Here is a 60,948-nt window from a genome sequence, read left to right on the forward strand (position 1 = left end):
TCTTCTAACCCTACCACCCCTCCCCTAATTGGAGTAAACTAATGGACAACAACACTTAGGCTTCTACTTCCAGCTTATACATACATACTATATACATTTTACGGGCACAGTATATTTTACATTAGTTATCTTTTGTTTGTTTTTAGTCCCATCCTTCAGCTACCCCCAACCCCTCCCATCTCTGAAGACCATCCAGTTTTGATTTGTATATACTGTTTGATGTGCTGTTGACTTCACAAAATGACTTTTCATCAAATTGGGCAATCAAGTGTAAGATCATATATCTTATTGCTATATTGCATTGTATCATATCAGTATCTGTGTATCATATCAGTATCCGTATGGTATATTGCTGAGGATGGCATGTCAGTGAATATTATGGGTAATGAAAGAGAGGGAAAGCAGAGAATTGCAGTTTTGGTGTTGAATAGCATTTCAAATGTGTCATTCCAGGGTTGACAGACAGATAAATCCAGGTTTGAATAATCCACTAAGCCTGTGAGTGTATTTCTGCCTCTGTGTGCACAATAGCAGAAGAAATGGAGCAGCATAACTGAGAAACACAGCAGCATGCTTCTCTGCATTCCTCACCCACTTGTTCTCTCTTTCTTCACCTCTTCTCTCCCTCTCTCTCCATCGCTCTCTCCATCTCTCTCCCCATGTCCCTCCCTCTCTCTCCCCTCCCTCTCTCCCGCTCTCTCCATTTCATTCGCTCAGCTGCTCAACTTGTTAAGGGTGTCCCAATCTGCCTCAGCAGCCCAGATCAGTCCAGCCCCTCTCTCGCTCTCTTTCTCTCTCTCTCTCATAAGAGCAGTGCATGCACATACACTCGCACACACACCCACCTACCACGCAGAGACACACTCTCAGGCGCGCTTACACACACGCAGACACACACGCAGGCAGGCACAGAAGGGCACACCGAGCAACCTCATCTACCAGCTAAAAGACACAGCCCCATAACAGTAGACCAGCATGGATGCACTGAAGAAGGGATTCTCCATGGCCAAGGAGGGCGTCGTGGCGGCAGCAGAGAAGACCAAGGCAGGAGTGGAGGGGGCAGCTGCCAAAACCAAGGAGGGGGTCATGTATGTGGGTGAGTACAGGAGTGATGATGATGGGGGAAGGTGTGGAGGACAGACTGAGGTGGTTGACTGGAGAGGGTTAGCTGAAAATAGTACATCACAGTCTTTATGTGGGATAATCTGTCTTACATTTTGATCCTGTGAAGCCCTCCTGGTGTCCTTGTATTTGATGGATGAGTGATGGGTGAGTGCACTAACCCGTCTGCAAGGTTTGAATAAAATGGGACAGACAACCAGGCAGTGCATGGGCTAAATATGACTGGTGATGGGAACATGGATAAAGATAGGAAGGGAATGTTGAACAAGAAAAGGAGAATGATGGCAAAGGACTGAAGGCAAGACAATGGAGAGGAAGAAATTGATGTATTCTCTGTAGATTGCATATGCCTCAGGCAAGAGATGTTCTGTTCAAAGAGGAAAAAGTATGGATGAGTGGTACTGAGGTACTCTATTCATTATGTAGTGGGTAATGGCCAACAGAACATTGACAAATAATATTGATGGTCATAAAATTATTTGCACGCTCCCATCTCTCTACTCCAATCCCCCCCACACACACACACACACAGACAGACACACGCCACACACACACACACACACACACACACACACACACACACACACACACACACACACACACACACACATACACACACACACAGTACACCTGTTACACATACAGTACACCCACTTAATGTGAGAGGGGGATATGGATGAGGAAATCCAATTGTAGAGCACTGGGAGGTGATTGTACTGTGTGTGTGTTCACATAGGTGGGTGCGTATGTGCATGTTGACAGTACAGTATGGTGGTGCCGGAGAGAGAGGGAGGGGTCTATGACTCTGAGTATAGCTCAGATCAGCTCTGCTGTGCCACCCACCTGCCTGTCTGCCTGCTGCAGCAGTGAGATTTATCATGGGCGTATCAATTCTCAGTGACTAATGCAGCTAGCTCCACTGTCAGACCCCCCGTCAACCCAGCCCAACCCAGCCCAGCCCAACCCAGCCCAACCCAGCCCAGCCTAACCCAGCCCAGCCCAACCCAGCCCAACACAACCCAGCCCAACCCAGCCCAACCCAGCCCAACCCAGCCCAGCCCAACCTAGCCCAACACAACCCAGCTCAACCCAACCCAACCCAGCCCAACACAACCCAGCCCAACCCAGCCCAACCCAGCCCAGCCCAACCCAGCCCAACACAACCCAGCTCAACCCATCCCCACCCAGCCCAACCCAACCCAGCCAACCCAGCCCAACCCAGCCCAGCCCAGCCCAACCCAGCCCAGCCCAACCCAGCCCAACCCAGCCAAACCCAGCCCAGCCCAACCCAGCCCAACACAACCCAGCTCAACCCAACCCAACCCAGCCCAACACAACCCAGCTCAACCCAGCCCCGCCCAACCCAGCCCAGCCCAGCCCAGCCCAACCAACCAGCCCAACACAACCCAGCCCAACCCAGCCCAGCCCAGCCCAGCCCAACCCAGCCCAACACAACCCAGCCCAGCCCAACCCCAGCCCAACACAACCCAACACAACCCAGCCCAACCCAGCCCAGCCCACCCAGCCCAGCCCAGCCCAACCCAACCCAGCCCAGTCCAACCCAGCCCAACACAACCCAGCTCAACCCAGCCCCACCCAGCCCAACCCAGCCCAACCCAGCCCAACAAAACCCAGCTCAACCCAGCCCAACACAACCCAGCTCAACCCAGCCCCACCCAGCCCAACCCAGCCCAACACACCCCAGCCCAACCCAGCCCAACCCAGCCCAACCCAGCCCAGCCCAACCTAGCCCAACACAACCCAGCTCAACCCAACCCAACCCAGCCCAACAACAGCCCAGCCCAACCCAGCCCAACCCAGCCCAGCCCAACCCAGCCCAACACAACCCAGCTCAACCCATCCCCACCCAGCCCAACCCAACCCAGCCAACCCAGCCCAGCCCAGCCCAGCCCAACCCAGCCCAACCCAGCTAAACCCAGCCCAGCCCAACCCAGCCCAACACAACCCAGCTCAACCCAACCCAACCCAGCCCAACACAACCCAGCTCAACCCAGCCCCGCCCAACCCAGCCCAACCCAGCCCAGCCCAACCCAGCCCAACACAACCAACAACCCAGCCCAGCCCAGCCCAGCCCAGCCCAACCCAGCCCAACACAACCCAGCCCAACCCAGCCCAACCCAGCCCCAACCCAGCCCAGCCCAGCCCAACACAGCCCAGCTCAACCCAGCCCCACCCAGCCCAACCCAGCCCAACCCAGCCCAACCCAACCCAACCCAGCCCAGCCCAGCCCAACCCAGCCCAACCCAGCCCAACACAACCCAGCTCAACCCAGCCCCACCCAGCCCAACCCAGCCCAACCCAACCCAACCCAGCCCAACACAACCCAGCCAAACCCAGCCCAACCCAGCCCAGCCCAACCCAGCCCAACACAACCCAGCTCAACCCAACCCAGCCCAACACAACCCAGCTCAACCCAGCCCCATCCAGCCCAACCCAGCCCAACCCAGCCCAACCCAGCCCAACCCAGCCCAGCCCAACCCAGCCCAACACAACCCAACACAACCCAGCCCAACCCAGCCCAGCCCAACCCAGCCCAGCCCAGCCCAACCCAACCCAGCCCAGCCCAACCCAGCCCAACACAACCCAGCTCAACCCAGCCCCACCCAGCCCAACCCAGCCCAACCCAGCCCAACAAAACCCAGCTCAACCCAGCCCAACACAACCCAGCTCAACCCAGCCCCACCCAGCCCAACCCAGCCCAACCCAACCCAACCCAGCCCAGCCCAACCCAGCCCAACATAGCCCAACCAAGCCCAGCACAGAGCAGCCCTGAGCACCACTGACACATACAAAACACTGACACATACAGCACCAGTCAAAAGTTTGGACATGCCTACTCATTCCATGGTTTTTCTTTCTTTTTACTATTTTCTACATTGTAGAATAATAGTGAAGACATCAAAACTATGAAATAACACATGTGGAATCATGTAGTAACCAAAAAAGTGTTAAACAAATCAAAATATATTTTATATTTGAGATTATTTGAAGTAGCCACCCATTGCCTTGATGACAGCTTTGCACACTCTTTGCATTCTCTCAACCAGCTTCATGAGGTAGTCTTCTGGAATGCATTTCAATTAACAGGTGTGCCTTGTTAAAACTTAATTTGTGGAATTTCTTTCCTTCTTAATGCGTTTGAGTCAATCAGTTGCGTTGTGACAAGGTAGGGGTGGTATACAGAAGATAGCCCTATTTGGTAAAAGACCAAGTCCATATTATGGCAAGAACAGCTCAAATAAGCAAAGAGAAACGACAGTCCATCATGACTTTAAGACATGAAGGTCAGTCAATCCGGAAAACATCAAGAACTTTGAAAGTTTCTTCAAGTGCAGTCGCAAAAACCATCAAGTGCTATGATGAAATTGGTTCTCATGAGGACCACCACAGGAAAGTAAGACCCAGAGTTACCTCTGCTGCAGAGGATAGGTTCATTAGAGTTAACTGCACCTTAGATTGCAGCCCAAATAAATGCTTCACAGAGACACATCACAACATCAACTGTCCAGAGGATACTGTGTGAATCAGACCTGGCGTGAGTGATGGAGTGCTGCATCAGATGACCTGGCCTCCACAATCACCCGACCTCAACCCAATTGAGATGGTTTGGGATGAGTTGGACCACAGAGTGAAGGTAAAGCAGCCAACAAGTGCTCAGCATATATGGGAACTCCTTCAAGACTGTTGGAAAAGCATTCCTCATGAAGCTGGTTGAAAGAATGCCAAGAGTGTGCAAAGCTGTCATCAAGGCAAAGGGTAGCTACTTTGAAGAATTTCAAATATAAAATATATTTTGATTTGTTTAACACTTTTTTGGTTACTACATGTGTTATTTCATAGTTTTGAACCCTCTGCGGAAAGGGTTCTACATTGAACCCAAAAGGGTTCTTCAAAGGGGACAGCTGAAGAACCCTTTAAGGTTCTAGATAGCACCTTTTTTTCTAAGAGTGTAGAAAGAACACTGACACATTAGAACACTGATTCATACAGAACACTGAGACATGAACCAGCTCTATGTTACTGTCTCTCACCACTTGAATGCCCTGTGACCCTGTTACAGCACTAATAACCTCGTCCCCTATTGAGCACAACACATTTACGCCTGGGATATCAACGATTCAAAGTTGGCCTTAGTGGGAGTGACCATAGAGTTCTATGGGCGTGACCTACTGAGTAAAGTACACTACATGACCAAAGTTATGTGGACACCAGCTCATCGAACATCTCATTCCAAAATCATGGGCATTAATATGGAGTTGGTCCCCCCTTTGCTGCTATAACAGCCTCCACACTTCTGGGAAGGCTTTCCACTAAATGTTGGAACATTGCTGCCGGGACTTCCGTACATTCAGCCACAAGAGCATTAGTGAGGTTGGGGAATGATGTTGGGCAATTAGGACTGGCTCGCAGTCAGCATTCCAATTCATCCCAAAGGTGTTCGATGGGGTTGAGGTCAGGGCTCTGTGCAGGCCAGTCAAGTTCTTCCACACCGACCTCGACAAACCATTTCTGTATGAACCTCGCTTTGTGCACGGGGGCATGGTCATGCTTAAAACAGGAAAGGACCTTTCACAAACTGTTGCCACAAAGTTGGAAGAACAGAATCGTCTAGAATGTCATTGTATGCTGTAGCGTTAAACATTTCCTTCACTGGAACTAAGGGGCCTACCCCGAACCATGAAAAACAGCCCAAGACCATTATTCTTCCTCCACCAAACTTTACAGTTGGCACTATGCATTGGGGCAGGTAGCATACTCCTGGCATCCGCCAAACCCAGATTTGTCCATCTGACTGCCAGATGGTGAAGCTTGACTCATCACTCCAGAGAACAAGTTTCCACTGCTCCAGAGTCCAATGGCGGCAAGCTTTACACCACTCCAGCCGATGCTTGACATTGTGCATGGTGGTCTTAGGCTTGTGTGCGGCTGCTCGGCCATGGAAACCCATTTCATGAAGCTCCCGACAAACAGTTATTGTGCTGACGTTGCTTCCAAAGGCAGTTTGGAACTCTGTAGTGAGTGTTGCAACCGAAGACAGACAATTCTGACACACTACACACTTCAGCACTCGGCGGTCCTGTTCTGTGAGCTTGTGTGGCCTACCACTTCGCGGCTGAGCCGTTGTTGCTCCTAGACGTTTCCACTTCACAATAACAGCACTTACAGTTGACCGGGGCAGCTCTAGTAGGGCAGAAATTTGACAAACTGATTTGTTGGAAAGGTGGCATCCTATGACGGTGCCACGTTGAAAGTCACTGAGCTCTTTAGTAAGGCCATTCTACTGCCAATGTTTGTCTATGGAGATTGCATGGCTGTCTATGGAGATTATACACCTGTCAGCAACAGGTGTGGCTGAAATAACCGAATCCACTAATTTGAAGGGGTGTTCACATGCTTTTGTATATATAGTGCATTTGTCATCATTTAATTTGAGCGAATCACGTACAGGGGAGGGTTAAGGGGAAGGTGTTGTGGGAGATTTTTGGTTGGTAGATTCAACCAATTAAGCCAATGCCTACAGTATGCGCTGGGAGTTTCTCCCGGTCTTTCTGCATTGCATGGAACAACAACTAGATTAAGCCCCGGGCCGATTGTTTTCTTGAGCGGATGGTTGGGGGGCCGGAACATAATTACAAATAATTTGTAGACTGCAAATTGACCGCAAGAAGCACAAACATATATAATATTTGACTAAAACATAATAATTTCAAACCTTGCTTATGTTTGTATATGATCACGTCTCTCTATTATGCGTGGGAATACTTGAACAGAGTTCTTAAATTAAAATCACTTGATTTCCTGGTGTTTTACAGTTTATGTCCAACAACGAAAAAAATTATTCAGAATCCAGTTAGTGGGATTATCATTCATTGGATGTCAATAAACAGAGACAGAAGAGGAGGCCATATCCATCTTCATCCATCATCATAAATCATCCCCACCACACGGAGGCGGTCTGTCATCCACCCCGTTCTGCTGAAGGACCTAGTGGAGCCATTCAGCCAAAGAGGGCAGGGCCCATCACATTTCACTGTTGTATTGATCTTCACAGCACTGTAAAGAGATCATTTAACCTCTACTGCACAGCCAGATATCTTATCAGCATGACCAAGCTTCATTTTGGTCTATTCTCCTTTATTGTTTATCTTCGTTGTTCTTTCCCCTTGTTCTAAGAGAGAAGGGTGCAGTGTACAAATCCTCCCATCCCTGTCACAGTGTGCATCCCGATGCCAATCCACATACATATGCATTACTGGACTGACAGTCCGTTCTGCCTGTCTATGATCAAACAAGTGAGCAGTTGAGCGTGCAGAGCGTACTGAGGCTCTTACACACAGCCAAGCCCCTCCAGGCCTCCATCAAACACATTGTGTGAGTCATCTACAGTATGTAAGAGAGAATGGATTATGCTTTTAAAAAAGGAGAAGAATTGTCACAAATCCCCCCTAACCCTGATCTGCTGCCTCTGTTTATCTACACAGCCTCTCAGTGAGCCCTTATCCTGTGTGTGTGTGTGTGTGTGTGTGTGTGTGTGTGTGTGTGTGTGTGTGTGTGTGTGTGTGTGCCCATGCCCGCCCGTGCCTGCGTTCGTTTGCTACGTTCATCTGTTTGAGTGTGAGCACTCTATTCAGAGAGTGCGGGATTGGCTGATGTCTGTACGCAGTGTACTGTCATGTGACGCGGTCTCGTGTGAATTCACTACTGTGTGGTCCACAGGAGGCTGGTGGTAATGGCTGGAGCTTAATAAGTGGAAAGGTATCAAATGCCATTCCATTCGCTCTGTTCTGGACATTATTATGAGCTTTCCTCTCCTCAGCAGCCTCCTGTGGTGTGGTCGTATCATAACACACTAGCCTTTGAGCAGATGCATTCTGTGGTGTTTACGTGTGTGTGTGTGTGTGTGTGCGTGCGTGCGTGTGTGGGCGTGTGCAATGGTGCAGGCATGTATCTATAGTGGTGTGTGTGTGTGTGTGTGTGTGTGTGCGTGTGCAATGGTGCAGGCATGTATCTATATTGGTGTGTGTGTGATGCTCAGCTGCTCCTGAGTGGGTGGCAGACAGTCACGAGGCTATAGGACAGGGAGTGTGCTGAGCTGAGAGGAGGATGGGGGAAGGGAGGGAGGGAGAGAGAGAGAGAGAGAGAGAGGGAGGGGTAAAAGCTTGAACCCACAGTACAGGCTGTCTCCCACAATCACAGATGAGAGGTCACAGTGTGCCAGAGTGTCCCCTCACATCACAGCTGAGACGTGAATATACTACTACCCAGTGGCGGCTCCTGAAAAAATTCTCAGGGGGGGCAATTTTTCTGATGATTTAGGTGACCTACACACATTTTAAAAAAGATATGTCCAGCAACAACATGAAGACAGGGGCAGCATATAAGTCAATACCAGAAGCATTTATTGACTGATCTCAAAAGTGTTGGCTTACCAGGGTTGGTGGAGCCCTCAGTTTCATCTTTGCCTCGCAAAGCTAACTCAAACACTCCGCAAAACTTCACACACTGGATTAGCCGGCTGAGGATGTGGCGGTTCTTGCTAATGTCGTAGTAAATATATTTGTTATAGTGAATATGGAATATGATATGTTGAGTAAAATGTTGTGCTAAGATCTATTTAGGTCAGGAGCTGGTTATAAGTTCTGTTCCTATCCAATAACAATGGACAAAAGGGTCCTATCTTGTCAGCCTTGTCAGCAGGTGGCCAAGGACAACACCCACGCCATAGGCCTCTCAGTTCTTCCAACTCACGAGTTCTTGCTCTGAGGACACACACACACACACACACACGCATCATCACTGTTAAACACACACACACACACACACACACACACATACACACATCATCACTGTTAAACACACACACACACAAAAATCCCCTCTCTTAGGCTGAACATTTGAAGACAGAGAACCCGACTCAGAGCCAATGCAACAGTGACACTAGCCTGGAGGTGACCTCGCCCAACTCATCAGGACCAATCAGAAGATCAGAACTACTAGATTCAACCTACTTCATTTATTGCATAAAATGTCTGCACACAATGAAACATTGTCTTCAGATAACGAACGGGTCCGTGCACGCGATTCCAGATATCTTTACCTCTGAATAAACTGCCTTTATTATACCATATCCACCCTGTCCAAAGTCTCTACTTGGTCTCAGTTCTCCAGTAAACTTGTGATTATCAACACTAACCTCATCGTTGTGGCGGCGGACAGCTAGCCTGTATCCCTCATCCAGTTGAGTGGCAATGTTCACTCCCCAAAGCAGACAATCTCAAACAGCTATCCATGTGGGTCTTTGACAGCTCATGTTTCTTAATCTTTCCTGAAAGATGGTGCATGTCCGTTACACACCAGTCGCTGTCCAACCGGTGCTGTCTGCCGTGCCGCCTTCAGGGTGAAAGAGTAAGCAGGGGGTAGCAGAAGACTGCATTAGCTACATCGCAGCCTGCTAGCCAGGTTTTTCGTTCAGACTAATTTTTGGAAAATCCTCGGGTGTAGGACTTTCCGCCTTTAGTAGAAACCTGTTGAATTATTAAATTTGGTCTGGGAGGTCCTAATTGTTTCGTTGCCAATTTATCTTGATTTGTTCGCCGACAAAAAGTAACTTATTTCAAAGAGACAATCGAGTTGCACTGAACGCTATAGCAATCTTACCAGTAGTACGTGAATTGATTGACGCTGCTACCCGCTCTTTTCTTAGTTACGTTCATGGTTACGTATGACGTAAGCGCGTAAGTGCAAGCCCTCAGAAACCCATAGAGATTGTATTGAAAGCTCTGATATTTGAAAAAAAATAGATTTTACATGGGAGTCTATGAGAGACTTCTGGGCGATTTTCAACCTGACTGAAATCGCCCCAAAAGGGGGGGGGGCCATTTGAAGCACGACTTTAGCCTGATTGGACATTTAGTGGCAGATCAGACGTCTAGATTACAACACTGATAACTACTGTTGCCGTGATATAATTGATTAGAAAAAAAATCCCTTCCTTTTCCCGTTTGGCAGTGCGTCGCCCATATCGCCCTATTGAACACACCGCCCCTGCTACTACCACTACCACCATCACACACACGCAGTTACCTACGTATGTATGCACATACATACACACACACAATGAGAGGTAATGATCCCATTATGTCTGGATTGTACTGCTCTTCATTAATTTAGCCACAGTGTTCCTTTGTTAATCAAATTATATAACTGAACTGTACAGTGTGTTCTTTCAATTGATAAATTATGTTAAAATGTCATATTTCTTATTCATCCTCTTCTCTCCCCCTCACCTTCCCACTCCCTTTTTCTTCTTATGGTTACATCGTATCATAGAAGGATTAAGACGTTGTAGATTAATCAGAAGCAGAGAGAGCGAGAGAGAGAGCGAGAGAGAGAGAGAGAGAGAGAGAGAGAGCGCATGTGAGAGAGCACGCATGTGAGATCTGGTTCTGGGTACCGAGATTACTACATACAAAATCAAAGATGCTATAACATTCTGATGAGACAATGAGGTCCTGTATTTCAGTTGTTATCTTTGCATATAAACACTCTAACATGATATTTTGTGGGTGTGTAGTCATGTATCATAGTAACAGTATTTACCATCTCAGGTGCAGGGGAGGTAACTGTAACCACAGTCACAATGTCCCTCTGCTGATATGAAGCCATGTTAGATTCCTCACAAAAACTGACCTCATGTTACAACATCGATGGCTGCCTGGTGATATTACCCTCCTCTCTATTGATTACAGCATTAACAATACAATAGCCTGGCTCCTGTGTCTGTCTCTGTTTGCCTGTGTTCTACATAGGACAGTAGGACTTTAGCTCATGGCAATTTCCATGTCCCCAGTACTAAATTAGCCCATTGTCGTGTAGGGAGTGAAATAACAATGACACGCTTGACTTAAGAAATGTGTTTGTGTGTGGGGACCGGGGAGAGATTTTCAAAAACTCCCGGCTCAAAGGGGCAGCAGGGGAAACAGAGCAATGGCTTGTTGTGCTGGTGATTTGCGTGAGAGGTAGAGGTAGAGAGAGAGAGAGAGAGAGAGAGAGAGAGAGAGAGAGAGAGAGAGAGAGAGAGAGAGAGAGAGAGAGAGAGAGAGAGAGAGAGAGAGAGAGAGAGAGAGAGAGAGAGAGAGAGAGAGAGAGAGAGAGAGAGAGAGAGAGAGAGAGAGAGAGAGAGAGAGAGAGAGAGATCCACTCCAATGCTCCATGCCAGTTGTATTGAGGAGGTTGAGTGGGTTTGGCAGGCCAGCAGGCCTCAACCCATACAGCTCTGTGGCTGAAGGAATGACTGATCTTTTCTCTCCTCAAGGAGTCTTTGTGAGCCAGAGATGGGCTCAGCTCCAGGGGGCCCAGAAAGACAGAGCAGAGTGCTGTGGCAGAGCCTGGGAGAGAACAGACAATACTGGACTAGCTGAGCAGAACCCATTACTCTTAGAACAGACACCAAGGATCTGGCCCTATATAATAACCATTAGAGAGGGAGACTGTTTCTCTGTGCCCAATTCATCAAGTATTGAAGTGTTAGGGAAGCCTGGAGATGTTGATCTGGGTTTATTGTACAAAACCTGGTGTCCTCGCTAAGTTGTTCCATGTTGCCTTTGATTTGGAAGCTGTGCCCCCATCCAATGTTATGCGCTTTGAGTTTGAGAAACGATATTTAAACTATCTAGCCCTTATTACCATATTTTTAAGCAGGGTGTTTCTCTCTTTTACAGGGAACAAGACAAAGGACGGGATGGTAGCAGGTGTGAACACAGGTAAGCGCAACATTACCCACAGAAAATATCCTGCATTACATTTCATAAGTATACAGGGATCAGACATTTTTCACAAACTAAATTCTGAGGTGAAACATTGGTTTTTCCGAGGATAGAGTATGACAACTTCCTGTCCCCTTTTCCCAGTGGCCCACAGAACGACTGACCAAGCCAATATTGTCGGGGACGCAACGGTTGCCGGGGCCAACGAGCTGTCTCAACAAACAGTGGAGGGGATGGAGAATGCAGTGGTGAACTCCGGATTGGTGAACCAGGTGAGTCACATCCTGTCTTTTCATATTGTAAAGATGATGACAAACTCCTCTCCTCTACAGGGAACTGTGGGCTGGACGGTTGGAAGTGGTTGGATTAGAGACAGTTTAAACAGATTTGAGATCAGCATTGCGATTCCAGGAGAGGAGACTTCAACAGGTCCATCCTTCAACAATCTTATCCTGGTCAAAAATACAGATTTTTCCAAGTTGACTTGACGTATTAATGTTTGTGTGCATATTTCTGATTTTAGTGTCTTTGTTATAAGGAATGCTGAGTAAAAGGATCAAAGCTTACCTGTGTCTTCTATGTTTGTGTATGTCTGTCTGTGCGTGTTGTTGGTAACTTGTATTATTTATTCTCTTTCCACCCATAACTGTGGTGTCTGGCAGGAACAGGAAGAAGCTGTAGCTCTGGAGGCTAAGCCTGAGGTGACTGGTTTTGGTTCTGGAAGGGTGTGTGGTGGATAGTTTAGTAGAATGAATGAATGCACAGCATGATGCTTGCTGCCTTTATTGCCTTCTTCTTATTATTGAAGCACCATGGCTTAATATGCAGTAATAAGCAGTCAACTTGGGTGCTGGCTGCAGCCTACAGTAGTGTTTGGGTGCTGGCTGCAGCCTACAGTAGTGATTGGGTGCTGGCTAGTAGTCTACAGTAGTGATTGGGTGCTGGCTAGTAGGCTACAGTAGTGATTGGGTGCTGGTTGGTTTGAGGGTGCTCCAAATGAGCAAATTTTTCCTCAAGTGAATTTATGTTCATATTGAGAAAACATTTCCAATCCCAAATCATACAATGAATTCAAAGGAATACAGACCATAGAATTGTTTTCTATGCATATAAATGAAATAATGCAACAAATGTAAAGGTAGAGTATAGATACCTTTACAATTTTAAATTGATTAAGGTTAACCTTCAGTATAGTGTTGTGGTCATTTGTAGTGCAGTGAAGATACAGCAGCTGTGTCCCCGCTATATTACAGTCAGAGGCATCATGCCCAGAGGGGACACAGGGGCACGTGCCCCCTCAGATTTGTCTTGAAAAAAAAAGAAGGAAGAAATATATATATACAGTGCCCTCCACAATTATTGGCACCCCTGTTTAAAGATGTGGTCGAGGACTTCCAAAAATTCTCATTTTTTTTAAAACAACATAGAACCCAAATGCAAAAAAATAGAAAAATCCAACCTTTTATTTAAGTACATTACTTTGGTGTAAAAAAAAAAAATCACACATTTAGGAAAAAAAAAACTTGAAATCATGTGTCCCACAATTATTGGCACCCCTGATGTTAATACTTTGTACAACCCCCTTTTGCCAACAAGACAGCACTTAATCTCCTCCTATAACATTTCACAAGATTGGAGAACACAGAGAGAGGGATCTTTGACCATTCTTCTTTGCACAATCTTTCTAGATCATCCAGTGTCCTGGGTCCTCTCTTATGCACTCTCCTCTTTAGCTCGCCCCACAGGTTTTCGATTGGGTTGAGGTCTGGGGACTGAGATGGCCATGGGAGGACCTTGAGTTTGTGACTGCTGAACCATTTTTGTGTAGATTTTGCCACATGTTTTGGATCATTATCCTGCTGAAAGACCCAATGACGACCCATCTTCAGCTTTCTGGCAGAGGCCATCAGGTTTTTATTTAAAATGTCCTGGTAGTTCAAAGCGTTCATAATGCCATGCACCCTAACAAGGTTCCCAGGGCCTTTGGAAGAGAAACAGGCCCACAGCATCACAGATCCTCCACCATACTTCACGGTGGGCATGAGGTGCTTTTTCGGCATACTCATCTTTTGTTTTACGCCAGACCCACTTAGAGTGTTTGTTGCCAAAAAGCTCAATCTTAGTCTCATCTGACCAAAGCACACGATCCCAGTTGAAGTCCCAGTGCCGCTTAGCAAACTCCAGACATTTACGTTTGTGAGTGTTAGTGAGAAAAGGCTTTTTCCTTGCATGCCTCCCAAACAGCTTGTTGGCATGTAGAGAGCGTCTGATGGTTGTTTTGGAGACTTTGTGACCACAAGATGCCACTCTTTGATGCAATTCTGTGACAGTGAGCTTAGGACTTTTTTTTACTTCTCTTACCATCCTCCTCACTGTGCGTTGTGGCAAGATAAACTTGGGACCTCTTCCAGCCTTGTTTGTCACTGTTCCAGTTGTTTTAAACTTCTTAATGATTCCTCTGACTGTAGATACGGGCAAGTTAAGGCGAGTGGCTATTTTCTTGTAGCCATTGCCTGACTTATGAAGGTCGACACAAATCTGCCTTACTTGAATGGTGTGTTCTCTTGTCTTTGCCATGTTGACAAATGGGTAAGAGAATTAGGCCTCTGTGTCACGTCATATTTATACCCCCAGGGAAACAGGAAGTCATGAATTACTAATTAAAAGTTCCTAGATACCCTGACCAACTTTAGCAACTACAGAAAAATATATTTTTTAAAAAATCAATTAAAATTTTCAGCGGAATTGTTAGGGGTGCCAATAATTGTGGGACACATGATTTCAAGATTTTTTTTTTCTAAATGTGTGATTTTTTTTTTTACCACCAAAGTAATGTACTTAAAGAAAAGGTTGGATTTTTCTCTTTTTTTGCATTTGGGTTCTATGTTGTTTAAAAAAAAAGGAGAATTTTTGGAAGTCCTCGACCACATCTTAAACAGGGGTGCCAATAATAGTGGAGGGCACTGTATATATATACAATTATTATAATTGTTTTGTTTCTCTGTAATACTAATAGCCACCTAGCAATTTTATGAAGTTGGCTTTAGCTAGCCCAGATAGATCCAATCTCCCAACCTCATAACTACCTAGCAAGAACCCATTTCAGGCTATCAATTAAGTTAGAGTAGCTAGCTTGTCTAACTAGGTTGGCAGACTTTAGAAAATAAAGCAATATCTAAATGTACTGAATAAGACTCACATTCCTTTCACCCATCTTTTACCCAGATTTTAGCAGAGATGCAGAGAAACATTTTAGTTTCTTAAAAAAATGTATGACCAGTCAGGAGGATACAGACATCTCAAGATGTATGCTTAGATATGCAGAAAAATGACTTAATTCCACTCAACTAAATCTATATTATGTGTTTGTGGGTGAACATGCAGACATGGGTGAGTGTACGTGTATGTATGCCTGAGTGCGTGGGTATGCGTGTGTGAGTGCATGTGTGCGTTTGTGCATGTGCGCAGCCTGGTCTCATAGACTAGACGTTACATAGTAAATGTCAATCCGTGACACTCAAATTAGTATTACATTAGGTATGGTTACATAAGACAGATGGTTACTTAAGGCAAAAACGAAAGTAGGATGGTTGGTCGGGGTGGGTGGATGGATGGGCATATAATGTGAACGTCTAGCAACCCAAAGGTTGAGAGTTCAAATCTCATCACGGACAACTTTAGCATTTTAGCAACTAACTACTTCCTACTTTTGATCTACTTTGCAACTACTTAGCATGTTAGCCATCCCTTCCCCTAACCCTAACCTTAACCCTTTAACCTAACTCCTAACCTATAACGTGAACGTCTAGCAACCCAAAGGTTGAGAGTTCAAATCTCATCACGGACAACTTTAGCATTTTAGCAACTAACTACTTCCTACTTTTGATCTACTTTGCAACTACTTAGCATGTTAGCCATCCCTTCCCCTAACCCTAACCTTAACCCTTTAACCTAACTCCTAACCTTAACCCTAACCCCTAACCCTAACCCCTAGCCTAGCTAATGTTAGCCACCTAGCTAGAATACCAAACATACTGTATCATACGTTTTGCAAATTTGTAACATATAGTACGTTTTTGCAAATTCATAACATATTGTAAATTTAGCAAATTCGTAACATGTAATACGAATTGTAATTCGTAACATATCATACGAAATAGGTGATGGACGTCCACAAATTAATATATACCATACGAAATGTAACATATCATACTAAATGGTGAAATACTCTGAGACCAAGTTGATGTGCATGTTTGTTTGTGTTTGTGTGTGTGTGTGTGTGTGTGTGTCCTTTCTTCTTTCAGGCTCTTTGTAATGTAAAGCAAGAAGATCCCTCTGCAATTAAATTCACAGCTCTAACAATCTCTCCATCGCTCCTCTCCGCAGTATACAATCAACCACCTTCCTTTTTTAACCTCTCCATCTCGCTCTCACGGTTCTATTATGTGTTCATTTTCAAAGGCACTAAAAAGCCTTTTGTGGAAGAGAGTACAGTAGAGGCAAGGTCAAGTATAACAACCATAGCCATACCGATGATATGCCACAATCATTCTCATTTTCACAATCTCAGTCTCTGTTATATTATGTGGTTAGGACATGATTAAAGTCAGTTCTTGCTAGAATTATTGCCCATATTAATTAGAATCATTATAATATTGGGGATTGAGGTCATAATTATTCCCACAGCAATAAGTTTAATTATATTAACATTTCTACAACCAAATCAGGCAATGTTGCCATTGCCATGAATAATCATAATCAAACTTTAAACCATTCAGCAAACTATTACCATAATTCCATGCCGGGAGTAGAGATGATTGCAAAGGTAATTGTTGGGCATGAATCAACTGATGAGGAAACTGTCAATGACATATATTTTTTCCTAAGTGCCTGAGCCAGTAATTTTGCAATGCATGTTCTGCCATTGAAGCCTTAACTCCCCTACTAAAGAGATGCCTGTGCATGTCTGTTAACCAAAACCGTGGTTAAAATACACTAACATCTCAATTTCTTTCCAGCTTAACCCTCCTCCAAATCCATTACTCACATGCTCAGCTGGATATTGCATCAGAGGAAGTTGTCATCACCATCCTCCACTGTAGCAGCAACAGGCGGTTGCAGCAGTAGTAGTAGTAAGGATGGTATCTATTCATTCTCATGCTAATCCCGTTCTCTGTTTGTACCACACAGAGTGACTTCTCTCAGGCAGCTGAGCAGGCAGGACAGTAGGTGAGTGTGTTTGTAGGTATATAGAGGGATGGGTTCTGTGTGTGCTTGCGTGTTGAAGTATATTTATGTGCATGTGTTTATGTATGACCAGGAGCAATGTGGTATAACATCCATCTCCTCTTGGAATAGCCATATGCTAATTTGAGATGCTTAAAGGGGCAATCAGCAGTTGCTACATCCATTTTTGGACTTCTAAATTAATTATATGTACCCATTGATTCTTGACGAATATAACTAATAAATGCATCATTAGCTTAGTTCAACTGTCATACCCCATCAGAACTCAAAATATACGCTTGTTTTAAAGTTGGTAAACAAATAACATGTAAACAAACACTGTATAGCCTGAAAACATGGTTAAAACTATAATTTAGGTATCATGGATAGTCAGTCCTTGTATATATCGCTCTGTCTATGAATTTGAGAGTGGTTACATTTCTCCAGCCCCATCCCTCAGCTTTTTACCGAACCAGGGGTGGGGAGTCTGCATTGTTATTATTTCTACTGCTGATTGCCGCTTTAAGGGGGTCCTAAAATTGCTATGACATTTGATGTAGTGTTCAAATAACAGAAGGCGATCTACTAACATGTAAAGGTTGAGTTTTACTCAAGGGGCCATCGGAAAAAGCCTTAGCCCAAAGACCCAAGCAGTCATGATGACCATACAGTGACAGATATGGGGCTAGATGTGAGCTAGGGGATTTGTTACACCTGGGTATCATTCACTAACATCCTAGAGCAGGAACTACATGTTCTCATAAATTGAAAGCAGACCTTTTGATATACAGTATTTATATTACATCCACTTTTTAAAATGGGGCCCGAAATGAGGGTGGCACCCAAAACTGCCAGATAATTTTACATTTTGCAGACGCTCTTATCCAGAGCGACTTACAGTTAGTGCATACATTATTATATACTGGCCCCCCCGTGGGAATCAAACCCACAACCCTGGCGTTGCAAACGCCATGCTCTACCAACTGAGCTACATCCCTGCCGGCCATTCCCTCCCCTACCCTGGACCAATTGTGCGCCGCCCCATGGGTCTCCCGGTCGCGGCCGGCTATGACAGAGCCTGGATTCGAACCAGGATCTCTAGTGGCACAGCTAGCACTGCGATGCAGTGCCTTAGACCACTGCGCCACTACTCTGAATAAACAGACACATTGGCTAGTCTTTATCCATTATAATTGCTTAATTGGAAGGTAAAGTGTTTTGATGTATACCATCTGCAGTAGAAATCTGTGACTTCTGCTCCTCTCACAATATTTACCCTTTCTTTCTCTCTCCTCCTTATCGCAGGAGTGTTGGTTCTGACCTCAGTGATCTGCAGCGGCCTCCCTCGTCCTCTCTTCTGGAAGAAATCCTGTGTTAGCTGCTGCTTGTCCTGCGTCTCCCATCGTCAACTCTTGTTCCTTGGGAGCACCCCCACCCCCGGTGTGTCCCCTCTGATGCTTTCTTTGTGTGACTCGATTGAAACTAAACATTCTGAAAGATCCACCCCATCCACAACACCCCTCACCATACACCCTACACATTCCTGACCTTATGCCTTTACCGTCCATGTACCTCACCCCTGAATATTATCCCACCTTACCACTGTGACTATCCCCACCCCTCTATACCCTTTGCCCACCACTCCAGATCCCCCTACATGATACCACACATACACATACACAAACAAACAGTTCACACATGCATACACAGACATTGAGAAAGACTTCGCATAACAATAATTTTAGTCCTCTCCTAGAGGTTCGGCAATGTGAGACTTACTGGTAGTGTACAATCTGTGAGCTAATGTAATAACTGTACTTAAACAGTAGATGTATTATATCAGTGTATGCTTTGGTCAGGTTTGTTGATTAAGATGTGTTTGAAGCGTGTTAATTTAACCCCTTGTGTCTTAATGCCTGATGTCCCCTCATCCTTATTATGACAGAACAGAGGGTCACACTTTATTAGGATAGTCCGGATTTTCCATCTGTAGATGCTCTACAGATGGTCATACTATCAACAAGCTATCTGTTGATAAGCAACTGCTTACTAAGGTTATTGTTAGGGATAGGTTTAGAATGAGGGTAAGGGTTAAGGTTAGGGCTAGCGTTAGCGTTAGAGTTTAGGGTTAGGATAAGGGTTAAGGTTAGTGTTAGTAGAAAGTTAGTTGAAATGTTACTGATAGTCTGTAGATAGTCCATCTGTAGATGCTCTACAGACTATCCAAATAAAGTGTTGCCCAACAGGGTTCAGGGTCAGAGTGAAGGTGGAGTTATGGGTTAACAGCTCCCTGTCATCCCTCATATTGTCTTTTTACTCCCCTATCACATGACCCATCACATGACCCAGGCAGTCTCGCACCTGCAATGGGGCTGCAGTACAGACAGGTTACTATGTACCTCATTAACAGATACTGTCTGTGGTGTTTCCTGCTGTCTCTCCGCCCAAACCTGGGTCTGCTATATAGAGAAATCAAAGAGAGAAAGGTTACATCGGGAGTTTGCAATGGCCTTTGTCTTGTGTTTGACTAGTTGCAATGAAAGGCAATAAATAGGATCTGTTTAGGTGTTTTTGTATGTGATCAGATTAAAGATAAAGTATAATGGCCCCACTTCCAGATTCAGTATGTAGGCCTACCTCAGAAGTGAATACAAGTAGTCGACAGCTGAATTACCTTGACATCCCGTACATCTGGTCTTCGAGGAATACAATTTCTCCAACCCCCTTATCATGCTTTCACTCTGTTCCTTCATACAAGCCATGGCTCCGGTCACTCAACAATGTGCTCTGACCCCTCCCCTATCTGTCTGCTTTCAGTGACTTAAACGGGTCTTTTAAACCATTACAGTGTTTGTCCTTTGAAGCCATCTAAAATGAGACTGCATGTTGCCTTACTAACATCCAGACACATAGACTCAGACACACATTCATTGGTACTAAAAACACAACATCACACAAATTAAAATTCACCTATCACACACATTTATCCAATAATTAGAGGTTACATATTCACTGACACATACATTCATACAAAAATACAAAGATATATGTTGGCATCAAAGCAGACTGCTTCTTTTATAAACAGTACAACTGAAATAAATACAATTTTGTTTAAATCCAAAAATCTTGTTTGTTTATGTCTTGTTTTATTCTCTTTCATTATGGGATAATAATTATTCTCAAGCCTGACACAATACAAAATTGGGGCAAACACACCAATAGACTTCTCATTTAATTATTTACACTTTCTCTCATGCATGATATTCTTGGCTACTCCTTTATTATTCTGTCTTCTCTCTTGTTCTCTCTCCCTCTCTCTCTCCATCTTTCTCTCTCTCCACCCCACACGTTTATCTTCTTTCCCTTTCTATTTCCATCCTCACCAGACTATCTGTGCAGTGGAGCCTAATTACTGCCTCTAGAAATAAATGGGGTGTAAACTGTATGGTCATTCTGCTATGCTATTGAAGCAGGGCTCTTTATTGACCCTTTGTCTGGTGTACGGATAATCTGCAGAGAGACAAAACAGAAGAGCAGTGGCAGTAATAGACAGAAAAATCGTCACAGACACCCAACTGCCACCTGGTGTTGAGTTGTGAAAGCAGAGTTGTGCGCTTGGCTCCAGCTGAAAACAACCACAGAACCATTACTTATTTAAGCCACATGCCCTGCACCTCCATTTGCATCAGAGAGTGATTCCCCAGGGATAGGAAGAAAACACACACTCACCACTCAAAACATGAACACATACTCGAACGCACACATCATACATAAACACGCACACACACGATGCACTCACATTCATACATACAGTATATGTGCAGCACTCACAGCCAGAGATTGTACTGCAGTGGGCTAAATCAGGGTCACAGAGTGTTTACTGCAGTGGGCTAAATCAGGGTCACACAGAGTGTTTCTTGGTAGTCTTAAACAAATCAAAAAGTATACACCTCACACATGGTTATAAGCTTAAAAAAAGAAGACACCTGTACCATGTCAGATATAGAGTTGAAATCTATTACATTTGCGTTCCAATATTACACTTCAATACATTTTTGTAATTTAGCAGACGCTTTTATCTAGAGGGACTTACAGGAGTGAGTGGATACATTTTCACTCTGTGGGAATCAAACCCACAACCCTTGCGTTGCAAGTGCCATGCTCTACCAACTGAGCCACACAGAAGACAGAAATATAACAAAACCGTTTGACATAGAAACACCAGATTTTCAGCAGGTTTTTTTAAATAAAGTTTATAAATTATTAAACATATTAATAACATTCCACCCATGAGGCCACTAGAGGGCGATTTGGTCATTTGACTGCATAAAAGGGGTGTGGTTTAAACATTTGCACATTATGTTCCAACATGACACTGGCAGGAAGTCAGGATTCATATCCCTGGGTGAAAAGAAAGGGAAGCTGGACAGGAAATTCAATGTGGTTTCAGCATACTGGCTTCATATTGCTTAGTGTTCATATTCTTAGCATTCCAACAGCTTTCCTCATATTCTTGGGAATCAAGTTCCAGTCAGAAGTTGGCCCTCATTTGCAAGGTAGTGGGGCTGTCGTGTAATTCTCAGAACGGGTGTTTCAAAATGGAAGACACGGATTACAGTAACGGTATAATATTTCTCAGTGTCATACCCCTTCAGACAAGCCCTGGAAAAGTGAGGGGCATTTAATTTGATTGGGTGGATCATCAATTGTCACATACACATATGCAGGTACGAATATGCATGCAAATTATACTTAGACACAGGCACTGATCTTATTTATTGTCATAGCAGGCAGATTGTATAGAGTATAAAGACTATTCTTGATGAGTCAAATAAACCTTTATGTACTTTACAGGTTGTTGCATAACCCGATCCTGAATCAAGTTGCTTTGGAGACATTCCTATAAATAATATTGCTGTTACCCCGTCCTTCACCCTTGTTATCACAATTCTTCTTCGGACAAGTTTATGCTTGCTATGCTATGCTATGCATATTATTCACTGTTTGAATGTTTGTATCAGCTCAGCAGGAAACACAAAACACCAAATAAACTCTGCAACAAAGGCTGCGTTTACACAGGCAGCCCAATTCTGATATCTTTTCACTAATTGGTCTTTTGGCCAATCAGATCAGCGCTGAAAAGATCTGATGTGAAAAGATCTGAAGTGATGGTCAAAAGACCAATTAGTGGAAAAAAAGATCAGTAAATGCAGCCAGTGAGAGGACACACACAAAGTCAGACAGGAGACAGGATGGTGAGAATGTTTTCACACGGGGGTCCGTCTGCGTCACACGCACGTATGCATGCACGTACGCACGCGTACACACACGCATACACACACATACTCACACGCACATACACACACGCACAGTGTTTACCAGAGAGGCTGTTTCTGTTCCCTCAGTGGCACTTCTGTCTATTCTTGTCCTGATTTTAGCATGTGTAAGCATTCATTCCCTCAGTGGACAATGTAGGATGGTAGTCCTAGGAGACCAGAAAAAACTCAGGGCCCATGATATGGTCTGTAGTTATTCCCCGGTCAGGTCATGTGGCACTAAGGATAGGTTACCAAGCGGTGCATCTGATGATACCGACACCGTCAATCTGAACCTCAGGCATGATGAGAGCACAACAGCAGGTGAGATGACACACCCAGGACATAATGGACAACAACACAGCACACACCCTCCTATTCATTTTCCCTGTGCACAGGTCCACCTGCTCCCTTCTATCAAATATTCACCAGGGCCAAATAGGTACACAGTCATCCTACATCACCAAACAATAACATGAGCCTAATGGGTGATTCCACACCAGCAGGAGCGGAAAATATTTTTGGTACCACAGATTGTTCTGGCAATTCTCACATAGAAACTTCATTTTGGGACTGTTCTTTTTACATTTGTATCACAAACCATTTTTGAGAAAAGCATGATGAAAGTGGCCATTTTAGGCCTATATATGCTTCCTATAAGACCCTTTGATCTGTGCATGATACAGACAACATCTTGGTGTCATTATACTCCTGCTCAAAAATATAAAGTATGTATTGATTCTGAAAAACTATTTTTCACATTAATTTATTCAACATAGAAAATTTGAATATCTCAAAACCACTTTTGATTTTGTTCATTTTTATTGTTTGGAACAATATACTCTACAAGTACATCAAACTTTATGAGCATTTTTTAGGTAAATATTCTAAAAAACTCGACCCTAGGCAACACAGTGAATTGGGTCTGGTTTCAATGATGGACTCTTTTGGCATAGAGGATGTCACGTTCGTTTAAGGACGGGTCAGACCAAGGCGCAACGTGAAATGCGTACATGTTTATTTAAATGATAAACACACGACAAAACAACAAACCAACGAAACGTGAAGTCCTAAGGCTACACCCAAAACAAGCCTACTCACGGAACAAGATCCCACAACCCATAACTGCCAATAGGCTGCCTAAGTATGCTCCCCAATCAGAGACAACGAGCGACAGCTGCCTCTGATTGGGAAAGACACCCGGCCAAACATAGAACTACAAAACCTAGATCACAAACATAGAAAATACAACATAGAATATCCACACCCTGACTCAACATACAAGAGTCCCCTGAGTCAGGGGCTCCGACCACACCAACCTGACATGACAGGGAAGGGTCCGGGTGGGCATTCCGCCTCGGAGGCGGATCCGGCTCCGGGCGTGACGACCACATTCTCTCCGCCTCCCCATTACGCCCCTGGTCTGGTCTGGACCTCGGCGCGCTGCTTCCCCTCTCCTTCCTCCCACGATGTACCAAGCCCTGTCTGGACCCTGGTGTGGGAGACCCCGAACCTGGAGAGGGGCTGACGTCTGGGTCTGGACTGGAGCCGCTGACCGGAGCTGGACTGAGCACCGGTGGAGCGGACTTCTCTGGCTCCGGACTGGAGCCGCTGACCGGAGCTGGACTAGGCACCGGTGGAGCGGACTGTTCTGGACTAGAGCCGCTGACCGGAGCTGGATTGGGCACCGGTGGAGCGGACTGCTCTGGCTCCGGAGTGGAGCATCTGACCGGTGCCGGAACGGGCACGGGTCGTGCCGGACTAGACACACGCACCACTGGTCTGGTGCGAAGAGCAGGCACGGGCCGGACCGGACTAGGAACACGCACCACTGTCTTGGTGCGAGGAGCAGGAACGGGCTGGGCCGGACTGGCGACATGCACCACTGGCTTGGTGCGAGGAGCAGGAACAGGCCGGGCCGGACTGGGAACACGCACCACTGGCTTGGTGCGAGGAGCAGGAACAGGCCGGGCCGGACTGGGAACACGCACCACTGGCTTGGTGCGAGGAGCAGGAACGGGCCAGGCCGGACTGGGAACACACACCACTGGCTTGGTGCGAGGAACGGGCCGGGCCGGACTGGCGACACGCACCACTGGCTTGGTGCGAGGAGCAGGAATGGGCCGGGCCGGACTGGGAACACGCACCACTGGCTTGGTGCGAGGAGCAGGAACGGGCCGGGCCGGACTGGGAACACGCACCACTGGTCTGGTGCGAGGAGCAGGAACGGGCCGGGCCGGACTGGGAACACGCACCACTGGCTTGGTGCGGGGAGCAGGCACGGGCCGGACCGGACTAGGAACACGCACCACTGGCTTGGTGCGGGGAGCAGGCACGGGCCGGACCGGACTAGGAACACGCACCAATGGCTTGGTGCGAGGAGCAGGAACGGGCCGGGCCGGACTGGCGACACGCACCACTGGCTTGGTGCGAGGAGCAGGAACAGGCCGGGCCGGACTGGGAACACGCACCACTGGCTTGGTGCGAGGAGCAGGAACAGGCCGGACCGGACTGGGAACAAGCACCACTGATTTGGTGCGAGGATTAGGAACGGGCCGGGCCGGACTGGGAAGGTGCACTGGTGACACAGTGCGTATCTCCGCATACCTGGTTTCCTTTATTAACCCCTGCTCCTTATGCTGCCTAACCAGCTCCTCTCTCCGTGCCTCTACTTCCTCATTTTCCCTACGAGCCTCCTGCAGTGCCTCCTCTTGAATGGATCTCTCCCGCTCTATTCTATCTATCAGCCCCCGTAATATGGTGGTCTCCTCTCTTACCCTGCAGATCCGATCCTTCTCTCGGCACTCCTCCTCCAGTGAGGACTCCTCCGGGAGCCCCCACGAGTTAGGGAACAGAAACTCATCGCCGTCGTCATCCTCCGACTCCTCAGTATAATACTGTTCCCACTCTTCTTCCTATGGTCGTAGGGACTCAATCTGGAAACCCACCGTGTGCAGTGGTCGGGGCTCTTCTCTCTCGCTCCCCGACCACCCCTTTAGCCCCCCACATTTTTTTTATTGGGGCTGCTTCTCGGGCTTCCTCCTCTGCCAGCTTCTGTGTTGCCGTTGCTCCTCTCCTGCCTGGGCTTCCCTCTTCACCCAGGGTCCTTTTCCCGCAAATATCTCCTCCCAAGACCAAATCTTCCCCACCTGTGTCCAGGGTGTTCGGTCCTCCTGGGCACGCTGCTTGGTCCGTGTTTGGTGGGATCTTCTGTCACGTTCGTTTAAGGACGGGTCAGACCAAGGCGCAGCGTGAAATGTGTACATGTTTATTTAAATGATAAACACACGCCAAAACAACAAACCAACGAAACGTGAAGTCCTAAGGCTACACACAAAACAAGCCTACTCACGGAACAAGATCCCACAACTAACTAGTGCCAATAGGCTGCCTAAGTATGATCCCCAATCAGAGACAACGAGCGACAGCTGCCTCTGATTGGGAAAGACACCCGGCCAAACATAGAACTACAAAACCTAGATCACAAACATAGAAAATACAACAAAGAATATCCACACCCTGACTCAACATACAAGAGTCCCCTGAGTCATACCGTGACAATATCCTGAGGCCCATTGTCGTGCCATTCTTCCGCCGCCTCACCTCATATTTCAGCATGATAATGCACTGCCCCATGTCGTAAGGATCTGTACACAATTCCTGGAAAATGAAAATGGCCCAGTTCTTCCATGGCCTACTCACCAGACTAGTCAACCATTGAGCATGTTTGGGATGCTCTCGATCGATGTGTATGACAGCGTGTTCCAGTTCCCTCCAATATCCATCAACTTTGCGCATCCATTGAAGAGGAGTGGGACAACATTCCACAGGCCACAATCAACAGCCTGATAAACTCTATGCGAAGGAGATGTGTTGTGCTGCATGAGGCAAATGGTGGTGACACCAGATACTGACTGTTTTTCTGATCCACGCCCCTACCTTTTGTTAATGAATCTTTGACCAACAGATGCATACAGTGGGGGAAAAAATGTATTTAGTCAGCCACCAATTGTGCGAGTTCTCCCACTTAAAAAGATGAGAGAGGCCTGTAATTTTCATCATAGGTACACGTCAACTATGACAGACAAAATGAGATTTTTTATGAATTTATTTGCAAATTATGGTGGAAAATAAGTATTTGGTCAATAACAAAAGTTTCTCAATACTTTGTTATATACCCTTTGTTGGCAATGACACAGGTCAAACGTTTTCTGTAAGTCTTCACAAGGTTTTCACACACTGTTGCTGGTATTTTGGCCCATTCCTCCATGCAGATCTCCTCTAGAGCAGTGATGTTTTGGGGCTGTCGCTGGGCAACACGGACTTTCAACTCCCTCCAAAGATTTTCTATGGGGTTGAGATCTGGAGACTGGCTAGGCCACTCCAGGACCTTGAAATGCTTCTTACGAAGCCACTCCTTCGTTGCCCGGGCGGTGTGTTTGGGATCATTGTCATGCTGAAAGACCCAGCCACGTTTCATCTTCAATGCCCTTGCTGATGGAAGGAGGTTTTCACTCAAAATCTCACGATACATGGCCCCATTCATTCTTTCCTTTACACGGATCAGTCGTCCTGGTCCCTTTGCAGAAAAACAGCCCAAAAGCATGATGTTTCCACCCCCATGCTTCACAGTAGGTATGGTGTTCTTTGGATGCAACTCAGCATTCTTTGTCCTCCAAACACGACGAGCTGAGTTTTTACCAAAAAGTTCATTTTCGGTTTCATCTGACCATATGACATTCTCCCAATCCTCTTCTGGATCATCCAAATGCACTCTAGCAAACTTCAGACGGGCCTGGACATGTACTGGCTTAAGCAGAGGGACACGTCTGGCACTGCAGGATTTGAGTCCCTGGCGGCGTAGTGTGTTACTGATGGTAGGCTTTGTTACTTTGGTCCCAGCTCTCTGCAGGTCATTCACTAGGTCCCCCCGTGTGGTTCTGGGATTTTTGCTCACCGTTCTTGTGATCATTTTGACCCCACGGGGTGAGATCTTGCGTGGAGCCCCAAATCGAGGGAGATTATCAGTGGTCTTGTATGTCTTCCATTTCCTAATAATTGCTCCCACAGTTGATTTCTTCAAACCAAGCTGCTTACCTATTGCAGATTCAGTCTTCCCAGCCTGGTGCAGGTCTACAATTTTGTTTCTGGTGTCCTTTGACAGCTCTTTGGTCTTGGCCATAGTGGAGTTTGGCGTGTGACTGTTTGAGGTTGTGGACAGGTGTCTTTTATACTGATAACAAGTTCAAACAGGTGCCATTAATACAGCTAACGAGTAGAGGACAGAGGAGCCTCTTAAAGAAGAAGTTACAGGTCTGTGAGAGCCAGAAATCTTGCTTGTTTGTAGGTGACCAAATACTTATTTTCCACCATAATTTGCAAATAAATTCATAAAAAATCCTACAATGTGATTTTCTGGAAAAAAAATTCTCAATTTGTCTGTCATAGTTGACGTGTACCTATGATGAAAATTACAGGCCTCTCTCATCTTTTTAAGTGGGAGAACTTGCACAATTGGTGGCTGACTAAATACTTTTTTCCCCCACTGTATCTGTATTCCCAGTTATGTGAAATCCATAGATTAGGGCCTAATTAATTTATGTCAATTGACTGATTTCCGTATATGAACTGTAACTCAGTAAAATCGTTGAAATTGTTGCATGTTGCATTTATATTTTTGTTCAGTCTAGTAGCTAGCAAGATGCAGATCATGAAGGTTATTTTTCATGAGTGCATTTTCCAAGTGGCTAGTTTGCATCAACTTCCTTAACTAAAACCACTGCAAAGGTTTTGCCTGCAAACTTTTGTTTTGAATCGCAATGTTCTGGCATGTCTGCCTCGTGATTTGGCAGGCATACCTCGTGATGATTATTTTTCCCTTATCGATGTAGGCAGTGACATAGTTGCTCTATGCCAAGAGGGTCTATCATTGAAACCAAACTCTAGTCACTGTGTTGCCTAGGGTCTGGCTTTTGAGACTTATGCTGCATTCACGTGCTAGTCGGAACTAGGAAATGGGTAGTTTCGAGATATTAATATTAATATATGTAATGTTGAATAAATGAATGTGAAAATTGTGTTCCATAATCTAGACATACTCCATATTTGAGAGGACACTATAAGGAGTATAATGACACCAAGATGTTGTCTCTATCATGTACGGTTCACGGATCATAGGACCTTACAGGAGGCATGTATAGGTCTAAAAAGGGCCTAAAATGGCCACTTTCATCATGATAAAAAAATAAAAATGGTTTGGCATGCAAATGTAAAAAGCATGTTAAACATTGTTCCTCTCAATGACGTTCATATGTGAGAATTGACAGAACAATCTGAGATACCAAAAATATTTTCTGCTCCCGCTGCCGTGGAATCGCCCTCTTGTCTTATTGTCTTATATTATGTGTACAGTGTAAGTCTGTCTACTCAAAAATAAGTCACTCTTTTACAATTATAAAGTTAGAATAAACACATCTGAAATAAAAACCAAAAGGAAATTGTGAATGCACAATCTCATCTCAGATCCCATGCAAACTCTGATATTAGTACATTGCAAATTGATGTGTCATATGGCACAACCATAGAAATAGAATCACCAATATCATCAAATATTGATGAAAGGTAAGTAGTCTTATGGCCGATTGATTTCTTACTTTGTTACATTGTTCATTGCGAGCATAGGTCTCTTGGATGCAGTATTTTGCTGTTACTCATTAACTAGTGGAATGTTGAACCAATTACATGAATGATGGCAGATGGACAGTTTCTTGTTTTTCCCACCACTCTTCATGGTGCACATTGAAGACAGACTCAAAACAAAGCTTTGCTCCAATGGTCGCGCCTTTCATCTCTGTGTCTGTGTGAGAGAGAGAGTATCATTATGGTCATCCGTTCTTTCAAGCATTCCTACTGAGGGTGGAGACAGAGCGGCGTGCCAACCTTTCCATTTCCACTTTCACGAGCCCTACAAAGAAGCTTTTATTCGAGGAAAGGCAAGCAGTCATGGAATTCACTCTCAAAAGCAAGCCAGCCCCCCCCTCCCATTCCTACCGTCCTGAGTTACACTGACCTCTCTGGCCAATCGGTAGAGCCGTAAAAGGCGTAGGCTTAGGGACTGAGAGTGCCAACCTCTATAAGACTCCATGCCCTCCTCTGCCCCACACACTACTCCGACATCCTCTCTCAGACACACACTGCTCTAAAGACACTGACTACTCTTCAGAGACATGTCTTTCCTCTCAGGCATTTTGGGCGACTCGGCTGACAAATATGTGGACCAGGCAGTGGATACGGCAGGTGAGTCTTGAGGGGGAGATGGGGGAAAGGGGGGAGGAGATGGGGTTGTGAGGAGAAGGGGAGTAGAGGGTGACGCACAGCTGGAACAGCTTTGTCTTACTTTTGTTCTGCGTGATTATTTTATGTGGAGCGTTTCACTGTCCTACTTTGCCTGGAGTGAGGCTGGCAGCAGCTGGAAATGATTAAACATAGATACATTTCACTTTCCTCTAAACATACACTTTTACACACAAACATATAACTGACATTTACTTTTAAAACTCAGCATCCTTTGGTATAAGTTGGGCCTCTGTCATACAAAACTTGGCATTTAAGGGTGGTTGCTAGGCTTGGACAGACCTGACTTGTTTTTGTAATTTTTTCCACTGCCTTGGCCTCTGTGCTAAGATCAGCGTATAAAAAAACAGTAGCTCACTTTGACTCAGCTCAGTGACATTCCTCTTTCAGCTGCAGTAAGTAATGATCCGGCCTTGTCTTTTAAAACCATCTCTCCTCTAATCTCTTTGTAAACATGTCAGCACACTTTGAATTGATCTGAGCCTCGCTTTTCACAGTTTCTCATTCACTCTAATTAGATGTTAGAGAGAAAGTGAGATAAATCCTTTAGGATTTGACTGGTAACTGGAACCTAGGCATTAGCATCAACTTGTGCTGATTAATCATGTCATTTATGGACAGCTCATGATGGGAAGCATACAAATGCAATATATGGCATTTGTCTTTTAGAAATGTATTGTAAACTAGGCCACAATTGTTCATTTATACATATCCTGTTTGTTAAATTCGCAAATCCTTGAAACTAGCTGTATTAGTGTAATTACCTAGATGTTAACAACATGTAGGCCTAAGAAGTGTTTGCTTGTAATGTCTGACAATGCTGTCAGTTCACTATGTACAACTACACTCATAGAAGGTAAACGTGAATTTGGCATCTGGCACCAAATAAATAAAACCACAGATGTATTTTATGTCGTACACTGTTGCTTTCTCTGAAATACCTTCAAATACGATATCAGTTTATTCAACTTCAAAACACAGTAGAGGGGTGTCATTACAATAATAATAATCTCCTTTCAGTTTCATGCATCATATGTTTCTGGTCAGATTTCTAAACAGTTTACTTGGTGATGTTTTGCAGCTAAAGTTGCCAAAGAGAAGGTGAAGGGCATGCTTGGAGGGGATGATTCAAAGAAGGAGGAGTCCAGCGGGGGCAACAGTGGGGGTATTGGAGGATTATTTGGAGGATCAAAGGATGACGACAAGGGCAAAGACAAAGAGGGAGGCGGCTTCGGAAGTCTCTTCTCTGGCAAGGATGAGAAAGAAGAGTCAAGTAGAGGAGCAGGTGGGGCCGGAGGAGGTGACAGAGGTAAATCAACCTACATTTGGTAATAAATAAATACCCTACATTACATAGTACAATAAAGTACTAAATACATAGTATTATGAAGTACAAACCTCATGTATCCTATTCAGGTGTGCCTTTGCATGTTGTATTTCCTGTATATTCTCCACATGAAGCAAGGGGAACTGCCCCTCCCTTGCTTAAGGCTACTAAAAGTCAATTTAGAAAAACTCCTCGCTTAAGGCCACGAAAAGTCCATTTAGAAAAAGCTGTATCCCTTCTAGACAAATGTGAGGAGTACTGAGGATACAAAGAGGCAGGACGCAGACGCAGGAATCAACAATGTAAAGGTTTACTTAACACTGAGCAAGAGAACAACAAAGAGCGAGTACACGACATGACACTAACAATCACAACACTGAACAGTCCAGGTCTATATAGGGGTGGTGATGAGGCGCAGGTGCGCTGGAGGTGATTAGGGTGTTTTGGGTTTCCATTTCGGTGTTACCGAGGTGGTGCGCTCAGACCGGTGGCTCAGTAGACGGGTGGCTCAGTAGACGGGTGAATCAGAGCGCCGGAGGGGAGCAACGGGAGAAGACGTGACAACAAAACCCTGTCAAAGCTCTTCTCTGCCCAGGCACCCAAATAGTGGAAAAAGCTTTCCCCTAATGTCAGGACCAATGATGTGTATAAACCCTGGACTGCTGATGTTACAGTATGTATTGGCCAATGAGAGGCTTTGAAGCCACCAGCCGCCACATTGGTAACCCTCATTAGGAGCAGTCCTCCATCCATAGGAATGAATGGAATTCTACAGTATTTCAATAAAATGTTTCAAGGACAAAATTACATGTATTTAAGTATTTATTTGTTGTAGTGCGGACAATAACATTAGTACTCTCTAAAATGAAATGTTTTTATATATTATGTTTATGTTCAGTTGACATAATATAATTTAAAAGTATAGTATGCATTAAGGTGTCTTATCAAAAAAGTTCAAACGTACAAAATGGCTGCGTGTCGGCTTCCCCTTGCCTGTCATCTACGTTTAATACATATCATTGGTCAGGAAGGACAACAGAGTCCCTGCCCATCTTCCGAAAACATCTGAAAACCTAGGTCTCCGCCCTTGCCCTTCTTGCACTAACACTCGCACTTGTCTTTTCTTACTAGCATTGACTTTGTATTTAGCTGCTGCTTTATTGAGGAAAAATGTACTTACTATAGCCAGGTTTCCATCCAACCTTTTTATGCGAGTAAAGTAGGCTACATGTCGGATAAAAAATGTCAGGACAGCCCTGATGGAAATTTTTGTACGTAAACTTGACAAATGTCGCCAAAACAAAATATGCTAGTCAATGTGGTATCTTTTTGTGTAGGTAAAATTAATTATGCGAGAAATGGCAATGGAAATGCCTTTATGCGCAACTATAGATATAATAACCATCATATCGATCGAAGTAAATTTGGAGTCACGCGATGATATGTTGTGTGGTCCTCCCACTATGACTCAGGAAAGAATGCAGTTTACAGATTAAATAAATGATAAACTTCTGAAGGTGGTGAAAGTGCACGCGGTGATTGACGTTCCTTTCCAATAAATATCGAGGGTCTTATTCTGGAGACACAATGGTCGATGCTTGGCTACCTTTTTGACAAATACGAATAATCTCGTTCTTTTGTCCATAATAATCTCTTGATGTAGGCTATCCTACCCGCACTGCATCTGCGAGCTGTTGGCTAGAGCGCACGTGCCAAAACCAGAGAGGGCACTTCACAATATAAAGTTTTTTTTTTTTTTTTTTACAAAATCATCAGTAGAGTTGAAAGTGTGATGGAAACCGATTTAACTTGTATCCTTTATTCGGTACATGTGAGTTTAACCGCGAAAGTTATTTTTGTGTGCAGTCATCAAACAGGCTTTTATCCGCAACAGGTCAATTTGATGGAAATACATTTCTGGTGGGAAAATGCGCTCAGGCCCATTGTTTTTATGCAGATTTTAGAATGTTCAGCATGAAAATCTGTCGCCAATTGGATGGAAACCTAGTTTGAGACCGTGATATATGGTTGTGTCACCTAGCTAAATCGCTCTGGATAAGAGATTCTGCTAAATGACTCAAATGTAAATAGATTGTCTGATAGAAGCTTTGCAGCTGTTTTTGCTGTTGCTGTTTAGAGACAATAATGAATGTTGAGCTCCATCTGTAACCTCACCACCTCTGATCATTTTTATCTATAAACTCTACAATTCTTATAAACTCTGTTTATCCTTCAGACCTGACAGACACACTGGGAGACATTGCAGGAGAGATGTCTGGCGAGCGTGATGGCAAATCTAAGGACAACAGCGCCGCAGACCAAGTGCTGTCATTTGGGAAAAGTCTCTTCAGCTGAGTCAGACTTTGAAGCGGGTTCACTTCCTCTCATTGTCAGTCTGACAGACCTCTGGTTATAGCCTATGAATAATATGATTTTACCGTCATAACCTATTACTGCAACTACAGTACATTGTGTAATGTTAATGTTATGTATTATTATATTTGAAAAGTAAATAAAATGTTTATTCCAAAAGTCTATGTTGAGCAGGCTAATGTTGGATGAAATAGGTACAGTGGGGATTATGCAACCAATACCTAGCTATTGATAGACAAAATAAACTGAATTTACCCCAATGGGAAAATCTTTACATACCCCATGGGGAATCATGGTTTCTGGTTTGAATCAATAAATAAATCAAATAAAAATAATTGAGCATTTTATAGTTTAATTCTGTATCAAGAAAAGGCAGTACAAATTATCTTACATAGAATCCCAAAGCAGTCAATCAAGAACATTTTGTTTCCACATATTCCCTCCCATCTCCCCTTCCAGTAGCCTTCAGCACAGAAACCATTCCGATATGGGTCAAATTCTGAGGCAAGACAAAGCGTTCAGGTTTAGAACAAAGGCACTGAAGGAAGCACACCGAAACGGTGAACAGAGAACAATCTTCTGGAATTCAGCGTTTTAGTAGTGTCAACCGACTAACATAAAGTCTGCTTTGTAACAGATGTTCAGTATTTTATGAAATCATCCTGAATAATGTAGAAGCACACGTTGTGCACTGCTTTATAAGTGCACTGAACTCTTATTGGGTGACTTTAAATAGAAAGAGAACATTCTGGTGCAGGTAAAAAAAAACGTTCTCCATTTCACCACAGGAGAAACCTGTGTAATTAAGGCTTTAAGTGTGTGTATCTGATATGCTCTACATTCTATTATGTTGACTAACTTACTAAAATCTGTCTGTGAAGTAACAGTAGATCCGTAACAGATACTGAAAAAGCACAACACTGATTCATAAAAGCACTAGCCCGTAAAAGCTGTAGACCTGAATTTGTGTTTACTGGCATAAGAATATAGTAACAGGAATAAATGGGTTCGAGTCGATAGAATGACTGAGAAAAGAAATGAGGTTTCTACAGTAAAGGAAAAAAATAACCATAGACACAGTAGCGTCATAGAACAGCCCTACTGGATTTAAGGCAAGCTAGAACATGGGTTCTCTTGAAGACATGAGAATGTGCGTATTGCTTTGCTGGTTATACATATGCAAAGAGTAAAGCTAATGGTCATGTGTAAAATGTAAACACTTGATATGTCGTGTGATTGTTGTATGAAGGTTGTATGAAGGCTGTGAGGCGGGGGGAGGAAGGGCCCTGGGTCTGCTCGGGTGGACGGACAGACAGACGGAGGCAGGCGGGCGGGGTGGCGAGGAGCCGCCTATGTGAAGGTAACACCAGCCTCGTTGTACACCTTGAAGACCTTCTCGATGGCGTTGACGTACGCTGCCGTCCTCAGGTCAAGGCCCAGGTTGTACTTGTTAGCGGTGCGCATGATTTGCTAAAGGGGAGATAAAACAAAGAATATAAACTCAACCAAGATATTTATATATATTTTTTTGATTTAACCAAGATATTAATCTGTGTCCCTTCAAGTAATCATTATTTAAACCATTATTGTTCCATAATCAATGCAGTGATCCATTTCCACAGGATAATAAAGCATCTCTATGTGCACTTCTATAGAAATAACCAAGTCACAAACCAGCAGACTCTCATGCACTATGTCTGCACAGAGTATTATATTTCCTGGGAGGTGGTATAGGCAACCCCATATGATGCAAGGGGATGTCATTCCACACAGGATGTATCCTCAGTCAGACGTGACATTAAAGTCATCAGTGTTTGTGGGATAGATAGTGTGTTAATGGTAGAGGGTGGGCCGTGTGATTAGGAGCAGGTAATGGCCTGAATCCTCATCCTATCTCTGCTCTCTCTGGCAACAGGGCTGGGCCTTAGCAATGATGAGAGACTAACAAATCCCTGGCTTCTCCAGTTACCCCTGCTCGCACGCACAGCAAACCAGTGAGAGAGGGTGTGGGTGTGTATATACCACGTTCGAGAGTGATTTATTTTACGAGCTGGAATAGGCAAAATAAAAAGGTGACAAGATAGCAGAGAAAAGGCAATATGAGCTTAGTGCTGTTTGGGTAATAAGATGTGTAAAACAGAAATGGAGCTTGTCACTGGACCGTTGAAGCATGCCTTCAACTTTCAAGACTTAATTTCCCCTAACAGGAGTAATAGGATGCCTCAGGACCTTGTGTTGAATTAACACAGCATTTCCTTTGAATAAAACCCCTGCCCCTGGACCTGTGAGGAACCATTTAGCACAGATAATCATGTTTAAGCAATCAGCCTCTTACCCTGGCAGACCTCTCCATGGTGTAGGCCAGTCCTGAGTGCACAATGTCCTTCTCTGAAGCACCCTGGAAACAAACAGAGAAAAATACATTGAAAATAGGGCTCAGAGCTCACATTTAGCCCACTATACTAAACCCTTACTAATCTCTAGAGAAATGCAGCTTAACTGTGATATACAGAGTTCCAAAATGCCTCTGGAAGCAACGTCAGCACAGGAACTGTTTGTCAGGAGCTTCATGAAATGGGTTTCCCTGGCCGAGCAGCCGCACACAAGCCTAAGATCATCATGTGCAATGCCAAGCGTCAGCTGGAGTGGTGTAAAGCTCGCCGCCATTGGACTCTGGAGCAGCAGAAACGCGTTCTCTGGAGTGATGAATCACGCTTCACCATCTGGCAGTCCAAGGGACAAATCTGGGTTTGGGGGATGCCAGGAGAACGCTACCTGCACGAATGCATAGTGCCAGATGTAAAGTTTAGTGGAGAAGGAATAATGGTCTGGGGCTGTTTTTCATGGTTTGGGCTAGGCCCCTTAGTTCCAGTGAAGGGAAATCTTAACGCTACAGCATACAATGACATTCTAGACAATTCTGTGCTTCCAACTTTGTGGCAACAGTTTGGGGAAGACCCTTTCCTGTTTCAGCATTACCATGCCCCTGTGCATAAAGTGAGGTCCATACAGAAATGGTTTGTCAAGATCGTTGTGGAATAACTTGACTGGCCTGCACAGAGCCCTGACCTCAACCCCATTGAACACCTTTGTGATGAATTGGAACGCCGACAGCGAACCAGACCTAATCACCAAACATCAGTGCCCGACCTCACTAATGCTCTTGTGGCTGAATGGAAGCAAGTCCCCGCGGCAATGTTCCAATATCTAGTGGAAAGCCTTCCCAGAAGAGTGGAGGCTGTTATAGCAGCAAATGGGGGACCAACACTATATTAATGCCGAGAATTTTGGAATGAGATGTTCGACGAGCAGGTGTCCATATACTTTTGGCCATGTAGTACAACCCATTTCATGAAGCTCCCGACGAACAGTTCTTGTGCTGACGTTGCTTCCAGAGGCAGTTTGGAAACTCGGTAGTGAGTGTCGCAACCGAGGACATACGTGCTACGTGCTTCACACTCGGCGGTCCCGTTCTGTGAGCTTGTGTGGCCTACCACTTCGCAGCTGAGCAGTTGTTGCTCCTAGATGTTTACACTTCACAATAACAGCACTTACAGTCGACCGGGGCAGCTCTAGCAGGGCAGAAATTTGACAAACTGACTTGTTGGAAAGGCGGCATCCTATGACGGTACATGTTGAAAAAGTCACTGAGCTCTTCAGTAAGGCCATTCTACTGCCAATGTTTGTCTATGGACACTGCATGGCTGTGTGCTCGATTTTGTACACCTGTCAGCAACGGGTGTTGGTGAAATAGCCAAAACCACTAATTTGAAGAGGTTTCCATACTCTTGTGTACAGTGGGGAGAACAAGTATTTGATACACTGCCGATTTTGCAGGTTTTTAAGTAATTAATTTGCATTTTATTGCATGACATAAGTATTTGATACATCAGAAAAGCAGAACTTAATATTTGGTACAGAAACCTTTGTTTGCATTTACAGAGATCATACGTTTCCTGTAGGTCTTGACCAGGTTTGCACACACTGCAGCAGGGATTTTGGCCCACTCCTCCATACAAACCTTCTCCAGATCCTTCAGGTTTTGGGGCTGTCGCTGGGCAATACGGACTTTCAGCTCCCTCCAAAGATTTTCTATTGGGTTCAGGTCTGGAGACTGGCTAGGCCACTCCAGGACCTTGAGATGCTTCTTACGGAGCCACTCCTTAGTTGCCCTAGCTGTGTATTTCGGGTCGTTGTCATGCTGGAAGACCCAGCCACGACCCATCTTCAATGCTCTTACTGAGGGAAGGAGGTTGTTGGCCAAGATCTCGCGATACATGGCCCCATCCATCCTCCCCTCAATACGGTGCAGTCGTCCTGTCCCCTTTGCAGAAAAGCATCCCCAAAGAATGATGTTTCCACCTCCATGCTTCACAGTTGGGATGGTGTTCATGGGGTTGTACTCATCCTTCTTCTTCCTCCAAACACGGCGAGTGGAGTTTAGACCAAAAAGCTCTATTTTTGTCTCATCAGACCACATGACCTTCTCCTATTCCTCCTCTGGATCATCCAGATGGTCATTGGCAAATTTCAGATGGGCCTGGACATGCGCTGGCTTGAGCAGGGGGACCTTGCGTGCGCTGCAGGATTTTAATCCATGACGGCGTAGTGTGTTACTAATGGTTTTCTTTGAGACTGTGGTCCCAGCTCTCTTCAGGTCATTGACCAGGTCCTGCCGTGTAGTTCTGGGCTGATCCCTCACCTTCCTTATGATCATTGATGCCCCACGAGGTGAGATCTTGCATGGAGCCCCGGACCGAGGGTGATTGACCGTCATCTTGAACTTCTTCCATTTTCTAATAATTGCACCAACAGTTTTTGCCTTCTCACCAAGCTGCTTGCCTATTGTCCTGTAGCCCATCCCAGCCTTGTGCAGGTCTACAATTGTATCCCATATGTCCTTACACAGCTCTCTGGTCTTGGCCATTGTGGAGAGGTTGGAGTCTGTTTGATTGAGTGTGTGGACAGGTGTATTTTATACAGGTAACGAGTTCAAACAGATGCAGTTAATACAGGTAATGAGTGGAGAACAGGAGGGCTTCTTAAAGAAAAACGAACAGGTCTGTGAGAGCCGGAATTCTTACTGGTTGGTAGGTGATCAAATACTTATGTAATGCAATAAAATGCAAATTAATTACTTAAAAATCATACAATGTGATTTTCTGGATTTTTGTTTTAGATTCCGTCTCTCACAGTTGATGTGTACCTATGATAGAAATTACAGACCTCTACATGCTTTGTAAGTAGGAAAACCTGCACAATCGGCAGTGTATCAAATACTTGTTCTCCCCACTGTATATATAGTGTATATTATATCTTAATAAAATATTAGGGGTTTTGTTTGAATGAAGGGAGAGTAATCCAGGAGGATAGAAAGACCGGGGGGGGGGGGGGGTTGTACTCACAGCGATCCTGGCCTGGAACTCAGAGGTAGGGACCACAGGGATGGCTCCTCCATGCTTCCCAAACTTTCTCTCCAGACTCTCCTGGACGGACACTGAGGAAGACCACAGACAGTTCATATGTATATGAATAGATTATGTATATTACATAGTAGTGTATATGGATCTCCTGAATAAATCCTCACTGTACCATCATGAAAGATACAGATCATAAATCTTCACTTTTAGGTCATTTTAAAAGTTAGTTCACTTGCATTAATAATCTGGTATACATTTTCTCTTTCTGCTAACATTTTATGGTTTCGGCAATTCACAGCTGTATCTATTCTGAGCTCTCTTCCATGTCTCCAACATTGCCCAGTCTTGCCACTCTCGTGGGACTGGGGAATGGGTTCAGCTTCTGAAATATTCAGAAACCATCCCATTGTTGTTCACTAGTTTACTCCAATTAGGGAAGGGGGTGGTTTGGTTGGTAATAAAGGGAAATATATTTTTAAAAAGGATATGTATGTATGTACGCATGTACAGTGGCTTGCGAAAGTATTCACCCCCCCCCCTTGGCATTTTTCCTATTTTGTTGCATTACAACCTGGAATTAAAATAGATTTTTTGGGGGTTTGTATCATTTGATTTACATAACATGCCTACCACTTTGAATATGCAAAATATTTTCTTCTTGTGAAACCAACAAGAAATAAGACAAAAAAACAGAAAACTTGAGCGTGCATAACTATTCACCTCCCCCCCCAAAGTCAATACTTTGTAGAGCCACCTTTTGCAGCAATTACAGCTGCAAGTCTTTTGGGGTATGTCTATAAGCTTGGCACATCTAGCCACTGGGATTTCTGCCCATTCTTCAAGGCAAAACTGCTCCAGCGCCTTCAAGTTGGATGGGTTCCGCTGGTGTACAGCAATCTTTAAGTCATACCACAGATTCTCAATTGGATTGAGGTCTAGGCTTTGACGAGGCCATTCCAAGACATTTAAATGTTTCCCCTTAAACCACTCAAGTGTTGATTTAGCAGTATGCTTAGGGTCATTGTCCTGCTGGAAGGTGAACCTCTGTCCCAGTCTCAAATCTCTGGAAGTCTGAAACAGGTTTCCCTCAAGAATTTCCCTGTATTTAGCGCCATCCATCATTCCTTCAATTCTGACCAGTTTCCCAGTCCCTGCCAATGAAAAACATCCCCACAGCATGATGCTGCCACCACCATGCTTCACTGTAGGGATGGTGTTCTCGGGGGGATGAGGTGTTGGGTTTGCGCCAGACATAGTGTTTTCCTTGATGGCCAAAAAACTTTGCAACTCCTTCAGGGTTATCTTTGGTCTCTTTGTTGCCTCTCTGATTAATGCCCTCCTTGCCTGGTCTGTGAGTTTTGGTGGGCGGCCCTCTCTTGGCAGGTTTGTTGTGGTGCCATATTATTTCAATTTTTTAATAATGGATTTAAATGGTGCTCCGTAGTATGTTCAAAGTTTCTGATATTTTTTAAAAACCCAACCCTGATCTGTACTTCTCCACAACTTTGTCCCTGACCTGTTTGGAGAGCTCCTTGGTCTTCATGGTGCTGCTTGCTTGGTGGTGCCCCTTGCTTAGTGGTGTTGCAGACTCTGGGGCCTTTCAGAACAGGTGTATATATACACTGAGATCATGTGACAGATCATGTGACACTTAGATTGCACACAGGTGGACTTTAACTAATTATGTGACTTAAGGTAAATTGGTTGCACCAGATCTTATTAAGGGGCTTCATAGCAAATGGGGTGAATACATGTGCACGCATCACTTTTCCATAATATTTTTTTTTGAAACAAGTTATTTTTTTCATTTCACTTCACCAATTTGGACTATTTTGTGTATGTCCATTACATGAAATCCAAATAAAAATCAATTTAAATTACAGGTTGTAAGGCAACAAAATAGGAAAAATGCCAAAGGGGATGAATACTTTTGCAAGGTACTGTATACTGTATGTATGTATGCATGTATGTGCGAGAAAAATAATATTTAAACAAAAACAAGAATACCCCCAGCTCAATCCTCTGCTGCAATGTACTGAAAATCTAATCTACATACAGTGCATTCGGAAAGTATTCAGACCCCTTGACATTTTCCACTTTGTTACGTTACAGCCTTATTCTGAAATGGATTAAATGGATTGTTTTTTTCTCATCAATCTACACACAATACCCCATAATGACAAATCAAAAACTGAAATATCACATTTACATAAGTATTCAGACCCTTTACTCAGTACTTTGTTGAAGCAACTTTGGCAGAGATTACAGCCGAGGGTCTTCTTGGGTATGACGCTACAAGCTTGGCACACCTGTATTTGGGGAGTTTCTCCCCTTCTTCTCTGCAGATCCTCTTAAGCCCTGTCAGGTTGGATGGGGAGCGTCGCTGCACAGCTATTTTCAGGTCTCTCCAGAGATGTTCGATCGGGTTCAAGTCCGGGCTCTAGCTGGGCTACTCAAGGACATTCAGAGACTTGTCCCGAAGCCACTCCTGCGTTGTCTTGGCTGTGTGCTTAGGGTCGTTGTCCTGTTGGAAGGTGAACCTTCGCCCCAGTCTGAGGTCCTGAGCGCTCTGGAGCAGGTTTTCACTTTGCTCCGTTCAGCTTTCCCTCGATCCTGACTAGTCTCCCAGTCTCTGCCGCTGAAAAACATCCCCACAGCATGATGTTGCCACCACCATGTTTACCATAGGGATGGTGCCAGGTTTCTTCCAGAGGTGACGCTTGGCATTCAGGCCAAAGAGTTCAATCTTGGTTTCATCAGACCAGAGAATCTTGTTTCTCATGATTAGAGAGTATTTAGGTGCCTTTTGGCAAACTCCAAGCGGGCTCTCATGTGCCTTTTACTGAGGAGTGGCTTCCGTCTGGCCACTCTACCATAAAGGCCTGATTGGTGGAGTGCTGCAGAGATGGTTGTCCTTATGGAAGGTTCTCCCATCTCCACAAAGGAACTCTGGAGCTCTTTCAGTGACCATCGGGTTCTTGGACACCTCCCTGACCAAGGCCCTTCTCCCCCGATTGCTCAGTTTGGTCGGGCGGCCAGCTCTAGGAAGAATCTTGGTGGTTCCAAACTTCTTCCATTTAAGAATGATGGAGGCCACTGTGTTCTTAGGGGCCTTCAATGTTGCATAAATGTTTTGGTACCCTTCCCCAGATCTGTGCCTTGACACAATCCTGTCTCGGAGCTCTACGGACAATTCCTTCGACCTCATGGCTTGGTTTTTGCTCTGACATGCACTGTCAACTGTGGGACCTTATATAGACAGGTGTGTGCCTTTCCAAATCATGTCCAATCAATTGAATTTACCACAGGTGGACTCCAATCAAGATGTAGAAACATCAAGGATGATCAATGAAAACAGGATGCACCTGAGCTCAATTTCAAGTCTCATAGCAAAGGGTCTGAATACTTATGTAAATAAGGTATTTCTGTTTTTGCAAAAATGTATATAAACCTGTTTTCGCTTTGTCATTATGGGGTATTGTGTGTAGATTGATGAGGAAAAAATAATTTTATCAGTTTTAGAATATGGCTGTAACGTAACAAAATGTGGAAAAAGTCAAGGGGTCTGAATACTTTCCGTATGCACTGCAGGATAACAAAATTGAATGCAAGACAAACAGCCAGATAAAGATATAATGCGCTAATCATGAGTGAATCTCAATGTTCTGAGGGGCTTTTGTGTGGAAATGCATGTGCACAATATCAGACTGCCTCATTGACTGATGCTGGTGATAGATGGGAAAGCGAGAAAGAGGGTGAGCGAGTGTCAGACATGGCCTGCAGACAGTCAGCATCCACCTCTTCCTGGAAACCCTGCATAAAGTGACTGCCAATAATGTTCTCGCTCTCCAGGCACAGAGGGGCTGTGCCCAACATTGTACTGTGTGTGTGTGTGTGTGTGTGTGTGTGTGCGTGTGTGCTGTGCGTGTGTGTGTGCCTACTCTGCAGTTCAATTCGTTTTTTATGAGCAACATGAGTCACAGCTGTACAAAAACAACATTGTGGTTAAGCAGCTTAGGGTTTATGAAATTTCGAATAGTTCTTATTCCCATTCTAACAATTTTCTCCCCGTTGACAGAGGGAAGTAATTAAAGGTTTCAACACTTAAAACTTTACCATAATACAAGATAAACAACATCCATCTTTGTGACATAACAGAGAGCAGGCTGAACTAGTAGGAGTGAGTGTGATGTTTATTTTTTATGGATTATCAGATAAAATTGAGTTAATCATGAACATATAGTTAACATTCTTTGTGGCTAACTGAATTGGGCCGTTTGTTTTTGTCTTCAAACACAGTGAAAAGAGCCAGGGTTTAACAGAGTTTAAACTAAACATGAGTGTTTTTGCAAGATAAGGATTGATTGATTGTAGTACTCTGAACTTAATGAAAGTTGAGTTTAGCCGCTCTCAGAGACAAAGGAAGTGGGCGGAGCAATAAAAGAGCAGGAAAACTGAAGAGGACTATATAAGATGGAGGGAGACTGTAAGGGGGGGCCCCCTCTGCAGACTGGTATCGGCTTTGTTGAAAACTTTAATAAAGTCATTTCTTGATGCAACAAAAACTCTGTGAGACCTTATTTGTAATAAAGTATAGTGGTTATTTTCCACAACAAGTGCTTCCCTACAGGTTGGGAAGTGTCAGACTTACTGAGCAGGTGGTAGTTGGAGTCCCTCTCGTACTTGAAGGTCAGTCTACCGTAGCTGACATGGTTCAGGTTCTTCAGCCACTCAAAGTAGGAGACAGTCACTCCACCAGCGTTCAGGTACATGTCCTGAATAAACAAGAGATGGTGAACGTTTGCAGACACCAACATTACTGCTATGATGTAACATACAGGCAATCTAGAGCTGTGAAGTCAAAGAGTGAATTACACAGAGACCGATTAAGCAACTATCTGCACTAAATTGACTTCACATTTTTTTTAAATGATAATTGTTGTTCAATGCATTGTCTTAAAATATTCCTGGACTATGATTAATCTCCATTCAAAGAAATAGAGTCAGACTCTGGAGCCCAGAGGTATGCAATCCAACTAATCAATGTTCATGAAATCCCAGTCTTCATTGTAGATTAAACAAGTCAGAATCTGACCTACTTCTAGGCCATTTATTTTTTAGATCTGGGTGTGTGAAACCAACTAAAAATATCTAAGGCTCCAGGACCAACAGACTCTAATGGAACCTGCTACAAGTGTATGTAAGAGGTTTTATTGTGTTCTCAGGAATTCGGCATTCTCCGTGTTGCTGTTGCCATCCCCCATTTTCTCACATCTCTGTGAAGCAGTAGGTTCTGTTGTGATAATATCCTGTAGGTCTGATATCTGATTGGAAGTTGACCAATATGAATACTGTTGAGTTAACAACTCAGAGTTTGAATCTAAACATGTTCAAGTGGTTATAAAAAGGGTCTTAGCTTCATTGTTTCTTTCTCTTTGTTCCTGACATGCCTAGAATAATGCCTTGTAATGTTAGTAATGCCTTGTAACTTAAAGGGATACTTCGGGATTTGGACAATGAGGCCCTGTATCTATACTGAACAAAAATATAAAATGCAACATTTTCAAAGATTTTACTGAGTTACAGTTCAGTTAAGGAAATCAGTCAATTTAAATAAGTTCATTAGGCCCAAATCTATGGATTTCACATGACTGGGAATACAGATATGCATCTGTTGGTCACAGATACCTTTAAAAAAAAGGTAGGGGTATGGATCAGAAAACCAGTCAGTATCTGGTGTCACCACCATTTGCCTCATGCAGCCTGACACATCTCCTTCGCATAGAGTTGATCAGGCTGTTGATTGTGGCCTGTGGAATGTTGTCCCACTCCTCTTCAATGGCTGTGTGAAGTTGTTGGATATTGGCGGGAACTGGAACACTCTGTCTTACACATCAATCCAGAGCATCCCAAATATGCTCAATGGGTGACATGTCTGGTGGATATGCAGGGCTTAATGGCACGACAATGGGCCTCAGGATCTCCTTATGGTATCTCTGTGTATTGAAATTGCCATCGATAAAATGCAATTGTGTTCATTGTCCGTAGCTTATGCCTACCCATACCATAACCCCACCGCCACAACCCCACATTGCCTCCACCATGCTTAACAGATGGTATCAAGCACTCCTCAAGCATATTTTCATTTGGTCTGCGTCTCACAAATGTTCTTCTTTGTGATCCAAACACCTCAAACTTCGATTTGTCTGGACGGTAGTGTAAATGAACGGTAGTGTAAATGAACATTCAATTATCTGGCAACAGCTCTGGTGGACATTCCTGCACTCAGCATGCCAATTGCATGCTCTCTCAAAACTTGAGACATCTGTGGCATTGTGTTGTGTGACAAAACTGCACATTTTAGAGTGGCCTATTATTGTCCCCAGCACGAGGTGCACTTGTGTGATGATCATGCTGTTTAATCAGCTTCTTGATATGCTACACCTGCCAGGTGGATGGATTATCTTGGCAAAGGAGAAATGCTCACTAACAGAGATGTAAACAAATTTGTCACAAAATGTTAAGAGAAATATGATTTTTGTGCATATGGAACATTTCTGGGATCTTTTATTTCAACTCATGAAACCAACACTTTACATGTTGCATTTATATTTTTGTTCAGTATACTTCCCCAGAGTCAGATGAACTTGTGGATACCATTTATATGTCTCTGTGTATGAAGGAAGTTAGAGGTAGTTTCGTGAGCCAATGCTAACTAGCGTTAGCGCAATGACTGAAAGTCTATGGGTATCTACTAGCATGCTAGCAGATACCCATAGGAGCGTTGGGCAAGTAACTGAAAGGTTGCTGGGTTGAATCCCCGAGCTGACAAGGTAAAAATATGTCACTCTGCCCCTGAGCACGGCAGTTAACCCACTGTTCCCCGTGGATCCCCGTGGATGTCGATTAAGGCAGCCCTCCGCACCTCTCTGTTTCAGAGGGGTTGGGTTAAATGCGGAAGACACATTTCAGTTGAATGCATTCAGTTGAACAACTGACTACGTATCCCCCTTTCCCTTTCCATAGACTTCCAGTCATTGCGCTAACGCTATTTAGCAATTGCATTCAAACTGCTCGCAGATGGTATCCACAAATTCATCTGACTATGGGGAAGTAGATAAAGGGCCTCATTGCCAAATTCCCAAAGTATCCCTTTAAGCTTTTTGCCTTGTATGTGAATTCATTCATTTTACTATGTAATTAAATCAATTTGCCTTTAGAATTCCATTATCAGACCTTTCTAATACTTTAACTCAACTATAGTCTATTGCACATTGCTAAATCATCTTTATGGAGTCAGATAATGTTAGCATATACATTACATAGTCTTATTACGGGTTGCATGTGAGGTATAAATAATATACATACATGATAAATATTACCCCACTACACAAGTGGATAAATGGATAAATAATTAATATTCAGTCTGAAATATGAATGCAGCCTCTCACCGGAATCACCATGATATTCCTCTCCAGGAAGATCTTGTCAGCGTCAGGAGTGGTGGGGCCGTTGGCTCCCTCAGCAACGATCTGGAACAAACAAAGAGGATTTAAATACACTCTACATACCGAATCCAGTTTTTTTACTGTTAGGGAGGTTCATTAGAGGTCAGTGATGATTGTGTATGTTTTACATAACTTAAATAAATATTACTAAACACCCCCAATTAGCCTGAGCAGTCAAACTGACGGGAACAAACACATTCATGTGGAATCATTGTACATTACCCAATGCTGGTCTGGACTAGTTGTTGAACTCTGACCTTGGCCTTGATTTTGTGGGCATTGTTCCTGGTCAGCTGCTTCTCGCTGGCAGCGGGGATCAGGATGTCACAGTCGGCCTCCAGGATGCTGCCTTTGTATGGTGTGGAGTTGGGGAAGCCCACAATGGTGCCGTGTTGCTAGTGAGAAGGAGGAGACCGAAAGAGAATGAGACAGAGAGAGATACAGTAGACAGACACAGGACCAAAGTGTATTGCTAGTCATGCATCTCAATTGCTTTGCCATTGGAGCCACTTGGATGTTGGCTGTGGAGGACTTTCAGAGTGTAGGGACACTGTACGTCCCCTAGGTGGTACCCTTTGACTGTGCTTTCCACTGTGCTCTCTACAAGGACAGGGAACAGCCAGAGAGAGGTCGACCTGCAGGCTAGTGACTGTAGCTATGAGTTGTGTACTAACCAGCTTGTAGTCCTCCAGCTCCTTGGGGTCGATGCCATTGGGGTTCCAGATGCTTCCATCCATCTCTCCAACACCAACACACTTGGCCCCGAAACGGTGCAGGTAACGCATGGAGTGCATGCCCACATTACCGAAACCCTAGAAAAGGAGGAAGAATAATAACAATATTAATAATAATATTATGCCATTTAGCAGACGCTTTTATCCAAAGCGACTTACAGTCATGTGTGCATACATTTTTACATATGGGTGGTCCCGGGGATCGAACCCACTACCCTGGCGTTACAATCGCCATGCTCTACCAATTGAGCTACAGAGGACCACTTAATCTAGGTTCAGAATAAAATATAGAAAATAGGCCAAAAAAATCCAACCTGGGTGCCCTGTGGTAGATAAGTCACGCATTGCTAAGCCTGTTCTTCTTGTACGTACCGAATGTACATTTACATTTATGTTCTTGTTCATGAGAAGCATGCTTGGTTGGCACAGTAAACATGTCATGTAGCGTCTTCTGGTCCAATGAGTTTATCGTTCACTTATGTTCATGATTATGAGGACACAGTAATCAGAGATTGTAAATAGCTGTAACAATGTGTTCTATTGTAGAAGGGAGGACTGTCCTCTACACATCCAAATGTAACACCTTGCTAACAAGTCATTATGCCTTCTGTTGAGTGAATATACCAACCTTGTGGGTGCCATCCTATAGTACTCTCTAATGTTGCTACCTCTAACCAAAAATAAAACACATTTGTGTTTGATTTGATGACAACCAAGCAGTGTGGATCTATCCTTTAACAAAATACTTTGTTTACGTGTATCCGAGGACACAGCAATATCTCTTCCCAGCTTGAGCTATATATATATATATATATATCAATACCTTTTAACATCCAGAACATATTCATACATCACTCAGATATCGATTATTTATGACTCATGAGGAAAGTAGGCAACTCAACTACTGCAGTGGCCAATACAAAGACACCAGTCAGCAACCTAGATTACTTGCAATACTCCCTCCCCCCAGTCTTTCCAGGCAAGCAGAAGCCTGCTGATTAGGTAGGTATGGATTTTAAGGGATAAGGATGAGTTAGATTACAGACTCATTTAAAAAGGCATCTAGACCGATTTCAATCTTGTCTCTAAGAGGTTTTCCTAATGGCATTTCCCATAACTACATTACAAGACTGCAGAACAGAGGAATTGATTCTCTGGCCAATTTTGCACTGAATCACGTACAACTGATATCTTGTCAACATGGGGGGGGGATCTATATGTTGAACATAAAGCCTTAATGCTTGGTCTCAGTGCCAAAAGGTACAGTCATTCTGTAGATATATAAGCAGTGCTGCAGTAGATGCATACCTTGCAGTAAGCAGCATTGCCCTAAAAGAAGACGCTGTTAGGTGCCGAGTCATACCTCTTATTAGAATGCCACCCCCCATACACTGTAACAGGCTTTGAGACCTGATGAAAGACGCTAAATAAAATGCCATTCCTAATCAATAAGTGCCGTGTCTGTGTACCTGAATGACAAAGGTCTTGTCGGTGAAGCCGGGGCTCAGGCCCAGCTGGCTCATGTAGGCCGTCTCGTTGATGAAGTTCTCGATGCCGTGGAATACTCCACGCCCGGTGGCTGAGATCCTGCCGTGGATGCCCCCCTGGCTGATGGGCTTACCAGTCACACAGGCATGGGCGTTGATGTCCTGGACACAGAGGAGAGGAACGTGTGGTTAGTTAGTGGTGGAAATAGCAACTTCGCATAAGCAAACAAATGCAGCAGGCGGCCATTTTATTATACATATTTTGTCAACCTTGTATTAGGTACACTGGACGGTGGAGTCGACATATTTTGGGATGTATCAGAGACTAAATCATCCGAGAGGCAAAGATGAGGCTCTAGCGAAACTCTTTCCACAAAACAAAGTCAGCAGTTGATGACTATATAAAAAAAGAAAGTCACAACATGCACTTGGCGAGGCCAAATTGCCAATTCACTATACAATAACATCTTCAGCCTAAATTCAGAGAAGAACATGAATCAGACTAAACGTATTGATAAAGTCTCCCGAGTGGCGCAGTGGTCTAAGGCACTGCATCGCAGTGCTAGCTGTGCCACTAGAGATCCTGGTTTGAATCCAGGCTCTGTCGTAGCCGGACGCGACCGGGAGACCAATGGGGCGGCGCACAATTGGTCCAGGGTATGGGAGGGAATGGCCGGCAGGGATGTAGCATAGAGCATGGCATTTGCAACGCCAGGGTTGTGGGTTCGATTCCCACGGGGGGCCAGTATGACATTTTTTTATAATGTATGCACTCACTAACTGTAAGTCGCTCTGGATAAGAGCGTCTGCTAAATGACTAAAATGTAAATGTAAATGAAGGCTATGGGAAGACAGGGAGTTAACCATGCCACCTGCATGGACACTAGGGCTGGAACGAAAACACGAAGCAGACCAAACTCTTCTAGGGTACAGTTGAAATGATTTACCTTTTGGAGCGCTCCCTGACCTCCTCCCTGGCAATCAACAAAACATATATGATCATGTATACAGCAAAAGACTGGTTGAGCTTTGTCTTTCGAAACACTGTCATTAGAATTGGAACAGTAGCCTTTTGACAAGAAAATAAAGGGTAGAAGTGTCAGCTTAATGAAAGTCAATGCACTTCCTCTATTGGAAATAGATCTCAGAATACTGTCTGGAGCCAAGGAGCGGGGGTTACAAGGCCAGCAGAACTTCCTGTAAAAAGTCAAATCAACAAAAGGGATAGGGAAAAAACAGTGACATACTGGAAATATTTACTCAGCAAATACAATAGCGATGGTTAGTGTACACACAGAATAATCACAATGTATCATTTGACCATTAGCCACTATACACAGATAATTAACATCCCATCATGCTTAGGGTCATGTATAAAAATGCCCAGTTGCCCATTATTTTGGCTACCATGGCTAGAAGAGGAGAGCTCAGTGACTTTGAAAGGGGGTCTTATAGGAGCATAGCGGTTTAAAGTGTGTGTGTGTCTCAGTCACCAGATCTCGACCCAATTGAACACTTATGGGAGATTCTGGAGTGGCGCCAAGACAGCGTTTTCCACCACCATCAACAAAACACCAAATGATGGAATTTCTTGTTGAAGAATGGTGTTGCATCCCTTCCAGACAGAATCTAAGCCAAGGCGCATTGAAGCGGTTCTGGTGGCCCAACGCCCTATTAAGAAATGTTATGTTGCCGGTTTCTTTATTTTGGCAGTTACCTGTATATGTCATTTTCCTTCATTTCTGTGGTTTACAGTAATTGTTAAAAGCAGTTTAACTTAGTTGATAGGAAGTGCTGGGGAAAACTCAATGTCTATTGTGGGAGAGGGCAGTGAGTTTATACAGGGAACACGTACATGGTGGCCCATGGTGTTGGCATAGGTGTCAGCGATCCATGACATCTCCCTCTCTCCAGTGCTCATGTCAGGGGCAGGGACATCAATGCCAGGTCCTGACAGGGGAAAAACAAAATCATTTAAGTTGAAGTAAACTTCTAGGATAAGTAAAATGGCTTCAGTAAAGAACAAACAACCAATACACCAACAAACTCATACTGAAACATGCAGACAAATCTAAATATATTGGTGTGAAACAGTAGTACTGTATTTAGATAGAGGCACTCATGGCCCACTTTGAAGCTATGGCAGTGTACTGTAGACACAGTGCCAGAGGGCACGGTTGCCATGCAGGGTTCCATACTTATACACCCCTTAAGCACACATACGTACCGTTTCTCCTCATTCTAGGAAATCAAGCACTTCAATAGTTACATGTCACGTGACTAGACTAAAACATGTAGCTATACAAACAGTCCCCTCCTCCCTCTATGGAAGAATGTTGGCGAATGCCTTTTAATAACAGGCTCCTCTGGACTGGTCTGATACCTTTCTGACTTAGTGACCATGTGGACCACATTTACAGCTTTGGATAACATATAGGGACAAAGAGAGCAATTCTTGCCTTTTGAAACAATGTGGATTTGTCAGGCTACAAACCCCCTACCAAGGCCTGAAGTCAGGTCTCGGGCACTTCAAGCATTGAATGCATAACTCTAACATAACTCTTAAACAAGCGGAAGTCCTTGGGGGTGATAGTGAATCGTTACAGGGAATGTGAAGTTAATGTGAACTGCTTCTTTCATTGCAATGTCAAACCAATAAATATTTTGTGGATTATTGTGTTTTAGATTTTTTCTGGTGTACCGTTTTCCCAGTATTCCCACCCTGAGAGATTCCCCTTGTGATTAATGGAAGGTAAAGCTGCCTTCATGCCTTGTCAAGCCTTTTGTTTAACCCCTCTCTCATCATGGTTATTTGTGCGTGTACTGCACCGTGGGCTCATGAAACCCTGCCTCTGACAGTATGGGCTAGGGGGAAGGCAGACCCCCTCCCCCACTCAAGGGGACCATGTATTCATGCAGACATACACATTACCGCCAGACATTTTCACCACCAGCCTTCAATGTTCCCCTGGTAACACAGACACTACTCACCAATAAAACCCTTCTTGGCCAGCTCAATGGTGAATCTTCTGGTGATTTTCTCCAGTTCATTGTCCTTCAGACAGAGCATAACAGTATGATAAAGGGCATTGCATATTTCACTGGCAGTAAAGTCAGACCAAAGAAGTAAAGGCACTACTACTATCACAGAACAACAACTCCCTACTCAAATATTGAGAAGCATCATCAGCTTCAGGTAGGTTATTACTACTAAATTAAAGCTGGATTACTTATTCAAAGAACACCAAAAGTGACACGCTCAGGGACGGGACAGAACGTTTGCTTCAGGAGTATCAGGGCCTAAAATGCTTCAACTCTTTCAGAGCCAGCAGCCCAGCAGATAGGAGGGGGGGAATGTCCCAGTCATGATGTCTACCAGCTGATGGCTCAGCAGTTCTACCCCAGAGCAGAGCTGCCAATTCCTAGGGCCACTGGCAACAACAGACAGGACAGGCAACAACAGACAGGACGGGTCAGCACTGGGCTGGCAACAGGAAGGGGAGCGAGAGCCCACTGACTAACAGCTTCCTGTGCAGAGCTCTATAGAACACTGAATGGGGCTTTCAGGAATGGTGTGACCTATTAATTAACATAGAATATTCAACATATTAATAACTTCTGCTATAATATGTACAACCTGCACTTAATAAAAGTTATCATTTGCAAATTCAAATGAGAACTTTATAAAATGCAGGTTATGCTTATTTTGTATTCATGATAAATCATCAAGTAATCTCAGCTTTTCTGGGGTCAAAGTTGAAGGTGGAGATTCCCTCATCCTTGTTCCTATCACTGCAAAAACAACACTCCACTGAATGGCCACATAATAGGACATCTTGCAGCCTTATTATCTATGCACTAGGGGTAAATATAGAGCAACGAACCAAGTGGGGTAAAAATGAAATGCCTTGACAGCGCACTAATCACTGGTTTAGATGACTTGGTAATGTGAGCCTGTATGCTAAGATAAACAAGTTCCCAATAAAGGACAAAATGGCCTTGTTGAAAGGGAACACACCCTAAAGCTAATGTGAAACCAACACGTGAATGGGATGAAAGGACATCAACAATAAGTATTAAATAAAATACTCTGGTGTATCCAGAAACAAACTAATACCTACAGTGTAATTCTTTACATTGATCTTCACTCCAGCTTTGGCTCCTCCAAACGGCACATCTGTAAGGAATTTAAATGGACGGGGTTACAACAGAAAAAACTAAATAGGCTATATAACAACTACTTATGTCTGGAGGACTTATGTCTAGAAGATACTGTACAGGCGTTTAAAAGCCCTTACCCACGACAGCACATTTGTATGTCATCAGCGAGGCCAGGGCTTTCACCTCGTCGACAGAGACCTCGGTGCTGTAGCGGATACCTGGAACATACAACATGACAGAGTTAGTGGTGTGTAACCTGTAATTTCAGACTTGGCTGAAAAAAAGTTGTTTTCCCATTTTCGTTCTCTCGCTAGGGTACGTGTGTATCACAATATTAGGAAAATGGTATACCTTAACTTTATCCTTTCTGCATGATGAAAACAATATGTCTAATAAGTTGCTGTACAATAAAACCAGAGATATCACTCCTCCATTAGCTTAATCAGTTTGGTATTTTATTCTCCAACACAAGAGGTGGACTAATGCAATTAGCCTATTCACACAATCACAAGCTAGGCGATATTTTGAACCCTTATTATTAAGCCTTTAACCCTTCTCAGAACCACTCTCATAATGAGGAGTATGATTGGGAGAGAAAGAGGGCATTCCAAAGTAACCACGCAATTTGTACAATGTAGGCTAGCCCTCGTTCCAGAGCTGACTGGGCTTGCATAGACAAGACCACTTTTTTTTTTTTTTCAAAATCCAAATACTCCAGTTCATACTAGGCCTCTCGTAGTGATCTCAGGGAGTTAGTTTTAGGATATACACAAAATGGTTGCAGCTGCCCAGTGTCTGAGAGTTACTGTAGAGCTCCGTAGAGAGGAGAGGCTTGCATGTGAGGGAGGTAGAAACCACACACCGCCTAGAGCTATGACTCACTGTGGGGATTCGATTAGGCTGAACCGGGTTGCACCAGGCTATGGCCTGTAATGCGACCGGGCAAAAGTGGTGAGGGAGGAGCGCCCTTCTCAAATCAAACAGTAATCTGCACCGCCCAGTCATATTGTCAACAAGGCAGTATGGTGCATCGTTCAGAAACACAAATATATGCTTAAACTTTCAAACTAGTTTTCCTTGCGAAGGCAGATAAAGCCTGTTTTTTTATCAAGAGCAAACACCACTTTCACATGTGAAAACCCGGAATCCTAACTCATTACTCCACATGTCTGACGTGTCACTTTGTTGAGTCGACTTCCCCATCAGCTTTGAAAGGGGCGCCCAGCTCACGCCTGGGAGGCAGCCAGGTTTTAAAACTAATAGTCACTCTTCACCCAGTGCAAACTCCACCCACCCGGGCCAGCTTAAAAAAACTCCCTCACTCCTGAGACCGCAGGCCAGCCCCCCTCCACAAAGAAGAAAAACATAGTGAGCTGGAAACTGGGTGTGGTCCTGGCAGGATCGTCTTGTTCACAGACTACCACTATATTCTACACACATTACCTCACAAACCCTTCTACTTCTGAAGACACTGAAGCTTTTAATAGCTGCATAAAATGTAGGATTATTCTAATTAGTGCAACATGAGGCTAATGGTTAAAACTTGATGCCAGGTTGATGCAGAGAACAGGTTTTGGGAAAGGTGTTCTATTCAAAAGCAGACCAAACAGGATTTAGGATTGAAAGGAGATTAATTTATTCCCCTGGGGAGAGAATTGTGGTTTGTTATGGTTAGTTTAATTACCACCACTTTCCTTTAACCCATATACCTACTGTATGTCAGTTGACATATGGACAGGTGAACCAACTGTAGTTTGTGACTACTATGATTTCCCATTGTAGCCAATTCAGTACAGTAGAGCATAGTACAGTAGCTATGTTCAGTACAATATACTTTACCCTAGTGTGCTCTACTGTACTGAACTCTACTCTGTTGATTAGGTCAACAAAAACAGTGACAAAGATAATTGGCAAACACCTATTTTTCAGTGGCGATTGACGAGACTAACTGAAATCGACCCAGAAAAAAATAAACAAAAATGACTAAATTATATCTGTGACTAAAATCTGACTACTAAATGAACTGGACAAGAGTTTTAGGAGAGAATGAGCGCTTTCCGTGATAAGCACGATTAATATTAACGGCACAGATGCGCAGCGCACTGTTCAGCAGTGGGAAGGACGCACCACGACCGGCACACACAGCCTACATCAGCTTGTGAGATGCGGGGGAGCAAGCAATGAGTGAGGGCAGACATGCAGACAGGCTCCGCTCCAGCTCCAATTATACATATTGCGCAGGCAACTCTCTTGCTTCCCCGTAGCTAACCAGTCACCACCAGCCTTCTAGTTAGCTACCCTTCGCCTGGTTAAGAAACACAAGCTGCTATATGAAAATAAAAAAAAAAAAGCACTGGATTTAATAGTAAAACTACTGTCTAGCTATGTTTTTCTCTCCCTTGAGTATAGAAAAGTAGGCTCTTTGTAGCCTCGCTCAACCCTCCCGCTTTCCCCACTACATTTCATTGCCAGGATCTATAGCCAACATAGCCAAGTCTCCCTCTTTACCTCAGAGAAAATGGCTTGATTCTAGCCCTTAACGTTCAAAAGATATGACCCATAATGTTACCTCATTAGCTAGCTATAGCTAACAACCTGGGGTGCGGTCAGCAAGACGCAATGTTTTGGAACGTTCAGATAATCAGAAATATGCTATGTAGAACAAACATGCTTCTCTGACTTGTTGAATAAGGAATAATGTCAGCTCTATTCATGGAATTTTTACCTGCAACGTTCAAGAACATTTTGCAACTGAACGTGGCCCTGGTAACATTACCAAGTCTATATGCAAACATGTGGTGGCACAGAAAGAAAGGAAAAGGGATAGCAAACAATTTGACAAAATTCCTCTTGCCACTACACTATATCTGACTTTATTTTGAGTTCATGTGGACCCAGTGACTCAGACTTGAGCACTTGGACCAGGACTCGAGCACTGGGACTCGGACTTCAGCCATAAAGACTCATGACTCGCCCATTGGTGACTCTGACTTGGACTCAAACACAGGGGACTTGGGACTCGAGGTTTAGTGACTCGACTAAATCACTGGGCGAAACAGTCATTAGCCCCCGTTCTACTTTTGGACACCAATGTGGCTGCGGCGTCTATGGAACGTTGATAACAATGGCAATGACGGAGGTGGAACCCATACTACTTTGCAGCACCATTTGGTGATTGTGCTACTCTCCCTCTGCGCTTATATGTGTCGGTTATGTATGTAATGTGCTGTTGTGACGAGGGCCCACGAGGAGGTCGTGTGCAACAGGGGTGATTTACAATTACACATTAACACGGGAACCAGGATCACCCTTCCTGCCCTTGAGTGGGTCACCAGAGCTGGAATGGGCTTCATTATATGACTAGGTCATTAAGGCCGAAGAAAAAGGGAAACAAGAGAAGTAAAGCTATGTTGGGAAATAGGAAACCACTAGACTCGTTTTTGGTCGGAGTCAGGGTTTTGGATCAATACTACTTGGGAATTCCGTTTAACGTCTCCAGGAAAATCTGGAATGTGTGGAGTCGGTGAGAGTCACAATAAGTGGTCTTATTTAGATTTTTTGTGTGTCTGCGGAGCAGAAGAAGCGTGTTTTAAGACTCAAAAAGATATCGGAGTGGAATGTTTCCTGCATGTATTTTTGTAGCAGAGCACCTATCAAGGGGGTTATTTCTGGGGTGGCGCAATAAATAAAGGCAGAAGATATAACTGAAGACATTGATGGAGTGGTTGGTGCACGTCGTCTGACCTGTATGGTGGACGGAGAAAATAAATTCACTTCATCCATGCTACTGTTCTTTGATGAAGAGTCTCTCCCTTCTCATATAAAGTTAGGATTCATCAGATACCCTGTAAGAGCTTTTGTGCACAAGCCCCTTCGGTATCATCAATGTAAAAGAGTTGGTCATGTGTCAAGTGTGTGCAGAAGGAAAGAATATCGTATGCCAGATGAAGGGAAATGTTGCAACTGTGGAGGTGAACAGGCGCCTGAATTCTTTGAGTGCCCTGTTAGGGTGAAGGAAAATGAGGTGGGAAGGGTAAGGAGTGTCCAGCATGTCTCCTATCTGGAGGCTGTGAGAAAATTGGAAGGAACGTGTGGTGGGGAAGAAGCAATGGTAGTAGAGCCACCACGACCAGTGAAGGTTTCTCATCACCCGAGGGATAGTGAAATGCTACATGTTAAAAAGGTGGATTTTGTATTAGGTATTGCAATGGTCATAAACTGTACAGCACAAGCGGAGAAGAAGTCTAAGAAAATTGGAATCATTGTGAATGCGCTGAACGTTTTGTGGGTCTTCGTGATTTCACAGCCGAGGCTGTGCAAGAAATCCTGTCGGTTAATGTACCCCCATCACAGGCCCCTGAGCCTGTGTAGGGATGTACAGTGGGGGAAAAAAGTATTTAGTCAGCCACCAATTGTGCAAGTTCTCCCACTTAAAAAGATGAGAGAGGCCTGTAATTTTCATCATAGGTACACGTCAACTATGACAGACAAAATGAGAAATTTTTTCCTGAAAATCACATTGTAGGATTTTTAATGAATTTATTTGCAAATTATGGTGGAAAATAAGTATTTGGTCACCTACAAACAAGCAAGATTTCTGGCTCTCATAGACCTGTAACTTCTTCTTTAAGAGGCTCCTCTGTCCTCCACTCGTTACCTGTATTAATGGCACCTGTTTGAACTTGTTATCAGTATAAAAGACACCTGTCCACAACCTCAAACAGTCACACTCCAAACTCCACTATGGTCAAGACCAAAGAGCTGTCAAAGGACACCAGAAACAAAATTGTAGACCTGCACCAGGCTGGGAAGACTGAATCTGCAATAGGTAAGCAGCTTGGTTTGAAGAAATCAACTGTGGGAGCAATTATTAGGAAATGGAAGACATACAAGAACACTGATAATCTCCCTCGATCTGGGGCTCCACGCAAGATCTCACCCTGTGGGGTCAAAATGATCACAAGAACGGTGAGCAAAAATCCCAGAACCACACGGGGGGACCTAGTGAATGACCTGCAGAGAGCTGGGACCAAAGTAACAAAGCCTACCATCAGTAACACACTACGCCGCCAGGGACTCAAATCCTGCAGTGCAAGACGTGTCCCTCTGCTTAAGCCAGTACATGTCCAGGCCCGTCTGAAGTTTGCTAGAGTGCATTTGGATGATCCAGAAGAGGATTGGGAGAATGTCATATGGTCAGATGAAACCAAAATAGAACTTTTTGGTAAAAACTCAACTCGTCGTGTTTGGAGGACAAAGAATGCTGAGTTGCATCCAAAGAACACCATACCTACTGTGAAGCATGGGGGTGGAAACATCATGCTTTGGGGCTGTTTTTCTGCAAAAGGACCAGGACGACTGATCCGTGTAAAGGAAAGAATGAATGGGGCCATGTATCGTGAGATTGAGTGAAAACCTCCTTCCTTCAGCAAGGGCATTGAAGATGAAACGTGGCTGGGTCTTTCAGCATGACAATGATCCCAAACACACCGCCCGGGCAACGAAGGAGTGGCTTCGTAAGAAGCATTTCAAGGTCCTGGAGTGGCCTAGCCAGTCTCCAGATCTCAACCCCATAGAAAATCTTTGGAGGGAGTTGAAAGTCTGTGTTGCCCAGCGACAGGCCCAAAACGTCACTGCTCTAGAGGAGATCTGCATGGAGGAATGGGCCAAAATACCAGCAACAGTGTGTGAAAACCTTGTGAAGAGTTACAGAAAACGTTTGACCTGTGTCATTGCCAACAAAGGGTATATAACAAAGTATTGAGAAACTTTTGTTATTGACCAAATACTTATTTTCCACCATAATTTGCAAATAAATTCATTAAAAATCCTACAATGTGATTTTCTGGATTTTCTTTTCTCATTTTGTCTGTCATAGTTGACGTGTACCTATGATGAAAATTACAGGCCTCTCATCTTTTTAAGTGGGAGAACTTGCACAATTGGTGGCTGACTAAATACTTGTTTTCCCCACTGTATTTTGGAGTGGACTGTGATTGAAGTGTGATGGGTTTTCTTAGTTGACGTGTTTTATTTTGTATGATGTCGTTTTACCCCTTTCCCTAAATGTTTTTTTGTAGTTTCTTATTCAATACCCGGTCCAGCTGGTGGCGGTAATGCACCATTAACATTGGATGCCAACCGCCATTAAACCCCATCGAAGAAGAAGGCGTTTCCACTCACTACCAAATATGGACGTGGGAGAAGATGGAACGAGATGGATTTTGGCCAAAATTCTGCAAATTCTCATCTATTAAACATTTCATCTCAATACAGTTTGATGTTCCCAAAACTGGAATAGGTTATTAACAGAGTGTACTAAGGCTTGTAGACTTTACCCTTTGCGAAAGTTTTTTTTATAATCGCGTTGTTTAGGAGTGCAAAGTCGAATTTAGTTATTGCACACGCGCACTTCAAAGTAGGCGTTCCCTAACGGAAATATGCAGATTATGCTAGAACGCGCCAATAGGGTCTCGCTAGCTCGTGCCCCCTCCTTGCCAGTGTTGCCAACTTAGCCACTTTGTCGCTATATTTAGCAAGTTCAGACCCCTCTAGCGACACATTTTCAAAAAAGCGACTAGCGACAAATATAGCTACTTTTTCTGGTGTTATTGGAGACTTTTGGAGAGACTGACGTGAAAGCACATATCGTTCTTACTCTTCTCAACGAGCAGCGGGTGCTTTGTTACCCCCGTCCCAAAGCACTCACAGGCGGCCCAGTCCTCGCGCAGCAGTCCCTCCTAGCTGCAGTCAGAGCAGGAGATGTTCACCCCTCCGCAGCATCCAGACTGCAAATGAATCGCGCATGCGGGAAGCCGCCGCTGGCTGATCCCGCCTTGGCTTACATTCAGGGCGGGATGTAAATGTAGGGTGTTTTTTACTCACTTTATGTCTCTCCCATGACGTTATTCCTTTCTCCTACAACTTCCATCACAATTACATGCACATGGTCAATTATGCAAATTAGGTGATGACGTCATTTAGCGACTTTTAGGACAGCCAATAGCTACTTTCCTTACTGAGGAGTTGGCAACACTGCTCCTTGCTTGTTTTGCCCACTATGGCTCATTTGTTGGTTTAGTTATAACAATCTTAGGCCATATTGGGCTGCAGCTAACCCCTTCTCGATTTGACAGGCTAGCTAGCTACACTCCGCTTCAACACCTTCACTGTAATTTCTCTTTCCCCGGCTTACCTCCTTTACAGGGGGTCCTGTGTTGGCTGTGCTGGGCACGATACCCCTCAATCACCTCCCATTCGCCATCGTCTCGCTTGATAGGGAACGATACACTCAGTATATGGTTGCAGGGCTTGATAATCTTGAGAATTCCGCGTACTCGGTGTCTCTTCTGCACTGGCGTCTCCTTGTTCTTGAGGTCCTCCACCAATTTATCCTCAACGATATTTGCACCGCGGTCAAAGAATCCCTCCACCATTCTAAAGAAGTTGGGGTCATCTGCATCTTTCTCTCCTACTACCTCGCTGTAGTGGCGCACCCTCATCAACGACGCGGAAACTGGAAGAGCCGCCTCGACACATCCCGAGGCCAGAGCACTGCTTGCTCCACGAGTAAGTAATTCTCCGAAATACCTGTACATTTTTGACTGAGTTAAGGCGTTAGTAACGAATGAAACTTAAAGAAAAGTGAGGGGAAGACGAAGTGGGCCGGGGGGAAACAAAAACTTATAACGAGACAACCTCCTTCTGGTCCTGTCCCGTTTCGCACTGATCTGACAGCAGTCATGCATGCGTTCCCTTTTCGTTAGAGAGCAGGCGTGTTTGTGTGGATTCCCACCTCACTGGGGAGGGTTCCACTTGAACGCGCATGCAAAATAATGCGCGCCTCCGCGACATTTTTGCGCTCCGAGGGCGGCGTTCCGCAGGTGTGTAATGGTAAATCATTAGCCAAAAATTGGAAACGTTCCGGTTTGCAACTACAACAACAATTTATATTGGACAAATTCAGATGGGTCCCGCCCAGTTTCGTTCCGTTTTCTTTCGGTTAAGAAACGTTTTGCAACAAAATCGGCGTAATGAATACCCCATTACAGGGCAGAGCCCCATCTGTTTTGAGCCCCACCTGTTTAGCATTTTTTATAAAATAATAATAATGTTTTTTTTTTATGTGTCTGTTT

General features: G+C 44.4%; 3 protein-coding genes across 4 annotated transcripts; 2 read left to right on the forward strand and 1 right to left on the reverse strand.

The window, feature by feature from the left end:
- Window positions 1–717: 717 nt before the first annotated feature.
- On the forward strand, window positions 718–18,834 carry LOC121569753 (synuclein). Of its 2 annotated transcripts, XM_041880928.2 has the most exons (6): window positions 718–1,096; window positions 11,865–11,906; window positions 12,054–12,181; window positions 12,572–12,610; window positions 17,100–17,138; window positions 18,441–18,834. In XM_041880928.2, exons 1-5 carry the CDS (start codon window positions 976–978, stop codon window positions 17,136–17,138), a joined length of 369 nt encoding a protein of 122 aa, XP_041736862.1. In that variant the 5' UTR covers window positions 718–975; the 3' UTR covers window positions 18,441–18,834. The 2 variants fall into 2 exon arrangements, with proteins under 2 accessions (XP_041736862.1, XP_041736869.1); XM_041880935.2 differs by lacking the exon at window positions 12,572–12,610 and having other exon boundaries at window positions 722–1,096.
- A 10,759-nt stretch (window positions 18,835–29,593) lies between these two features.
- LOC121569747 (RNA-binding protein cabeza) lies at window positions 29,594–33,665 on the forward strand. The gene is made up of 3 exons (XM_041880914.2): window positions 29,594–29,746; window positions 30,885–31,112; window positions 33,367–33,665. The coding sequence occupies exons 1-3, from the start codon at window positions 29,677–29,679 to the stop codon at window positions 33,483–33,485; spliced, it is 417 nt and encodes a 138-aa protein (XP_041736848.1). The 5' UTR covers window positions 29,594–29,676; the 3' UTR covers window positions 33,486–33,665.
- Window positions 33,666–33,838: 173 nt separating this feature from the next.
- On the reverse strand, window positions 33,839–60,608 carry LOC121569740 (glutamate dehydrogenase, mitochondrial). Its single transcript, XM_041880901.2, has 13 exons — window positions 60,009–60,608; window positions 52,951–53,031; window positions 52,774–52,829; window positions 51,644–51,707; window positions 50,508–50,602; window positions 48,635–48,814; window positions 47,106–47,243; window positions 46,689–46,826; window positions 46,375–46,455; window positions 43,575–43,698; window positions 38,909–39,000; window positions 35,839–35,901; window positions 33,839–34,973 (listed from the first exon to the last, which is right to left on the reverse strand). Exons 1-13 carry the CDS (start codon window positions 60,409–60,411, stop codon window positions 34,854–34,856), a joined length of 1,635 nt encoding a protein of 544 aa, XP_041736835.1. The 5' UTR covers window positions 60,412–60,608; the 3' UTR covers window positions 33,839–34,853.
- Window positions 60,609–60,948: the final 340 nt, after the last annotated feature.

The sequence above is a fragment of the Coregonus clupeaformis genome, chromosome 1 (genome assembly GCF_020615455.1).
Source record: "Coregonus clupeaformis isolate EN_2021a chromosome 1, ASM2061545v1, whole genome shotgun sequence".
NCBI classification, from domain to species: domain Eukaryota; kingdom Metazoa; phylum Chordata; class Actinopteri; order Salmoniformes; family Salmonidae; genus Coregonus; species Coregonus clupeaformis.

What these genes read in the sequence shown, in the direction of transcription:
- LOC121569753 (XM_041880928.2), top strand. Translation starts at nt 976, where the DNA reads ATGGATGCACTGAAGAAGGGATTCTCCATGGCCAAGGAGGGCGTCGTG. An exon ending in ACTCCGGATTGGTGAACCAG is followed by an intron (nt 12,182 to 12,571) that starts GTGAGTCACATC and finishes GGTGTCTGGCAG; the next exon opens with GAACAGGAAGAAGCTGTAGC. An exon ending in CTCTGGAGGCTAAGCCTGAG is followed by an intron (nt 12,611 to 17,099) that starts GTGACTGGTTTT and finishes TGTACCACACAG; the next exon opens with AGTGACTTCTCTCAGGCAGC.
- LOC121569747 (XM_041880914.2), top strand. Translation starts at nt 29,677, where the DNA reads ATGTCTTTCCTCTCAGGCATTTTGGGCGACTCGGCTGACAAATATGTG. An exon ending in CCAGGCAGTGGATACGGCAG is followed by an intron (nt 29,747 to 30,884) that starts GTGAGTCTTGAG and finishes GATGTTTTGCAG; the next exon opens with CTAAAGTTGCCAAAGAGAAG. An exon ending in GGCCGGAGGAGGTGACAGAG is followed by an intron (nt 31,113 to 33,366) that starts GTAAATCAACCT and finishes TTTATCCTTCAG; the next exon opens with ACCTGACAGACACACTGGGA.
- LOC121569740 (XM_041880901.2), bottom strand. Translation starts at nt 60,411, where the DNA reads ATGTACAGGTATTTCGGAGAATTACTTACTCGTGGAGCAAGCAGTGCT. An exon ending in ACAAGACCTTTGTCATTCAG is followed by an intron (nt 47,244 to 48,634) that starts GTACACAGACAC and finishes CTCCTTTTCTAG; the next exon opens with GGTTTCGGTAATGTGGGCAT. An exon ending in CTCCAACTACCACCTGCTCA is followed by an intron (nt 39,001 to 43,574) that starts GTAAGTCTGACA and finishes GGTCTTCCTCAG; the next exon opens with TGTCCGTCCAGGAGAGTCTG.